Source organism: Parambassis ranga, unplaced genomic scaffold, assembly GCF_900634625.1.
Source record: "Parambassis ranga unplaced genomic scaffold, fParRan2.1 scaffold_133_arrow_ctg1, whole genome shotgun sequence".
Lineage (NCBI taxonomy): Eukaryota > Metazoa > Chordata > Actinopteri > Ambassidae > Parambassis > Parambassis ranga.
Genome location: NW_021144710.1, coordinates 1,909 through 73,997, shown reverse-complemented (window position 1 = coordinate 73,997; position 72,089 = coordinate 1,909). Strand labels below are relative to the sequence as shown.

The window sequence follows — 72,089 nt, the reverse complement described above, 5'->3', positions numbered from 1 at the left end:
TCATTCGCCCAAAAAATTTTGAAATTTGCTGACTTTTGAAATGCACATATAAAAATGGCTCTATAGCGCCCCCAACGCGTAGCCCCTCTGGCCGGTTTGACACAGGATTATGAAAATTGGCACACATATGTATCACCTCAAGACGCACAAAAAAGTCTCTTGGACCCCCCCTCCAAACCCAACAGGAAGTCCGCCATTTGAAGGTTTGTGGCCATTTTTGGCGATGTGTGACCCTGCTGCCAAACTTTTCACGCCTCGCATACGTCATCGGATTGAGCTGAAATTCGCCGTGTCCACTCAGGACACCATAGGGAATAGACGCATTCCAAAACTCTTACAAAAGTCTGACGGTGTGGCCGGGGCGTGGCCTCAAAGTTTGACCATTTCTGAGGACACAGAAAGTCTCTATAATTTCTTCGTTTTCTGTCCGATCTGTACGAAATATCACATGTATCATCAGAGTCTGACCCTAAACACATCTATACAACAATATTGAGGCTTTGACAGAGCGCCACCTACTGGCTACACAAAATGTTGTGTTTTCATAGGTTTTTCTGCCTGCCCCTGTGGCCTGTTTTGAGTAGGGTCACGAAAATTGGCACACATGTTTATCACCCCAAGACGCACAAAAAAGTCTCTTGGACCCCCCCTCCAAACCCAACAGGAAGTCCGCCATTTTGAAATGTCTGTTAATTTGTGGCGATTTGTGACCCTGCTACAAAACTTTTCACGCCTCGCATACTTCATCCAATCAAGCTGAAAATCACTGTGTCCACTCAGGACACGATACAGAATAGACGCATTCCAAAACTCTTACAAAAGTATTACGGTGTGGTGGGGGCGTGGCCTCAAAGTTGACCATTCGCCATTACAAATGAACTCCCTGTATTTATTGCCCTAACGCGTAGCCCCGCTGGCCAGTTTGACACAGGATCATGAAAATTGGCACACATGTGTATCACCCCAAGACGCACAAAAAAGTCTCTTGGACCCCCCCTCCAAACCCAACAGGAAGTCCGCCATTTTGACTTTTGTGGCCATTTTTTGCCTATTTGTGACCCTGCTTCAAAACTTTTCACGCATCACAAACTTCATGCAATTGAGCTGAAATTCACTGTGTCCACTCAGGACACCATAGGGAATAGACGCATTCCAAAACTCTTTCAAAGTATTACCGTGTGGCGGGGGAGTGGCCTCAAAGTTGACCGTTCGCCATTACAAAGGAACTCGCTGTGTTTTATGCAGTACTACCCATATACTTCATGCAATGTGGCCAAAATCTTACAGTACTGCCATGGACCCGAGTCTGAACACATATATATGCTAATAGGATGATACGGTCATAGCGCCACCTACTGGTAGCAGGAAAGTGTGGTTGTAAACATGTGTTTGTTGTACATCTCTGCAAATGAGAGTAGAGGAGGGCATAGCACAGGAGAGTATAGGAGACAAGAGCATAGGAGAGAAGACAGCGATAGCCCCGCGGATCGCAAGGTGCGCGAGGGCCCGCAATGCTGCTTGCAGCTTTAATTAGGGCCCGAGCACCGAATGGTGCAAGAGCCCTATTGAAACCCTTAGGATTATTATTTTTTTTTTTTTTTTTTTTTTTTTTTTTTTTTTCCCCTCCGAGATCGCATTTTTGGAGGCCTTAACATGCCCAAAAACTCACCAAACTTGGTAGAAAAATTCATTCGCCCGAAAAATTTTGAAATTTGCTGACTTTTGAAATGCACATATAAAAATGGCTCTATAGCGCCCCCAACGCGTAGCCCCTCTGGCCGGTTTGACACAGGATTATGAAAATTGGCACACATATGTATCACCTCAAGACGCACAAAAAAGTCTCTTGGACCCCCCCTCCAAACCCAACAGGAAGTCCGCCATTTGAAGGTTTGTGGCCATTTTTGGCGATGTGTGACCCTGCTGCCAAACTTTTCACGCCTCGCATACTTCAACGGATTGAGCTGAAATTCGCCGTGTCCACTCAGGACACCATAGGGAATAGACGCATTCCAAAAGTCTTACAAAGTCTTACGGTGTGGCCGGGGCGTGGCCTCAAAGTTTGACCATTTCTGAGGACACAGAAAGTCTCTATAACTTCTTCGTTTTCTGTCCGATCTGTACGAAATGTCACATGTATGATCAGAGTCTGACCCTAAACACATCTATACAACAATATTGAGGCTTTGACAGAGCGCCACCTACTGGCTACACAAAATGTTGTGTTTTCATAGGTTTTTCTGCCTGCCCCCCTGGCCTGTTTTGAGTAGGGTCATGAAAATTGGTACACATGTGTATCACCCCAAGATGCACAAAAAAGTCTCTTGGACCCCCCCTCCAAACCCAACAGGAAGTCCGCAATTTTGAAATTTCTGTTAATTTTTGGCGATTTGTGACCCTCCTACAAAACTTTTCACGCCTCGCATACTTCCTCCAACTGAGCTAAAACTCACTGTGTCCACTCAGGACACCATAGGGAATAGACGCATTCAAAACTCTTACAAAAGTCTGACGGTGTGGCGGGGGCGTGGCCTCAAACTTGACCATTCGCCATTACAAAGGAACTCACTGTATTTATTGCCCTAATGCGTAGCCCCGCTGGCCAGTTTGACACAGGATCATGAGAATTAGCACACATGTGTATCACCCCAAGACGCACAAAAAAGTCTCTTGGACCCCCCCTCCAAACCCAACAGGAAGTCCGCCATTTTGACTTTTGTGGCCATTTTTTGCCTATTTGTGACCCTGCTTCAAAACTTTTCACGCCTCGCATACTTCATGCAATTGAGCTGAAATTCACTGTGTCTACTCAGGACACCATAGGGAATAGACGCATTCCAAAACTCTTTCAAAAGTATTACCGTGTGGCGGGGGAGTGGCCTCAAAGTTGACCGTTCGCCATTACAAAGGAACTCACTGTATTTATTGCCCTAATGCGTAGCCCCCGCTGGCCAATTTGACACAGGATCATGAGAATTAGCACACATGTGTATCACCCCAAGACGCACAAAAAAGTCTCTTGGACCCCCCCTCCAAACCCAACAGGAAGTCCGCCATTTTGATTCTTTTTGTAATTTTTACCGTTTTCTGACCCTGCTATAAAACTTTTCATACCTCGCATACTTCATGCAATTGAGCTGAAATTCACTGTGTCCACTCAGGACACCATAGAGAATAGACGCATTCCAAAACTCTTTCAAAAGTATTACCGTGTGGTTTGGGAGTGGCCTCAAAGTTGACCATTCGCCATTACAAAGGAACTCGCTGTGTTTTATGCAGTACTACCCATATACTTATGCAATGTGGACAAAATCTTACAGTACTGCCATGGAGCCGAGTCTAAACAGATATATATGCTAATAGGATGATACGGTCATAGCGCCACCTACTGGTAGCAGGAAAGTTTGGTTATAAACATGTGTTTGTTGTATATCTGTGGAAATGAGAGGAGGAGAGCATAGCACAGGAGAGTATAGGAGACGAGAGCATAGGAGAGAAGACTGCGATGACCCCGCGGATCGCAAGGTGCGCGAGGGCCCGCAATGCTGCTTGCAGCTTTAATTTTTTTTTTTTTTTTTTTTTTCCCCCTCCGAGATCGCATTTTTGGAGGCCTTAACATGCCCAAAAACTCACCAAACTTGGTAGAAAAATTCATTCGCCCGAAAATTTTGAAATTTGCTGACTTTTGAAATGCACATATAAAAATGGCTCTATAGCGCCCCCAACGCGTAGCCCCTCTGGCCGGTTTGACACAGGATTATGAAAATTGGCACACATATGTATCACCTCAAGACGCACAAAAAAGTCTCTTGGACCCCCCCTCCAAACCCAACAGGAAGTCCGCCATTTGAAGGTTTGTGGCCATTTTTGGCGATGTGTGACCCTGCTGCCAAACTTTTCACGCCTCGCATACTTCAACGGATTGAGCTGAAATTCGCCGTGTCCACTCAGGACACCATAGGGAATAGACGCATTCCAAAACTCTTACAAAAGTCTGACGGTGTGGCCGGGGCGTGGCCTCAAAGTTTGACCATTTCTGAGGACACAGAAAGTCTCTATAACTTCTTCGTTTTCTGTCCGATCTGTACGAAATGTCACATGTATGATCAGAGTCTGACCCTAAACACATCTATACAACAATATTGAGGCTTTGACAGAGCGCCACCTACTGGCTACACAAAATGTTGTGTTTTCATAGGTTTTTCTGCCTGCCCCCCTGGCCTGTTTTGAGTAGGGTCATGAAAATTGGTACACATGTGTATCACCCCAAGATGCACAAAAAAGTCTCTTGGACCCCCCCTCCAAACCCAACAGGAAGTCCGCAATTTTGAAATTTCTGTTAATTTTTGGCGATTTGTGACCCTCCTACAAAACTTTTCACGCCTCGCATACTTCATCCAAATGAGCTAAAACTCACTGTGTCCACTCAGGACACCATAGGGAATAGACGCATTCAAAAACTCTTACAAAAGTCTGACGGTGTGGCGGGGGCGTGGCCTCAAAGTTGACCATTCGCCATTACAAAGGAACTCACTGTATTTATTGCCCTAATGCGTAGCCCCGCTGGCCAGTTTGACACAGGATCATGAGAATTAGCACACATGTGTATCACCCCAAGACGCACAAAAAAGTCTCTTGGACCCCCCCTCCAAACCCAACAGGAAGTCCACCATTTTGACTTTTGTGGCCATTTTTTGCCTATTTGTGACCCTGCTTCAAAACTTTTCACGCCTCAAATACTTCATGCAATTGAGCTGAAATTCACTGTGTCCACTCAGGACACCACAGGGAATAGACGCATTCCAAAACTCTTACAAAAGTCTTACGGTGTGGTGGGGGCGTGGCCTCAAAGTTGACCATTCGCCATTACAAAGGAACTCCCTGTATTTTTTGCCCTAATGTGTAGCCCCGCTGGCCAGTTTGACACAGGTTCATGAAAATTAGCACACATGTGTATCACTCCAAGACGCACAAAAAAGTCTCTTGGACCCCGCCTCCAAACCCAACAGGAAGTCCGCCATTTTGACTTTTGTGGCAATTGTTTGCCTATTTTTGACCCTGCTTCAAAACTTTTCACGCCTCACATACTTCATGCAATTGAGCTGAAATTCACTGTGTCTACTCAGGACACCATAGGGAATAGATGCATTCCAAAACTCTTTCAAAAGTATTACCGTGTGGTGGGGGAGTGGCCTCAAAGTTGACCGTTCGCCATTACAAAGGAACTCGCTCTATTCTATGTAGTACTACCCATATACTTCATGCAATGTGGACAAAATCTTACAGTACTGCTATGGACCCGAGTCTGAACAAATATATATGCTAATGGGATGATACGGTCATAGCGCCACCTACTGGTAGCAGGAAAGTTTGGTTGTAAACATGTGTTTGTTGTATATCTGTGGAAATGAGAGGAGGAGAGCATAGGACAGGAGAGTATAACAGACGAGAGCATAGGAGAGAAGACTGCGATGACCCCGCGGATCGCAAGGTGCGCGAGGGCCCGCAATGCTGCTTGCAGCTTTAATTTTTTTTTTTTTTTTTTCCCCCTCCGAGATCGCATTTTTGGAGGCCTTAACATGCCCAAAAACTCACCAAACTTGGTAGAAAAATTCATTCGCCCAAAAAATTTTGAAATTTGCTGACTTTTGAAATGCACATATAAAAATGGCTCTATAGCGCCCCCAACGCGTAGCCCCTCTGGCCGGTTTGACACAGGATTATGAAAATTGGCACACATATGTATCACCTCAAGACGCACAAAAAAGTCTCTTGGACCCCCCCTCCAAACCCAACAGGAAGTCCGCCATTTGAAGGTTTGTGGCCATTTTTGGCGATGTGTGACCCTGCTGCCAAACTTTTCACGCCTCGCATACTTCAACGGATTGAGCTGAAATTCGCCGTGTCCACTCAGGACACCATAGGGAATAGACGCATTCCAAAACTCTTACAAAAGTCTGACGGTGTGGCCGGGGCGTGGCCTCAAAGTTTGACCATTTCTGAGGACACAGAAAATCTCTATAACTTCTTCGTTATCTGTCCGATCTGTACGAAATGTCACATGTATGATCAGAGTCTGACCCTAAACACATCTATACAACAATATTGAGGCTTTGACAGAGCGCCACCTACTGGCTACACAAAATGTTGTGTTTTCATAGGTTTTTCTGCTTGCCCCTGTGGCCTGTTTTGAGTAGGGTCACGAAAATTGGCACACATGTTTATCACCCCAACATGCACAAAAAAGTCTCTTGGACCCCCCCCTCCAAACCCAACCGGAAGTCCGCCATTTTGAAATTTCTGTTAATTTTTGGCGATTTGTGACCCTGCTACAAAACTTTTCACGCCTCACATACTTCATCCAATTGAGCTAAAACTCACTGTGTCAACTTTGGACACCATAGGGAATAGACGCATTCCAAAACTCTTACAAAAGTATTACGGTGTGGTGGGGGCGTGGCCTCAAAGTTGACCATTCGCCATTACAAAGGAACTCCCTGTATTTTTTGCCCTAACGCGTAGCCCCGCTGGCCAGTTTGACACAGGATCATGAAAATTAGCACACATGTGTATAACCCCAAGACGCACAAAAAAGTCTCTTGGACCCCCCCTCCAAACCCAACAGGAAGTCCGCCATTTTGACTTATGTGGCCATTTTTTACCTATTTGTGACCCTGCTACAATACTTTTCACGCCTCACATACTTCATCCAATTCAGCAGCTGAAATTCACTGTGTCCACTCAGGACACCATAGGGAATAGACACATTCCAAAATTCTTTCAAAAGTATTACAGTGTGGTGGGGGCGTGGCCTCAAAGCTGACCAGTCACCATTACACAGGAACTCGCTGTGTTTTATGCAGTACTACCCATATACTTCATGCAATGTGGACAAAATCTTACACTACTGCTATGGACCCGAGTCTGAACAGACATATATGCTAATAGGATGATACGGTCAGAGCGCCACCTACTGGTAGCAGGAAAGTTTGGTTGTAAACATGTGTTTGTTGTATATCTGTGGAAATGAGAGGAGGAGAGCATAGCACAGGACAGTATAGGAGATGAGAGCATAGGAGAGAAGACTGCGATGACCCCGCGGATCGCAAGATGCGCGAGGGCCCGCAATGCTGCTTGCAGCTTTAATTTCATTAATTTTTCTGTTTTGTTTGATTTTTTGTTTTTCAGATTTTAATAACCCTCATAAAAAAAGCTAGAAAATTATTTACCTACATTAAATCTTCCTAAATACAAAGGTTGTGCCTGCTACATACTGTGACCTACATTTTTATCACTACACATAAAATAAAGCCTTTGACAGTCTGGCCTGTGTTTACCTCAATGTTTTGTTGCCATAGCAACCCAGGTCCCCTATACCCAGGTCATCCACCATCATCAGGACAAAATTGGGCTTGCGGCTTTCCTGAAGGGAGACGTGGCTCATATCCAAGAGCAGCAGCAACAACAGCAGAGGAGGAGGAGGAGGAGGGAGAGATGAAGGTAGATTTGTGGACTTCATGTTGTCAGAACAGACACTGGAGGACACATAAACACACACATAACTCTGTTTAGACCCACAGATCCTGGTACTATGAGCACAATATACAGAAAAACATACAATTTTAATTTAAATATTTGTTTTAAAAAGTTTCTATGAAAGCACACAGCTGAAATCACATACTGAATTAAACTCACCACTTCCTGTATGTGAGATTAGCCGTTTTTTTATTCATGCTTTGATGCTAGAAGCTAGTTTAAAGCAATAGCAACGTGCTAACATTAGCCTTACGTATGTCACGTAAAGTAACTCACTCACCTCGCTATCCTCGCTCAGACTCGCTGACGTAAGCCTCTAAGCTCCATCTAAGCACCGTCCGCCCTGTACCGTGACGTATTTCACGTCAAACACCTTTTGTTCATCGTCCTCCATCAAACCTCCAGACATTCAAACTTTTCCCATAGAAGACCTGCTAATGAGGTAGTCTCGCGATAAATCCGTGTGTTTTTTGGTCGAACACCCTCCACCCACTTCCTGTCCGTATTTTATTTCAAAATAAAACCTCCCTCCTCTATAGTAAATTCAACGACTCATATATAAGGCTTTTAAAGATTCATAGGAGGGATTAAAAGGTTTTTTTTGTGCGTATATATGACAAATAATATCGAAATACAATGGACAACACCTTGATGCCTATTTATGTTTTTAAATATCCAGTAGCAGTCACATGATGCCTGCCTGTAACACATTTTTTATGAAAGGGGAGGCAGACGTTCATATTTCTGACCAACACTATTTAAACCCTGTAAAAATAATTAAATAAATTAATTATTTAATAAATCCAATTCTGACTTTCAGAATTTTTCTTATTCTTTCAAACAAAATTGTAATTTAATTTAATTTAATTTGTTTCTGTTCATCTTAAAAAATAATTATATAAATAAAAATTAAATACAATATAAATTATTAATATATTATACAAAATATATTAATTTAAATTGAATTCATATATACATATATCCATATATAAAAATTTAATATATTTAGTATGATTTAATTATTCAATTATTCCAATTTATATTTTATAATATTTTTTATATTTAAAAAGAAAAAAAAAAGTCTGACGTTGGATGTTCCGAATTCTGAAAACTTTTTTTCTGAAAATTCTGCTTTCTGAGAAAAAAAAACTATTATGAGGAGGAAAAAGAGGGCCAAATTATTATATATTAATTTTGAAATCAAATCAAAATTCTGAGATATACTGTATTTTTCAGAATTCTTTTTTCTGAGTAAAAAAAATGAAACAAATGAGAAAAACACTGTTGCATTCATCATCATTACTATGAGAAAAACAATTGGAATTCTGAGATTTCATTCTAAAAAAGTTTTTTAAATGCTACATTATACATTCATAAGATGTCTTATTAAAGGTTCCTTTGCATCTCTTGTTGCGTCATTTTGACACTCCGCTGAGAGATACTACAACATTTAACACACATACAACAAGCTCCTGTGTCTGTGCGATGTTTCACCGTCTTTTTCATCTTTGTGTCACTGTAGCATTGTGGGTGAAATCCCTAAAGAGTCGATGTAGACATGAAAGTCTAAGATGTCTCATAGGAAAGACTAGAAATACACTTTTTCGGTTTAGAGGCACATCAAAGTATACGCCAAGCTCCAACTATTGCAAGAGATTTCTTTTTATATTCATTCATTTTTATGAAATTGAGCTTCTTTTGTTGTCGTTACATCATATATTTCTGGTCTTTTATGCATTAAAAGCTACCTACATGCTATATAAAATAAACTTTATGCACATGGTTCAATTTTATGTATTATTATTTAATTTAAAAAAAATATTGACGTTTTTGTGGCTCTGAAGGACAAAGTGCTTGAGTGGACTGGTTGTATCCACAGAGACATCAACAACTGCTGCGTTGCTATAGCAACATAAAGGCATTGTGTGTTGTCTAATGAAGCAGCAGTAGGTGTGTGTGTGTGTAAAGGAAATTCAAGGAACACGGACTAATAGCTGGATGGAGGGAGGGAGCCAGAAGTGGAAGTGTGGAGAAATACTGGCACCTGTTGTTCAGGTCCGACACTGCACATTCAAATATATATATATATATATATATATATATATATATATATATATATATATATATATATATATATATATATATATATATATATATATGGAGTTTAGAGGGAGCACTGGCCACATATGACTTCCTATTTGCTGTCAAGATGCTTCTGTTGCTCAGCAACCTGCTCAACACAAGAGCAGCTGACCTGAGAGAGAAGATCATGGACAAGATGGACACCTGGAACCTCCGCAGCCGGTTACCAAGACAAAGTGAAGTACTCTCTGAAAGTCTACTAGAGGATGTGAATGCAGCACTACAAACAATCCCCACTGTGACCATCAAGACCAACAAGCTAATGTACACCACAGCAACAGTGATCCCTGAGATGCTTGGCCACAAAATACACACCACCAAGGAGCAGTGTCCTGCATGGAGGAGAAGGTTAGAGGCAAAAATAAGGGCAACTCGGAGAGCAGTTAGCCAGCTATCAGAACTACAGAGAAGGGGGATGAAATCAGCAGACTGTCCATAACAGAAGAGAGACTGAGACTGGAGACTGCTAAACAACGACTCTCAGCCCTGGCCACACGCTTGAAGAGATTTTTTAAGTTTTACCCAGACCCACCCACTGAGGTCTGCAACAACACATAAACCATGTTTCCTCACCAAACAGTTAGAACAGATGAAGCTGCTTGGATGAGCAGCGAAACATCTTCAAGAAAACTCTATAAGTCCAGACGCCTTGCTTCAATCTTCTCTACGTATGATGACCTGGATGACTGAGAATCTTCATTAACATACTCGTTCTACTGGATCTCAGTGCTGCCTTTGACACAGTAGATCATCGTATCCTGCTACACAGATTAGAACACGAGATTAGGATTACAGGAACAGCACTGCGCTGGTTTAACTCATATTTATCTGACAGATTTCACTTTGTTCATGTTAATGATGTTTCCTCCTCATGTACATGAGTTATCACGGTGTTTCACAGGGTTCTGTGCTCGGACCGATCTTGTTCACTCTCTAGATGCTCCTTCTAGGAAACATCATCCAGAAGCACAGCATAAACTTTCATTGTTATGCTGATGATACCCAGCTGTATTTATCCATGAAGCCTGGAGAAACGGAGCCGCTAGTCAGACTACAGGCATGTCTAAAGGACATAAAGGACTGGATGACCTCCAACTTTTTACTATTAAACTCGGACAAGACTAAGGTAATTGTTTTTGGACCTAAACATCTCAGAACTAGATTATCAGATAATACTTTCTCTCTGGATGGAATTACTTTACGTACCTCCAGTACGACTGTGAGGAACCTCTGAGTTATCTTTGATCAAGACATGTCGTTTGTCTATCATATTAAACAGGTCTCCAAGACCGCTTTCTTTCGCCTGCGTAATATTGCTAAGATCAGAAGCATCCTCTCTCAGAGTGATGCTGAAAAGCTTATCCATGCTTTTGTCACTTCAAGACTGGACAACTGCAACTCTTTATTGTCTGGATGTCCACATTACTTCATCAACAGTCTGCAGCTGATCCAGAACGCAGCAGCTAGAGTTCTGACAGGAAGCAGCCAAAGGGATCATATCTCTCCTGTTCTAGTGTCTCTTCACTGGCTCCCAGTGGGCTCAAGAATATACTTCAAGATCCTTCTTCTTACCTACAAGGCTCTTCATGGACTTGCTCCATTATATATGCAGGACCTGATAGTACTATATGTTCAGACAGTGAGATCTCTGAGTGCAGGTTTACTTGTAGTTCCTAGGATTCATAAAAGTAGAATGGGAGGACGAGCTTTTAGCTATCAGACACCGCTACTATGGAACCAGTTACCAATCTGGGTCCGATTATATTATTATATTATATATTATATTAGATATATATATATATATATATATATATATATCTAAGCTATACATAGCTGAGGGATGCTGGTTCCAAGATAGCGTCTTTTTTCCAAGATGGCTGCACCTGTTGATATGTCCAGCATTCAGGAAAAGGAGGCTTCCACGGTTGCTGTTTGATTGACTTTTATCGCCAATTAGCACCCCCTAATGGTGCACTGGTGGTAGTGCATGAAATGAATAGTAAAATTATTGGTCATATATTTATAACAATAGGTGAATCTTGACAAATGATGTATTTAGTGTGTGCGTTACTATTGCTGCCCATGTGCCTGTACATCTGTTTCTCCACTTCATGGCCTGCAGAGTACATAATAGACCATCCACACACTCGACTACGACGCCATCCATTAAAGCTTTGTCGTGAGCGGTCGATTCACATCCCTGCAGGTTTTCTGCAGCTCCCACCGAGCAAAGCTCTGATGCATTAAAGCTGTATTCTTTTACCAAGGCCTCTTCAAAAGACTGCTTTTTTTTTCAGCACTCGTAAACAAAAGTGCCCGAGCGCACAAAGGCCTGCAGCAGAAGAGCAGATGATGCCCGCTTTGAATTAAAACAGCACTGCAGGCATTTGCTGCTGGTCTGGTCAGCAGCAGATGCACATTAAATATGACAATAAAAGTAGAATGGGAGGACGAGCTTTTAGCTATCAGACACCGCTACTATGGAACCAGTTACCAATCTGGGTCCGAGAGGCAGACACTGCCTCCAACTTTAAGACTAGACTTAAAACTGAATTGAAATTAAGTTTTACTTATATAGCGCATTTTACAGTCAGAAATTGTCTCAAAGTGCTTCTCATATATATGTATATGTGTGTATATATATATATATATATATATATATATATATATATATATATATATATATATATATATTATTATATTATATATTATATTAGATATATATATATATATATATATATATATCTAAGCTATACATAGCTGAGGGATGCTGGTTCCAAGATAGCGTCTTTTTTCCAAGATGGCTGCACCTGTTGATATGTCCAGCATTCAGGAAAAGGAGGCTTCCACGGTTGCTGTTTGATTGACTTTTATCGCCAATTAGCACCCCCTAATGGTGCACTGGTGGTAGTGCATGAAATGAATAGTAAAATTATTGGTCATATATTTATAACAATAGGTGAATCTTGACAAATGATGTATTTAGTGTGTGCGTTACTATTGCTGCCCATGTGCCTGTACATCTGTTTCTCCACTTCATGGCCTGCAGAGTACATAATAGACCATCCACACACTCGACTACGACGCCATCCATTAAAGCTTTGTCGTGAGCGGTCGATTCACATCCCTGCAGGTTTTCTGCAGCTCCCACCGAGCAAAGCTCTGATGCATTAAAGCTGTATTCTTTTACCAAGGCCTCTTCAAAAGACTGCTTTTTTTTTCAGCACTCGTAAACAAAAGTGCCCGAGCGCACAAAGGCCTGCAGCAGAAGAGCAGATGATGCCCGCTTTGAATTAAAACAGCACTGCAGGCATTTGCTGCTGGTCTGGTCAGCAGCAGATGCACATTAAATATGACAATATACAGATTCTATGACCAAAACATGAGCACAATTCCTTAAAGTAGACAAAAAAGATCCATTATAATGACACCACCACCACCGTGCTTCACATATGGGGATACTTTATTTCTCCAAATGTTAGTTTTATCATTTAAAATAAGCCAAAATTAATATGATATGCATATTAAGATTAAGATGTATGTGTGTTTTTGTGCCTCATGCTGTACAGTCTACAGAGGTGACTTGCCATCAAGTGGCCGCTTGAGGAACTGCAGAGGAGCAGCAGCTCCTGTGCCTCCCTCAAGCTTGAAAATGTAATTAAATATATAATTTATTAATATATAATCAGATTTATCAGATATCAGATTTAGATTTATAATTTATAATTTAATAATATATAATTTTACTGGATTTTTTGAATATATATATAAGTTTAATTTTATGTAATTTTATTTTATTTTATTAAGCTAAATTAATTACATTTTTAGTTTAATTAATTAATTTAGTTTATATGATGAAGCTATTATGAATATGTATATATTATTTTATTTAAATTATTCTATTTTTTATGTTTATTTTGTTTTATGGACTAATGTTATTTTTTATATGACGATTTATATATGATTTATTTATATGATGAAGCGATCATATATATATATATATATATATATATATATATATATATATATATATATATATATATATATATATATATATATATATATATATTAATTGTAATTCATTTTAATTTTAATTTATTTTAATTATTCAAATTTATATTATATATTTATTTAAATGTGTATTTTATTAAATCTAAATTAATGTAATTTCTAGTTGTATTTTACTGGAGTGTATATGATGAAGCTATTATGAATATATATATAAATTTTATTTATTTATTCTAATTTATAGCTCAGCTCTTCCCCTTTTTTACGCCTTTGACTCATCCTGAGGTCTCCGCCATCAAACAGAGGTACTGCAGGGAGCCCCAAATCCCCGATGTCACATCACAGAGGACCAGCCTCGGAGACGCTGAGGTCCTCATGGATCATTGAGCCTCCACTGATTTTCTGATCTGTGCTTAGTGGCCTCCTGGTAGCCACGGGTTAGGCTGAGAACAAATGGAGTGAGCTTTAGCATTTGGCTCCCAGCCCTCAGATTATTTTAAAAAATATGATTTTGTTTTTTTGACTGACACACTGTTGCATCAGGAACTAAAGTCTCAGCCGTCAGTTTTGTGTGATTCATCCAGTGATCTGATAAACACTGCACAGCTCGGCTCAGCCTGACATTTCAGACGTGCTTGCTTGACACATTTACTGTGAAAACAATGATGCATATAATCACAGATCGTAGTGAGAAATTCATAAATATTTATATTCTTCACATAATAAATTTAAAAAATATATAATAAAATAAAATACATTAAATGTAATTTAATTTAATTTTTAGTTTAATTTTTATTGAAATGTATATGATGAAGCTATTATGAATATATATATATATGCTATGCTATGTATATGTAGTGTTGTTGTAAAAGGTTGTAAAAACGGTTAAATGTCAGGGTACAGTGTTGTAAAGCAATCCCAAAGGGCATTTAGAGCAACACAACTCATCTGTTGAACTAAATCGTATGAGTGTATATAAGAATGACTGTGGCTGCAGTACTTAACACATATGACAATCACTGAGGCTATAGGGGCATTTATATCATATATCTCTATGTTAAAAAATAAATTAAATAAACTTAAATAAAACATTCAATACAATTCAATTCAGTTTTATCGAATAAACACATGAAATAAATTAAATTAATTAGCAAAATAAAATAAAAGGAAATAATTAGCAAAAAATAAAATAAAATAACAACATAAAATTAAATTAGCACATGAAATAAAATGAAATAAATAGCAAAAATAAAACAAAATAACATTAAATTAACACTTGAAATAAAATAAAATAATTAGCACAAAAATAAAATAAAATAAAATTAACACATGAAACAAAATAATTATAAAATAAGATAAAAGGAAATAAATAGCAAAAAATAAAATAAAATACAATTAAAAAAATCAGCTTGACTTTTATTTATTTATTTTCTTGGTCCTGTTTGAAGCACAGCAGATGGCTGATGGCTTTGATTTCCCTCACCGCCATATCACAACACTCACATAAAAGGAAAAAAAAAAAACAAAAAAACAGAATAACGAGTCAGCGTTTCACTGGAGAATGTGCTATGGTTTGTACAATGTATATTTCATGAGAAGCTCTAAGATGAGTCTGTTTTCTCTCTCTCTCTCTCTCTCTCTCTCTCTCTTTCACTCACGCACACACACACTGCAGACTGCAGGTCAGAGCCATGAAAGGTATCCACAGCCTGCAGTGTTTTGGGAGAACTCACAGCTCTGACTAGCAGAATTAGGGCAGAGTGTGCATGTGACAGCCGGGGGATGTCTGTGTGCGCACGTGAGTCGATGCAGCATTGCAGCAACACAAAAACAAGACAAAACAAAAAAACATGAAACAGACTTAATCAGAACTCCTCTGGGATTCCCCTCATGCCGAGAAAAGCTGTTTGTCTTACAGAGAAACATTGGATCTAATAAGACTGATTTTTTTTTTTTTGACTCTGAATCTTTAGTTTGTGTTTTCTGATCGCACTTATTTGCATTTAATTAGGGCCCAAGCACCGAATGGTGCAAGAGCTCTATTGAAACCCTTAGGATTATTATTAGGGCCCGAGCACCGAATGGTGCAAGAGCCCTATTGAAACACTTAGTATTATTATTTTTAGGGCCCGAGCACCGAATGGTGCAAGAGCCCTATTGAAACCCTTAAGATTATTATTAGGGCCCGAGCACCGAATGGTGCAAGAGCCCTATTGAAACCCTTAGGATTATTATTAGGGCCCGAGCACCGAAAGGTGCAAGAGCCCTATTGAAACCCTTAGGATTATTATTTTTTTTTCATTTTTTTTTCTTTCCCTGCCTGAGATCGCATTTTTGGGGGCCCTAACATGCCCCAAAACTCACCAAACTTGGTAGAAAAATTCATTCGCCCGAAACATTTTGAAATTTGCTGAGTTTTGAAAAGCACATGGAAAAATGGCTCTATAGCGTCCTCTAACGCATAGCCCCTCTGGCCAGTTTGACTCAGTGTCCACTCAGGACACCATAGGGAATAGACGCATTCCAAAACTCTTACAAAAGTCTTACTGTGTGGTGGGGGCGTGGCCTCAAAGTTGACCATTCGCCATTACAAAGGAACTCCCTGTAGTTTTTTGCCCAAACACGTAGCCCTGCTGGCCAGTTTGACACAGGATCATGAAAATTAGCACACCTGTGTATCACCTCCAGATGCACAAAAAAGTCTCTTGGACCCCCCCTCCAAACCCAACAGGAAGTCCGCCATTTTGACTTTTGTGGCCATTTTTTGCCTATTTGTGACCCTGCTACAAAACTTTTCAGGCCCTGCATACTTCATCCAATCAAGCTGAAATTCACTGTGTCCACTCAGGACACCATAGGGAATAGACACATTCCAAAACTCTTTCAAAAGCATTACCGTGTGGCGGGGGCGTGATCTCAAAGTTGACCATTCCCATTACAAAGGAACTCAGTGTATTTTATGCAGTACTACCCATATACTTCATGCAATGTGGACAAAATCTTACACTACTGCTATGGACCCGAGTCTGAACAGATATATATGCTAATAGGATGATACGGTCATAGCACCACCTACTGGTAGCAGGAAAGTTTGGTTGTAATCATGTGTTTGTTGTACATCTCTGCAAATGAGAGGAGAGGAGAGCATAGGACAGGAGAGTATAGGAGACAAGAGCATAGGAGAGAAGACAGCGGTAGCCCCGTGGATCGCAAGGTGCGCGAGGGCCCGCAATGCTGCTTGCAGCTTGAATTAGGGCCCGAGCACCGAATGGTGCAAGAGCCCTATTGAAACCCTTAGGATTATTATTAGGGCCCGAGCACTGAAAGGTGCAAGAGCCCTATTGAAATGCAAGGAATTATTAGGGCCCGAGCACCGAAAGGTGCAAGAGCCCTATTGAACCGAGTGGTGCGAAGGCCCTATTGTAATTGCTGGTATTATTATTATTAGGGCCCGAGCACTGAGTGGGGCGAAGGCCTTATTGTAATTGCTGTGTTTATTATTATGGGCCGGAGCACCGAGTGGTGCGAAGGCCCTATTGTAATTGTAAGTGTTATTAGGGCCCGAGTCCCGAGTGGTGCGAAGGCCCTATTGTAATTGCTGTGTTTATTATTAGGGCCCGAGCACCGAGTGGTGCGAAGGCCCTATTGTAATTGTAGGTATTATTAGGGCCCGAGCACCGAGTGGTGCGAAGGCCCTATTGTAATTGTAAGTGTTATTAGGGCCCGAGCACCGAGTGGTGCGAAGGCCCTATTGTAATTGCTGTGTTTATTATTATTATTAGGGCCCGAGCACCGAGTGGTGCGAAGACCCTATTGTAATTGCTGTGTTTATTATTATTATTAGGGCCCGAGCACCGAGTGGTGCGAAGGCCCTATTGTAATTGCTGTATATTATTAGGGCCCGAGCACCGAGTGGTGCGAAGGCCCTATTGTAATTGCTGTGTTTAATATTAGGGCCCGAGCACCGAGTGGTGCGAAGGCCCTATTGTAATTGCTGTGTTTATTAGGGCCCGAGCACCGAGTGGTGCGAAGGCCCTATTGTAATTGCTGTGTTTATTTTTATTAGGGCCCGAGCACCGAGTGGTGCGAAGGCCCTATTGTAATTGCTGTGTTTATTAGGGCCCGAGCACCGAGTGGTGCGAACGCCCTATTGTAATTGCTGTGTTTATTATTAGGGCCCGAGCACCGAGTGGTGCGAAGGCCCTATTGTAATTGCTGTGTTTATTATTATTAGGGCCCGAGCACCGAGTGGTGCGAAGGCCCTATTGTAATTGCTGTGTTTATTAGGGCCCGAGCACCGAGTGGTGCGAAGGCCCTATTGTAATTGCTGTGTTTATTAGGGCCCGAGCACCGAGTGGTGCGAAGGCCCTATTGTAATTGCTGTGTTTATTATTATTATTCTTATTATTTGCCTGCCTGTTTAACTGCATTTTTCACCCCTTTGCCATGCACGAAAACTCACGAAACTTTGCACACTTATCAGGGGTGGCGAAAAATTTGATATTTTGTGATCGCTGCAAAGGGGCGGGGCAAAATGGCTCTACAGCGCCCCCTTGAAATTTGCAAAACACCCCTTGCATTTGGCTTAGTTTGGAGTAGGTGCACGAAAATTGGTACACATGTTTATCATACCAAGACGCACCAAAAAGTCTCTTGACACCATGACCTTAACCCAACAGGAAGTCCGCCATCTTGGGTGGAAAATGGCGATTTTGGCGATTTACACCATTGGTATGTGAGCGAACTCCTCCTAGAGCTGTAACCCGATTGAACTGAAATTTGCTGGAGGTCACCTAAAGGACCTGCTGATCAAAAGTTATCAAAAGCTTTTCTCTAACTTAAAGGGCGTGGCCTCTGTGGCTCGCCAAAGTCTGGCGACGATTCATGATTTCGCCATGTAACTCTGAACGGCTCTCACGCCTGCATACTTTATCCAAACGTCTTCAAACTTTATGAGCATGACGAGGGCTCCGCCCTGAACACCTCCATATGTTGAAACCCTTACTTACTCGTGGTGCCCCCTGCTGGTAACAGGAAATGGCCTCTTTTTACTCTGACGTGTACTGCTCCTACATAGTTGACAGCATCAACTTCATTTCACCTCTAGAACCTTCCCAACTAGTTGGTGAAGCTACACTATGAAGGCCGTGAAGCTGCGTACAATGGTGTCTGTGTGGCGGGGCACCAACTGTCGATCCTTCGCCGTGAGATTACGTTTGAGTATTTAATGACCTTAACGACCTTCTATGATCATGAAAATTCATACACACATTCTCGGGGGCATGTACAACTGATGGGGGTCTCGTAAGTGGGCGGGGCAAAATGGCTCAATGGCGCCTCCTTGAAGTTTTAAAATACCCCTCTCCATAGGGGTTTTTTTGGAGTAGGAAGACAAAAATCGGCACACACACAGAACACGTCCAGGCGCACATAAAAGTCTCTTGCACCATTGATCTAGACCACACAGGAAGTCAGCCATTTTGATTTAGGCGGTCAAATTTCAGCGATTTCCACCTTTGGTATGCGGATGAACTCCTCCTAGGGATTTCGACCGATTGACTTCATATTCGGTCGCTGTCACCTAGAGACCATGCTGATCAAAAGTTATCAAAAGCTTTTCTCTAAGTTAAAGGGCGTGGCCGCTGTGGTGTCACTTCGCCATTCATACACGAACAGCTCTCTCTCCTACATACTTGCTCCAAACAGCTTCAAACTTTCTGCACGTGGTCAGAGCCCCTCCCTGAACGTCTCTATGTCATCATGATCTATGGCGCTCCCTTGTGGTGGAGACAGGAAGTGCCATGTTCTTCACTGACATGCACTCTGTTTAGTCCTTCTCTGTCATTACACAGTGAAATGAGGATCACAGATTTGACGTCCCACAGAGACACCTGTGTGGTTTTCTGTATCATGCTGCCCGTGGCGGTGGCGACTGTTGAACATTCGCCATGAAACATCAACTGCTTATAACTTCGCCGTGCATCGTCCTAGCGTCCTCAAATTTTTTTCATGTCCTAACGGTCCGTCGCCCCACACGTCTGCATGCTCATGAGTCACCTGCACAGCGCCACCTACAGGAAACCGGAAGTAACTGCTTCTGGACATTTTTCATGTATGAATCAAATGTTTTTTGAGGTTTGATGCACAGACGGGTCTCCACTATACTCATGGTGTCTGGCTCCACCCAGTGGACACATACGGTACTGCAACTGATATAACTCCACCACGGATGCTCCTAAAATCCTCAAATTTTTTACATGTGATACAGACCCGACCCCGACCACGTGTGGACATCTGTGGACAGCGCCACCTACTGTAAAGAGGAGGTTACTGCACACTAACAATTTTTACATATATTGAGAGATTTGTTGCTCTGACACATCTCTGCTTCTTCCCACCGCTGGCAAAATCGGCGCAGCTCGTGGGGGGAGCGGGGGTGGGAAGGGACGGTGTGACAGGGAGGGGGCGGTCGCGCGGAGTGCGAGGGCCCGATCATCGCTGCTTGCAGCTTTAATTATTCTTATTATTTGCCTGCCTGTTTAACTGCATTTTTCACCCCTTTGCCATGCACGAAAACTCACGAAACTTTGCACACTCATCAGGGGTGGCGAAAAATTTGATATTTTGTGGTCGCTGCAAAGGGGCGGGGCAAAATGGCTCTACAGCGCCCCCTTGAAATTTTCAAAACACCCCTCGCGTTTGGCTTAGTTTGGAGTAGGTGCACGAAAATCAGTACACATGTTTATCATACCAAGACGCACCAAAAAGTCTCTTGACACCATGACCTTAACCCAACAGGAAGTCCGCCATCTTGGATGGAAAATGGCGATTTTGGCAATTCACACCATTGGTATGTGAGCGAACTCCTCCTAGAGCTGTTGCCCGATTGACCTGAAATTTGCTGGAGGTCACCTAAAGGACCTGCTGATCAAAAGTTATCAAAAGCTTTTCTCTAACTTACAGGGCGTGGCCTCTGTGGCTCGCCAAAGTCTGGTGACGATTCATGATTTCGCCATGTAACTTTGAACGGCTCTCACGCCTGCATACTTTATCCAAACGTCTTTAAACTTTATGAGCATGATGAGGGCTCTGCCCTGAACACCTCCATATGTTGAAACCCTTACTTACTCGTGGCGCCCCCTGCTGGTAACAGGAAATGACCTCTTTTTACTCTGACGTGTACTGCTCCTACATAGTTGACAGCATCAACATTTCAACTCTACAACCTTCCCAACTAGTTGGTGAAGCTACGCTATGAAGGCCGTGAAGCTGCGTGCAATGGTGTCTGTGTGGCGGCGCGCCGACTGTCGATCCTTCGCCGTGAGATTACGCTTGAGTTTTTAATGACCTTAACGACCTTCTATGATCATGAAAATTCATACACACGTTCACGGGGGCGTGTCCTAGCAACTGATGGGGGTTGCGTAAGTGGGTGGGGCAAATTGGCTCAGTGGCGCCCCCTTGAATTTTTTAAACACCCCTCTCCTTAGGGGTTTTTTTGGAGTAGGAAGACAATAATCGGCACACACACAGAACACATCAAGACGCACATAAAAGTCTCTTGCACCATTGATCTAGACCACACAGGAAGTCAGCCATTTTGATTTTGGCGGTCAAATTTCAGTGATTTCCACCTTTGGTATGCGGACGAACTCCTCCTAGGGATTTCGACCGATTGACTTCATATTCGGTCGCTGTCACCTAGAGACCATGCTGATCAAAAGTTATCAAAAGCTTTTCTCTAAGTTAAAGGGCGTGGCCGCTGTGGCGTCACTTCGCCATTCATACACGAACAGCTCTCTCTCCAACATACTTGCTCCAAACGGCTTCAAACTTTCTGCACGTGGTTTTTTACATGTGATACAGACCCAACCCCGACCATGTGTGGACATCTGTGGACAGCGCCACCTATTGTAAACAGGAGGTTACTGCACACTAACAATTTTTACATATTTTGACACATTTGTTGCTCTGACACGTCTCTGCTTTTCTCTGCCGCTTTTTTCCCACCGCTGGCAAAGTCGCCGCAGCTCGTGGGGGGAGCAGGGGTGGGAAGGGACGGCGTGACGGGGAGGGGGCGGTCGCGCGGAGTGCAAGGGCCCGATCATCGCTGCTTGCAGCTTTAATTATTATTTGCACCTCTAAACCGCCCATTTTCACCCCTTTGCCATGCACGAAAACTCACGAAATTTTGCACACTCATTAGGGGTGGCAAAAATTGCAATATTTTGTGGTCGCTGCAAAACGGCGGGGCAAAATGGCTCTACAGCGCCCCCTTGAATTTTTGAACACCCCTCTCCATAGGGGTTTTTTTGGAGTATGTGCACGAAAATTGGTACACATGTTTATCATAGCAAGACGCACCATAAAGTCTCTTGACACCATGACCTCAACTCAACAGGAAGTCCGCCATCTTGGATGGAATATGGCTATTTTGGCGATTTACACCATTGGTATGCGAGTGAACTCCTACAGCTTTCGCCCGATTGACCTGAAATTTGCTGGAGGTCACCTAAAGGACCTGCTGATCAAAAGTTATCAAAAGCTTTTCTCTAACTTAAAGGGTGTGGAAATATATGGTCAAACCTGGTCAAAATATATGTTTGTTTGCACATATGGTAAAAGTGTATGGTTGCTCATAGATCGAGACCTCTGACTGAGGCCATAAAGTATTCTGATGTTTAATGGTTAGTTTAGAAATTCGAACTGCAAACCCCTTAGTGGACCCAAAGATGAAAACACAAGCTTGCCAAAGAGATAAGATATACTCAAGGTCGTAACAGGAGGACCTGACACACACTCACATCAAAGATGTGAGTGGGAAAACTTCAATGTCTTTTAGTTTCGTATACGCCCTCCACCTTGTGATTATTGAATATGCATGTTTCACTGAAAAACATTACCTTTTATGCCTTTCTATGTAAATGTAACCACACCTTGTTGTAAGATTAATAAAACAAGCCTAATGCATGGGACAGACAGAATGCAAATGGTCAGCTGCAGGAGCAGATCGAGGGGTCTGTATTGAGCTGTGCATTCTCCCTTTATATAAAGGCGAAACTGAAACTGTTCAGTACTGGTTTTCATTCAATGTTCTGTGCATGGGGGACGGAGTCTGGGAATCCGGGGTGACCAGATCAGGTCACAACAATTTGGGGGCTCGTCCGGGATCAAGGGCAAAAATCATCCTCAGATCCGTCAATTGAACACAGGGGCCGATTACGAACAGACAGAGGACACGTGCCGGCAACAATAAGGTAAGCAGACCTTTTATATCTGCATTGACTACTCTAAAATGTAACGTGTCCCGAGTCTTAGTAGTAATCTGTCTGTAAAAGTAAAAAAGAACATTGACTGAATGAATTTAAGAGAATAACTGTAAGTGAATGAATTATGACTACAGTGAAATAACCGTAAGTGAATGAATTATGACTACGGTGAATGAGTAATGACTACAGCTGTTTAAGAGATAAGTAAATGATGCCTGCAGAGGATTAAGAGAATTTAAGAGAAAAAAGGGGTAGCAGAAAATCCTGAGTGTGGCGACTCCACCGGTGCTCTGACGAGAGGCCGGAAAAGCTGGGTTTGAGGCCCGGGGCTTGAGGAACCCTAAATCACTACAAAAAAGAGAGAAAAAGGAACAAGACCAGGCAAAAACACATGGTATGAATGTTGGACTGACTGGAAACTGAAACAATGACCGCACTAGTTAGGCAGGAGTTGTAGTAAGTCTACAGGCTTCCAAATTACAGATATATAAGATTCTGGTGTCACGGACAGAGGCTAGTCTCGAATCCATTGGACTGAGTACCAGGGACACAGCGTGCCATATTTCTCAGTCGGCCAGAATCTAGAAAAGAAAGGAACTCTGAGACTCATAACTGTGAGTCGTCTGAGATAAAGACGACAAGACCAGAGAGTAGAGAATAAATAATGAAATAACTGTGAGCCGTTCTTACACTGGACGGCAAGACCAGAGAATAAGTCCTGTGAGTTCATGAAGCACCCCTAAAGAGAAACAAAGAGAAGTGAAGATACAGTACTGACACACACACAGAGCTCGCAGTATAAATGGGTAAAGCATGAGTGTGGAATGTGTATGAATGCCAGAGACGAGGTGAACTGAAGCAGCAGCACTGCTGGAAACCTTAATTGGTGTAAACGTAAAGCAGTGGCCTGTTGAAGTAGGTTCACTCACGGACTGGATTAGTGTTTTTGTTGTGCACATACTTTTGTATATATTTCTGATGTGAACATAGTTTTGTGAACTTTTCTAACAATATAGTTTTGTTAATTCTTCTGAGCACAGTTTTGCGAATAACACAAACTTATTAAGCTTTAGTTTTTAATTTTCACGTAATCACATGACTGAGACTTTGATGACTGACGACATGGACGGAGATTTTAACAGAGACACTGTTGATGATGGGTGGGGTCCGAACAGCCCACTAAAAACAGTAGAAGCTCAACTGATTATTTTAGAGAAAGCGCTGCATCAGGCTTTTGACTCTAAAACCGCATCTGAAGAGATGACTCAGATGAGGGAGGCAGTCATTAATTTGTTGGGAGAAATAGGCCGTGGCATGAAAGATAGAGGTTGTTTACAGAAGGAGTTTTGGAGAAAGGAGGGTGAAGCGAAGGCAGAGAGGGAGAAGGCCAGGAAGAGTGCAGAGCAGTGTGGCTGGTCTAAGAAAGGGAGATTTAAGAGGGAGCAGGAAAAAGCAGAGGAGAAGAGAGCTCAGTGGGCGCGATGGGCTTTGATAGGTCAGGGTGTAACTCACCTCATGACTGAGAAGCCCAAAACACAGGATGCCAAAGCAGAAAAACATAAGGATCCCCCACCGTATACACCACCCCCTCCTACTGCACCACCATCCTCTCATTCATCCGCTGGATTATATCCAGTTTTACAAATAACTCAAGGCACACTGGCCATAACAGACATGCCCGATTCCCCTGAGGCGTGGTCTGATGACAGCTCTCACACGTCCCAAGTGAGTAGTGCGTCTGCTTTACCCTCGGGAGTGAGCACCCGTGAAGGGCCTCCAGAGGCCCCTGACCTTTCACCTTTCCAGCTGCGAAAGGACAGAGAACCGAGCTGCGACAGAGCACTATGTGTTGCAGCTGAAGCCCCGCTGTCACACAGAATACAGACACCAGACATTGTGAACACAAAGCAGGGAGAAATAGACAAGGTGCAACAGTTGCAGGAAGAATTAAAGGAGTTGCGGGCTGCTATAGCTCAGGACTTAACACCACACACATATGCACACGCTAACCCCCAATTTGGAGACGCTACACTTCAGGTGGGAGGCGTGTGGAAAAACGGATCACAGGAAGGGAGGACAGCTGGAGTTCAGATGCAGGTCGAGGGTGTTTGGTCCGCGGAGCAGGTAGACATGTTTGATTTATTACAGAGACAGGCCAAGGCTACTGAGGAGTGGTTGAAAACACATGAAGCTGAACACTTAGCACACAGAAGCAGAACACACCGCATGACAACTAGATCTCAAGGACATGATAATACACAGACACTCAACCATCAGTTACCACTGATTCAAACTGAACACCAGATCAAATATCGTCCATTCCCACTAGGTGATGTACAGGCACTAGTGGATAAATTACCTCCAGTGGCCGAAGGTGGAGCAATGTGGCTGAGTCAACTTGACAGTCTGACAGCAGGCCACAGACTCGCTCTAGGTGATTTTCGGGCCGTTATTTCTAGGTGTCTTACAGCTTCAGAAGTGAGGGACATAGAGGAGGACGCCGCCACTACTAGACAGAGAGATGACACACTTTTCACTCAGGTCAGCACTGAAATAGGCAGAGCACTAAGAAATAAATATCCTCTGCCTGCTGGAGCCGCCGTTCCCACTTTGAAATGGGACCCCAAACAGAGTCCAAGAGAATATCTTAATCAAAGCAAAGACACATGGATCAAACACACCGGGTGCCACCCTGGTAACCCAGGCATTCAGAGGGTGTGGTACAGGACCGCCGTCCTAAACGGGGTTCCTGAGACCATAAAAACTGCCATGGATAATAACCCAGACATGGCAGGGTGTGATTCCAGTGTGTGGGAGAGACATCTAGTGCATCATTTGGCTCGTGCCCAAGAGGCAGCACAAGCTGACAGTAAGGATGTCCAGGATTTGCAAGCACAATTATTGAAACTGCAATTGACTGAGGCCAGACAGAAGGCCAATGACAAAAAGAAAGATAAAAATAATAAAGTCATGGTTGTCACTGAAAGCTCTGACGCACCTCCTGTCACACCTTGGGTGCCTCCACCACCTTATTCTCCTGATTATCAGCAGCCTACGGGGTCCTACAGGGGGTACGGATCAGGGAGGGGCAGATGGAGAGGCAGGCACGGAAGGGGTGGAACACTTAGGGGACAGCCGAGGGGAGACCCAGGTCATGACCGCTGCTATTACTGTGAGGAGTTGGGACACTGGGCCAAAGACTGTCCACACAGACAGGGACAGTATGCCCGAGGACGTGCAGCGTCTGGTCCACAGAGGGCTTCCTCCCGCCCCCCAGGACCTCCATTCACTGGACAGTTTCCTGTTTCCGGCTGGGAACAGTGGGATTGTGACTTCCCACAACAATGACACGCCCCACAGAGCAGCTCAGATTACATCGTTACGGCAGATCCGATGTTATCTATGCAAGTAGAGGATGAGACACTGCCTTTTCTGGTGGATACTGGCGCCACCTGTTCTACATTGTTTCAATCATCTTCTATGGAATTGTCCAGCAACTCTATCACTGTGATGGGCTTCTCTGGGGATAAACAGACTCTGCCTATAACCACTCCCATGACTGCTCAGTTGGGACATCAGACTGTTTCACACTGTTTTGTACACTCACCTCTTCTGCCTCTGAATATACTGGGGAGAGACTTGCTGATTAAGTTTGGAGCATCTATTTTGTGCGGCCCAGACGGGCTGACAGTGACACTGCCGGACGGCACCATGTTCCACTGTAATGTTGCAGACACAGGCGGACAATATCTGATGAGACCTGTGACTGACCCATGTGCTGACATCTACTGGGGCATGTTACATCCTGAAACTCCCCAGAACCCAGGAATCCTTTCTGCCTACCTGCAGTGGAAGCCCTGGATAGCGCAGGTCGAACCATATGTTTCTCCCCCTGACCCCCCTCATGTGACTCTATTTTATGACAGGCAGCAAACTGATTGGTACCATGAGAAGTTTGCGCACTCCCTAGAGGGACAGGACTGGTCTATTACAGTCCGAGACATTTTTGTGGCACCTGAGGGCGTGGCAGCCGGTGTGGACCTCACTCCAGAACAAATGTCTTGGTACATGATGAGTGACGAAGGGCATCCCCACGTCTCATTAGCTGTACATCCAAACCACCAGGCCAAAGAACTAGGTGGCATGGTTAAACGTGCCATGGGGCAATCAGACTGGCAACCCACACCTTTACCTCAAATCATGTATTCTCCATCTGCTAAAGCATACAAAATAACTGTTTCAACTATGAACACTGTCACTCTGGCACATGAACTGCTTGCTAGACATCATGGTAGAGAGAAAACTGATCATCCTCTGGCACAGGCTGTGATTGACAGCTTGCCACCACATTTATGGGCAGACGGTCCCACTGATGTGGGTCTGGTGGACTGTGAACCTGTGACGTTTCAGATTAACACACCAGGCCCTTTATGGATACCACAGTATCCCCACAAGCCAGCAGCCGGAGCTGGCATTGCAGATACTATTCATGGACTTTTTGAAAATGGCGTGCTGGAACTCTCACTCAGATTGGAATACTCCCATCCTACCTGTAGAAAAGAAAGGGACAGGTAAATATCGCATGGCACATGATCTGAGGGACATTAACGCTGCACTGTCAACCCCCACGGTACCAGTTCCGAATCCATACGTGGCATTGGCCCAACTGGATCCTTCACAGAGCTGGTTCACCTGCATAGATTTAGCTAATGCTTTCTTTTGTCTCCCTCTGGCACCTGAATGCAGAGACATTTTCTCATTCACATATCAGGGAACGCAGTATCGCTACACCAGGCTACCTCAAGGTTTTGCGCTCTCCCCCGGTATTTTTAATCAGGTTTTGAAACAGATACTCAGTCACTGCACCCTCCCAGAAAACACTACACTCATTCAGTACGTTGATGACCTTCTTATCGCAGCTCCAACGGCAGCAATCTGCCTGGATGCCACGCAGGCTGTTTTGCAACATCTGGCCACAGCTGGTTTTAAGGTCAGCAAATCTAAACTCCAATTAGTCAGGAAACAAGTTGCTTTCTTAGGACGCATTGTTTCACAAAAGGGAGTCAGCATATCGCCTTCACACAAATCTACCATTTTGCATCATCCGCGTCCTGATAAAGTGAAGGACATGCTCTCATTTCTCGGTCTGACTGGCTACAGTAGAAACTTTGTTGCTAACTACACTGGCCTCACACAACCTCTCAGAGACCTTGTCAAAGAACATGGCATGCGTAATGTGTCAGCTCGCCTAAATTGGACGCAGGCCGCGGAACAAGCATTCATTGCCCTTAAACAATCTTTGGCCACTGCAGCAGAACTAGCCACCCCTGACTACACTTTACCTTTCTATTTGGATGTCTCTGGAACGGATGCCTGCATCAATGGCATCCTGTTCCAGAGAAAAGGGGGAGAGAGACTAATACTGATGTACATCAGTGTCCCCCTGGACAACATGGAGAAAAGACACCCTCAATGCACACAACACGCAGCAGGAATAGCTAAGCTAATTCAAAAAACCGCACACATGGTCATGGGACACCAGCTGTATGTACTGACAACACATAGTGTAGTGGCATACGTGAACTCAGAGACATTCACACTCACCTCATTGAGACAGAGGAGGTTGAGCAAGATTTTAGAAGCACCAAACATCACCTTCACACATGATGGTATAAACATGGCAGAGCAGATAGGAGCTGGAGAGCCACACACATGTGTAGAGAGGGTAACCAGAGAAGAAAAAGTCAGAATGGATTTACAAGCCACACCACTAACAGAGGCCAGAAATCTGTTCACAGATGGGTGCTGTTTTAGACATGACACAGAAGGACTCAGAGCAGCATACGCAGTTGTTGAAGACACAGGGGAAGAAATGAGAACACTGAAAGCAGAAAGATTAGAGGGACAGCAGTCAGCGCAGAGAGCCGAGGTGAGGGCAGTGATTGAGGCACTAAAGATAGGTCAAGGACAGGACATCAATGTTTTTACTGACTCAGCATATGCGGCAGGAGCAGTGCATGTGGAATTAGGGCAATGGCTGAGAGCAGGTTTTCTCACTGCAACTAACAAACCTATACGGCATGAGGCTGAAATGAGAGAGCTTGCTGAAGCTCTGTTGTTGCCTAGCAAAGTGGCTGTGATTAAGTGCAAAGGTCATGGAGCAGGAACTGACAGGGTCACAAGAGGAAACAATGCAGCAGATCAGGCAGCAAAACAGGCAGCAGGCTATGTTGAGCGAATGATTTTTATGTGTTCAGAAACAGACTTGCCTCCCCCTGTTGATTGGACTGATTTGATGCAATTGCAAAACAAAGCCTCTCCACAGGAAAAAACACTGTGGAAAGCTAGAGGGGCGACTGACACAGGAGGAGTATGGAGAGGGCCTGACGGACGCCCCATACTGCCACCTGGACTGAGACAGACTGCCATGGAGGAAGCGCATGGGGTAGGCCATGTGGGGTGTCGTGACAAACTGTTATTAAATTTCTGATTAACACCTACATCCCTAGACATGGTTTTCCGAAAAAAAAAAAAAGAAGCATGCTTTTGGTACTGTTTATCATTCACAGTCTCAAGGAAAGGTGGAAAGGATGAATCAAACCTAAAACAAAAATTGGCTAAAATCTGTGCACAGACCAAATTTATATGTGTTCAAGTATTATCTATTGTATTGATGTTCTGGTAATAACGCCATATAATCCACACCCTATGAGCTTCTTACAGGTCGACAGTTTCCTGGACCAGCTGGCCGGCTGAGACTGAAGAAGCATGCAGTATGGTATTAATATAAACCATAATATAATGAATTTGAAGCTTTGGTGTTAGAATTTGTATTACAGGAGAAAGGAGAGATGGTGAGTCCAGGAGGAGCCACACACAGCCGAGTGGGTCCTCCTGAAGGTGATAAAAGGAAGTGGTCGGAGCCGAGGTGGACAGGTCCCTATCAGGTGACAGAACGCACCTCACACGCAGTTCGGCTGAGAGGAAAGGGGGACACCTGGTTCCACTGGAGCCAGTGCACAGCTGCAGAGGAGCCTCAACGCTCTCTACAGGACGTCCAAACTGATCTGAGGGCACAGAAGTCTGAATCGGCTGATTCAGACACAGATCCTGTCACAAAAGGGGCAGAATAATCCCCTGACAGAGATCAAGGATCCCGGGTAGTCTAACCCCAGGGATCCGAAGAAAGAAGACACATCCTGAGGACGAGAGGACCAGAGAACCAGGCGGGGTGCTGGACGATGAGGCAGACGGACAGGAACACATACATGAACTGATAAAAACACAATTTTGTACATTCTAACTGACAATTGTCATTGTATTTGAGCTGTTAGGAGTATCTGGGCGCGGGAACGGTGAAAGACCGACCGATTAAAATACCCCCACATACTATGATGTATAACATGTATTTGTTTTCTTGTTAGGATAACCATATTAGGGTTGTTCATAATTTTTTTTGATCTATTGGTTACACTGCGAGTTCCCTGGACAGAGGTGTAATACTACATATTCATTTTTATATTAATCTTTATACTGTTCTACTTGTTACTTATATTATTCTTATATTATCCCATTGTTGGCAGAGGACTTGGAGGACGATTTGATTTTCGAGGCAGGGATTTAAACTTTGCCATCACGTTTCGTTTTATGCACTCACATGATATGTTTTTTAATACACTACATTTTTCACAGAGTTTTTCTTTTTCGCACCTTCATTTATGGTTTTGACACACATACGCACACACCGGGTGTTTGGACATTTACTCACAGTGTTGTTACATATAGATGTCACTTTTACTCATAGTTTTGTTTGATTACACACAGTGTTTTCCTATTTGCTGATGTGACCGTTTATTGTTTCTTTTTCCTTATATTGTGTTGGACTCTTAGTAGAGTCCAAAAGGGGGAATTGTGGAAATATATGGTCAAACCTGGTCAAAATATATGTTTGTTTGCACATATGGTAAAAGTGTATGGTTGCTCATAGATCGAGACCTCTGACTGAGGCCATAAAGTATTCTGATGTTTAATGGTTAGTTTAGAAATTCGAACTGCAAACCCCTTAGTGGACCCAAAGATGAAAACACAAGCTTGCCAAAGAGATAAGATATACTCAAGGTCGTAACAGGAGGACCTGACACACACTCACATCAAAGATGTGAGTGGGAAAACTTCAATGTCTTTTAGTTTCGTATACGCCCTCCACCTTGTGATTATTGAATATGCATGTTTCACTGAAAAACATTACCTTTTATGCCTTTCTATGTAAATGTAACCACACCTTGTTGTAAGATTAATAAAACAAGCCTAATGCATGGGACAGACAGAATGCAAATGGTCAGCTGCAGGAGCAGATCGAGGGGTCTGTATTGAGCTGTGCATTCTCCCTTTATATAAAGGCGAAACTGAAACTGATCAGTACTGGTTTTCATTCAATGTTCTGTGCATGGGGGACGGAGTCTGGGAATCCGGGGTGACCAGATCAGGTCACAACAATTTGGGGGCTCGTCCGGGATCAAGGGCAAAAATCATCCTCAGATCCGTCAATTGAACACAGGGGCCGATTACGAACAGACAGAGGACACGTGCCGGCAACAATAAGGTAAGCAGACCTTTTATATCTGCATTGACTACTCTAAAATGTAACGTGTCCCGAGTCTTAGTAGTAATCTGTCTGTAAAAGTAAAAAAGAACATTGACTGAATGAATTTAAGAGAATAACTGTAAGTGAATGAATTATGACTACAGTGAAATAACCGTAAGTGAATGAATTATGACTACGGTGAATGAGTAATGACTACAGCTGTTTAAGAGATAAGTAAATGATGCCTGCAGAGGATTAAGAGAATTTAAGAGAAAAAAGGGAAAAAATGTTCTGTGCATGGGGGACAGAGTCTGGGAATCCGGGGTGACCAGATCAGGTCACAACAAGGGCGTGGCCTCTGTGGCTCGCCAAAGTCTGGTGACGATTCATGATTTCGCCAGACTTTCATTCCTTTGATCCGAGCAAACATCCAGTTGCCATAGCAACAAGATGTTGCAATGGCAGGGATGGCGTGACGGGGAGGGGGCGGTCGCGTGGAGTGCGAGGGCCCGATCATTGCTGCTTGTTAATTTAATTTTAATTAATTTAATTAATAAAATTCAAATTTTGACACAAAACCCGAAATTAAAATACATTTTATTAATTAATTCACTAATGAAATTTATATATTTAAAAACAAAATAAATCCATTTGAATTTTATCTTAAAACCAGTACAGAAAACCTCAGTTTTATTCATATTTGTTATAAATAAAATCAGCTAATTATTTCTTTTTCCTCTTTTTTTGTTTCAAGTATAATGAAGAAGATTCACAATGAAGGATGAGAAAGAAACGTGGATGTGGGATTTATCTTTAGATTTATCTTTTTACAGTTTTCTTTTGTAAAGGTTTACAAAAGGCTGAGGCATGCACAAATGTCACAATTAAATAAATAGAATGGTATATACAGCATTTACATGGGTAAGGATCATCAGCAAAGAAGGGAATGCTATGTTTTTTGTTGTGTTCACATGCAACACCATTGAATACACCTGGGAATCAAGGCTGGGTATTATTCCTAATCCTAATCCTAATCCCAAATCTGAGGTGGTTTGAAAAACAAAAAAACATCTGGTAATCTGAATGTAGCCGTCATCATGGCAACACACACAATCAAATGCAGAATCATTATTTGCATTCACCTAAACGTCATTTTACGCTGATGATGTCCTTTTTTCCGTCTCTAACACTAAGCTAACTGCTAGCTTTAGCATAACTTATGCCGATTATGAAAATTGCATATTTGGTTAGGTTTTTGGCTCTTATGTATGCTTAAATATAGAAACTTTAATTTTACATAATAATTAATACCCAGTGATATATATGATGTACACCTACAGACCACACAAACAAAAGCTGAGATTCTTTTTGGGGAAGAACAATAAACCATTGTACTTAGTCATGTTCAAAAGTTCCCCTTTTATATTTATGTTTTGGCCTATTGTTTGTCATAAAATTGCTGTATTAAGAATTTTGAAGATCAGCAGCACCTGCCGCAGCTCAACTCATTTGATCCCATGGAAGTCTGAGACTTTTCCTCTAACAAGGGCTGGCTGTTTCCGAGCAAATAAATAAATATATATAGATGAAACAGGATGGAAGGAAAAAGAGAGAAAGAAGGGGAAAGAAGGAAATAAGGAAGGAAGGACAGAAAAATGGAAGGAAAAAAGAAGGAAGGAAGGAAGGACGGAAGCACAGAAGGAAGGACAGAAGGAAGGAAGGGAGGAGGGAATATAGAAATAGAAACTGGTGAAGGTGAAGGAGTGGAAGAAAAGAAGCTAATCAAATGAAGGAAGAGAGAAAAGGAAAGGAAAGGAAAGGAAAGGAAGAAGGAAAGAATGAAGGGAACAAAAATAGTGCAAGGAAAACGGTGGGGGTAGGGGGGCGCCGCATGACCATTTTTTTTAGCTTTTTAGCTAAAAAAGAGGGGGCTGTGGGGTTGAACAGGTTAAATAATGATGGGGTACTACTTTTGAACATGACCGTGAATGTCTCATTATCGATGCATCTATAAATCGACGACACCATCTTTTGACGGAAGGCAAACCCGATCTTCATCAGGTTCATTGATAAGCAGCTGAAGCCTCCGCGGGGGTGTTCCTCATAATTCTGAGATCCTCATTAGCTTGTTTGTCTAGGTATCAGTGCCTCTCAATGATTGGTTGTTTGTGATGATGCAGCCTCAGCCTGGATCCTAAATGAAAAGGGGAAAAATAGCCAGTTCCAGTGGTGGTGCTGTCTCCACACACAGACACACACACACAAGGACACACACATATTCTCATTTCTTACTGTGCTTGGTGCTGCTTTGGAATCCAGGAGTCTGGAAGGTTCTGCTGGTTGCGGGACCTTCACCGTCCATTGTGATTGGTTGGACCTCAAGCCTGTATAGGCTGCCAGGGTGCAGGCCGGACACCATCAGGATATTACTGTCCTAGAGGGGACCAGAAGAGGATTTGGGTTTCGGTTATGTTAAAAAAAAAATGACCACAACAATTGTGCGAAAATTGTTCACTCCTGTCACTGGTCACTTGCAATATAATGGCCAGTTTCTATGGAAACGGCACAATCATGGCTTCAAGGAGAGGAAACTTGTCCTTGTGCAACATAAAGTCAGATTAGAGTTTTCAATTAGTTTTCCTAAAAAATTAGGAAGGATGGAGGGATGGAAGGAAGGAAGGAAGGAAGAAGGAAGGATGGAGGGCATATAGAAAATGGTGAAGGTGAAGGAGTGGAAGGAAGGAAAGAAGGACGGAATGAAGGAATGAAGGAAAGAAGTAAGGAAAGAGGGAAGGAAAAATGGAAGGACAGAAGTAAGGAAGGAAGGAAGAAAGGAAGGAAGAAAGCAAGGAAGAAAGGAAGGAAAGAAGGAAGGACAGAGGGAATATAGAAAATGGTTAAGGTGAAGGAGTGGAAGAAGGGAAGGAAGGAAGAAAGGAAAGATTGAAGGAAGGAAGGAAGAAAGAAAGGAAAGAAGGAAGGAAGCAAGGACGGAAGGAAGAAAAGTAGGAAGGAAGAAAGGATGGAAAAACAGAAGAACGGAAGGATGGAAGGAAGGAAGGAAGGAAAGGAGGAGGGAAATATAAAATGGTGAAGGTGAAGGAGTGAAAGGAAGGATAGAAGGAAGGAAGGAAGTGAGGGATGTAGGAAGGTCTGTTATTCTCGTCTCACCCAAATTAGAGTTTTCCTAAAAATCAATTAAAAATAACAAAAATCATAAAAAATAAAGATATGCAGTGTTTTACCATGATGCTAACATCTAAATTTGAAACTTTATAAATATTTTACAGTATCTGCACGCCATTTTTGTTCATTCTACAACTTGCAACAACTGTAGAAAGGCTGCAAATCAGGCATAAATGTTAAAGGCTTGCTGGATGGAGAAAGAAATGCAAAATTTTTTGTGTTTTGAAAATTATTTTTAATGGTAACATAATTTCTAATCACAGCTTTGGTTTGGGTGCTCTGATGCATTCAAGGACTGTCTGAAATCTGTTGTTTACTGACCGGGGGCAGGATCTGAGACTGCGAGATGAGTCCGCGTGGCAGCTTGTAGTTGTTGCCGTGGCAGTTTATGGTGGGTGGTATGACCTCCGCCCAGGTCACCTGGTAACCAGTCAGCTGCTGGTGGGATTTAACCGCTGACAAATCCCAGCTGAAGACAGATGTCACGTTCCCGCCTAGGACCTGAAAGGACGCCGTCAGGTTGGATGCCTTCGCCAGGACCTTCTGAGGCGCGGCTAAAAATGAAGCACAAGCATCTGCTGGGTTAGACGCTGGAAGTCATCCGCCTCCGGGGGGGGGGGGGACTGAGGGCACAAAGCACGCCTGAGGCATGAACAGTCCCCCCCAAAAGGAGGAAGAAAAAGTCAGGCTGGAACATCATGAACTACTTTTGAATGTGTATTTCTTGCAAAAATTGCATCCCATTTCATCATCATTCACTCTTTTGTGTTACCTCACTTGTAAAGTAAATGTGGGGTTTTAAATTTTCACTTCATCACAATTATTTATTAATTAGAACTACATGATCATTTTCAGTGCAGCTAATGTAGCTTAGCACAAAGGGGGGGGGGGGGGGTCCCTGAAGAATTGAACTGAAGGTGAGTACAGTGTTTGTTCTGCCTGGCAACCGGCTGAGACTTTTCCTCCAACAAGGGCATCAGGCATCTGGACAGGCTGGCTGTTTCAGAGCAAATAAATAAATATATGAAGATGAAGCAGGATGGAAGGAAAGAGAGAGAGAGAGAGAGAGAAGAGGAAGGAAGGAAGGAAGGAAAGATAGAGATAAAGAGAAGAGGAAGGAAGGAAAGAGAAAGGAAGGAAGGAAGGACGGAAGGAAGGAAGGAAAGAAGGAATATAGAAAATGGTGAAGGGGAAGGAGTGGAAGGAAGGAAGCTAACCAAATGAAAGAAGAGAGAAAAGGAAAGGAAGAAGGAAAGAATGAAGGAAGAAAGGAAGTGAGGGATGTAGGAAGGTGTGTTATCCTCGTCTCACCTGTTTCTCCAGGACAGGCGATGGGTTTGTGACTCTTGGCCTGGATGCTGGTGCAGGACGGAGTGAGGAAGCTGGCGCTCTCTGCCAGGGGACGAGTCTTCCTGCTGATTGGCTGGAGGACAACTTTATACTTGCAGGAGAAGCGCAAACCCTGCAGGCTGATGAAGCTCCCCTACGTCAGACACACACACACGCAGGCAGGAAATCATCATGGCGGTGCTGGCCAATCATTGACAAGAGACTTGTGCGTGCATTAGGGTACCTGTGTGCGGGTCTTCTCCATTGGCCTGGTCTGGTTGTGGACACAGTGCTCTGGTCCCCACTGGACTCTGTAGGCTTCCACTGAAGGATCTGGACAAAGACATTAGTTAATAATGTGTTACATTATGAATGAACTCATTCAGGATTGGTTAAAACCTGCGCTGCTCTGCCAGTAGAGGTGCACCCGCAGTTGTCCGTCCTGGTAGAAAGGCGTCCCCACGTCCAGAAGGTCTCCTGCAGAGTCTCTGGGAGCAGCACTGTTTGCTGCAGGACGGACAGACTACTGTTACAACAGGCTGCCATGGTGTCATATATAGAGGGGGGGTGAGGAAAGGAAGGAAGGGAGGAGAAGGAAATAAAAAGAAAGGAAGAAGGAGGAAGAGGAAGGAAAGGAACTGAGAAAAACAGGTGATCAAAAAGGAAGGAAGGTAGGAAGTAAAAGCAAAGGAAGAAAAGGAGAGGAAAAAGGAGAGGAAGCAAGGAATAAATGAAAGGAAGATGATGGAGAAGAAAGAAGGTAACGGAAGAGAGAAAATGTGAGGAAGTAAATCAGGACATAAGGAAGGAAAAAGGAAGCAAAATTAAGAAAAAAAAATTAAATAAAAATAGAAGGAAAAAAGGAAGCTAGGCAGGAAGGAAGGAAGGACGTGACAGTAAAGACAGCAATAAGGTAAGGAAGGATATAAGGGAAGGGAAGATGATGGAGAGGAAAGAAGGTAAAGGAAGAGAGAGAAAATGTGAAGAAGGAGGAAAAAGGAAGAAAGAAGAAAAAAGGAAGTAAAATGAAGGAAGAAGGAAAAAGGAAATAAGATGAAAGAAGAAGACAAATGAAGAAAGAAGGAAAAGGAAGCTAGGTAGGAAGGAAGAAGGCAATAAGGTAAGGAAGGAAATAAGTGAAAGGAAGAAGTAATACGAGAGAAAAAAAGATGAAGGAAAAAGATTTGAAGAGAGGAAGAAGATGATTTTAAGAACGTGTGTCCTCAGCTCTGCTTCTGGTGAATGTTAAAAAGATTTAATTTGAAGATTTCCTCTTTTATTTCACAGTGAAAAAGATTTGAGGGTCATTAAAAAACTTCTAAGACGTGTCTCCTTTAATGTCAGTGGCCGTCTGTTGTGAGGCCTCAGAGATATTTTCCCTGTGAATCACGCAGCAGGCCGACACTCTGCCTCTGCTCTGCTTCACCTTGAACACTCAACATAACAAACGTATCGGCTCTGTCATTCATTTCTGTCATCGTTTATTTATTCTTAGTGTTTTTTCTTTTTTCGGCTTGAATGGAACACCTTGACATTTTCAATGTGAGAGATTTTTCAGCTCCGTCACGCTGATAGGTTTGGAGGTGGGGATGGTTCGGGCTGTTTCTGGGTTAGGATCAAACATTTTACTTCCTGCTGGGAGAAAATCTTTTAAGACACTTAAGGGCCAAAAAGAAAAAGTATACAAATGTAATTTTTCAAAGTTTTTGTGCAGGAAAATGAGAAAATGAATCATATGTATGTGCCGTGTTACTTATTTAGCCTTCAAATAGAGTTAGGGTTAGGGAGGAGGGAAGGGTGTGGAAGGAAAAGGAAACGAATTGAAAAGAAGAGAGTGAAGGCCGAATAACCTTTACGAAAGGTGAGAGGAAGGAAGGATTAACTTAAGGAAGGAAACAAATGAAAGGAAAAGGGATAGCTGGAAGAAAGGCAGGAAGGAAGGAAGGAAAATAGGGAGGGAGGGAGGGAGGGAATAGGGTAAAGACAGAAGGAAAAAAAAGAAAGAAAAAAGAATGGATGAATTTGGCATTTGTGAGAAAGGAAGGAAGGAAGGAAGGGTAAACAGTAAAGGATAAAAAGAAGTGAGCTGAGGAAGAAAAGGTAGGAAGGGAGGAAAGGAATAAAATAGAAAAGAAGAGAAGAGAGTGAAGGACAAATAACCTTTAAAGGTGAGAGGATGAATGAAACAAAAGTTACAAGGAAGGAAGGATTACTGGATGAAGGAAACTAGTGAAAGGAATAATCAGGAAAGGTAGGGAGGAAGAAAAGGTAGGAAAAGGTAGGAAAAGGTAGGAAGGAAGGAAAGGAAAGTAAAAAGAAAGGAAGTGTAAGAAGGAAACAAGGAGAGAGAGAGCAGGGACAGAGAAAAGTCAAACTGTGTCTCCTTTCCGAGGACGCACCACGCTGTGTGTTGAAGTGGAGGACAGCCCGGGGTCCTTTGAGCTGCGTCTGTCCCCAGTAGGACACCGCCTGCACCTCCACACTGTAGCTCCTGTTGGACTGCATGCTGTCCAGCTCCACCTGGCTCTGCACGCAAACACAAAACAATTCTTTTTTTTTTTTTTAGATACTGTATTAATCCCAGAGGGAAATTCTTTACAGCTGCTGCCAAGCAGTGTCATACAATGACTAGCAAGGCACGCCACAGGCTAGGGTGAAGTGTCTCCACTGCGCCACTGTTGTCCCAAACGCAGGAAACAGCAGGTCAGGAGCGAGGCCCTCGGGGCACCAATGTTTTAGCCTGTAATTTTTTATCACCTTTGATAAATGCTTTTATTAAAAGCTGTTAATGAATGAATTTACCCTTCTGGGGTTGTGGCCACTCACTCTGAGGTCGTTGGTTCGAACCCCGGCCCAGGCAAGTTGACATGTCAGACAAATTACATAGCTAACAGCTACAACTTAGCATGACTACCTTTGGAGTTAACAGGCTTACTGCTAGTCCGCTAAAGAGGTAATGCATTGGAGAGACCATGTGACACAAATATAGGAAATGATGGGTCAGGGTCCTTAGTTTTGTCCGTCGGACACTGCGATATCTGTCAGTCCTCACCTCCCGGACTACCTTCCTCCTCTTGGTCTGCGACGAAGCAGAGGGATGTCCAAGTCCAGTCCAGCTCCAGCTGACCTTGAAGTGGTGGACAGGAACATCCAAATCGGCAGGTATGCTCCACTGGATCCTAGCTGACACCGCCCTGCCAGGGCCGTAGCTCATGTTGGCCACTCTTATCTCGTTGGGAGCCGGAGGGTTGGAGGGGTCTGTGGGTGACAGAATCCAGTTTTTTGTTAAAGATACAGGTCTCACAGAAAGGACAAAAGTAAACCTGACACACACCTCTGCTGGAGTGGATGTGCCTGCTGGGTGTTGTGAACCCTCTGGTCCCGTGGGTGTTGACGGCAGCCACCCTGAACTGGTACCAGCGTCCAGGCCTGATGTCAGACAGCTTAACTCCCTGCTCTGTGGTCTGTGAAGATCAAGACATAAAAAACCAGAGCCGGTGCCTCAACAGTGAAGGAGGTATCTTTCCTAATATTAACAGCAAGCGCTAACCTGTGCAACCACCTGCCAGGAGGTGGCAACATCCTCTCTGGGCTGGATGCCGAAGTTCCACCTCCTTTGCAGGATGTAGACTACGGGTTCGGCCGAAACGTTGAAACGGGATGTCCAGCGCATCTCCAGCTCTCCGGAGGGGAGTTCTTCAAAGGCGAGCTCCTTCCTCGGCTTCAGTGGGGCACCTGGATGGACATTGTAACAAGCCCAATTCACCATCTGTAGTCCCCAGCATCCCCTGGGGCTTTGGGGGGTGGGGGTGGGGGGGGGGGTTACCGTACGTTACCATCAGCAACGCCTGAACATGCTGCAAAAACAGCCCCCAAAAAACTGTTACGTGCAATCATGCTAGCAATTGCAACATGATTACCGAATGGAATTACAGGATTGGGCGGGGGGGGGGGGTCTACAGTACGTTACCATCAGCAAAGCCTGAACATGCTGCACAAACAAATCCCCCAAAAAACTATTATATGCAATCACACTAGCAATTGTGACGTGATGGCCAGATGCAATGGCAGGATAAGGCCACTATGGATCAACCATGTGCTGTGTTCTTTCTGCTGGGTGGGCTATCACCTTTGTAGAGGTCTTTGGGAGTCTGACAGGCGTGGCCGCAACCGTTGGAGCAGCATTTCTTCTGAGCCGAGCACTCTTTGTCGCGGTCGCAGCTCTCCACACAGGTGGCCGCGAAGCCACTGGCCTTTTCTGGAAACGGACAGACACCCTGCTTCACGGCCAGCACAGACTGAAGGAACTCACAGCTGGTCACGCATTCCCAGTGCTTCTTGGGAAACGCTTCCTGAGATAAGAAAAACGCAGTTAGCATTAGAAGCTAGCTTAGCTTATTTCTTTATCAGTTCCACATTTAACCCAAAAACAAATCACGATTTTACCTCGCACAGTTCTCTGCAGTTCTTCTTCCTCTTCATCTCCCAAGAATCTTTGCAGGGCTCCAGGCACTGTGGGCAATGATACAGACTGCAGTCATGTTGTTGCCTGATGTTAGCATGTGAAGACGCACATGCTAAGTCTTCAAAGATTAGCCTGTCCTTAGCCAGGAAAATGTAAGACATAGGATTTTGGATGGAACAGAAACAAAAATGGGCATATGGGGCAGCAGTGGCTCAGTGGTATAGCAGGGTTGTCCAATAACTGGAAGGTTGGTGGTTTGATCCCAACTCTTCCCTAGTCATTGTTGTGTGTCCTTGGGCAAGACACTTTACCCACACTGCCTCCAGTGCACTCACTGGTGTGGCGCGCCTTGCTGGTCATTGTATGACACTGCTTGGCAGCAGCCTTAAAAAAAATTAATTATTAATTAAATTAATTAATTATTAACGTATCTAAAAAAAAAAAACATAAAATATTGTGGAGAAATTGATAGTGTGATTGCAAAAAACAACCATGATACAACCCGAAGTGTGGATTTTAAATTGCAGAGTGATTGCAGAAAGCATTGGCGAGCATAATAACAGACTGACTATTATATAATCATATTTTCTGGTGTTTTTGTGATGCATCGGAGCCACTCATGTGGGGTAAAACTGTAGAGGAGGAAGTCAAAAGTTGCTGCCAAATGAACTACAGAGTGCACAGAGAGTACACATCTTCCTTGCTCTGCAGTGAAGGGTGTCTTGAAGCATGTCTGATAGCCCTGCCTCTATCTTTTGGCCTCGGCGCGAGGAATCCTCTAATCCGGACTGACGTTTTCCCACTCTTGCGCCTTAGCTTTTGTACCTCGGTGTCGTCATTTCGTTTTCCGCCCCATTTTAAGCTTAAATCGAGCATTCCGTTTCACTGCACCGCAAATAAAGCTGACTAGGGTGGGGGAAACTTTGTGATGTGGCTGAGGGAGATTAGAGAAAGCACCTTAATCGGCGTTGGAGTTAGAATGTATTCTAAAGTGATGGAAAGATGCCGTGGCTGTTACACTTGTGCTTACCCTTGAGTGTGAATGTGCTTACACACACACACACACACACACACACACACACACACACACACACACACATTGTGGGGACCTCATGATCTAGCCTTTCTTCTGGGAACCAATGTGTCTTTTTACATACCATTATGTGGACCTCCCACTGCAGTCCCCTTCTAGGGACCTGCTGACCTAAGCACCACAGTTAGGGTCTCTAGTTTACCCTAGAGGTGGGTCACATGCTTTCTGAAGTGACACAAATTTGACTGTGTGGTCTGTGTTTGTGCAGCCATGTTTTAGGCGACCACCTGTTACGGCTTATTTTAGAGGACATAGACCTAACAACATCCTCACCTTAATTTTAAAAGTTTATGCTAGAAACAATCTAATGTCTTCTGAAGCGCACACACACACGTTTACACTACATTGTGGGGACTCCCGCTTGTGTTTCCTTTCTGGGGACAAAAATCTAACAAGCTCTGGTGCTAACACTAGGGTTAGAGGTCCAAGGTCATGTTAGGGTTAGGCTCATGATCAATCACTTTAGATGAATTACATCTGAAATGATGGGAATAAGGCTGTAAGACCTGGGTGTGTGTGTGTGTTTGGTTATGCTGCACCACTCTCCTTGACCAACCAGAGATAATGGAGCGGACAACTTTAACTCTTGCTGACCATGCAAAATGCTGTTCCAGACCTTAAAACATCCACAGACAGACCTTGTTCCCAGCGTTTCCCCAAGAAATGAAAATAATTTTGGTGTCACAATAGTCACATGACAAAAATTCAGCAAGTTCTAGGCTATTTTGCAGGTTTTCTACAGTTAACATGCAGAGTAGAATGGAAAAACTGGCAGGTAAAGGGTGTAAAAATGCAAATACCGTAAACATCTATGGCATACACAACACCAATTTGTTTTTCTAAGATTGACAATAACTGTGGTAGCGTGGAAAAATGTTGCACATAGTGACTTAAAAATGTACGAAATTCACTCTATTTTGGTTCATCTTTAATCAGTTTTACCTTTATTATTGTGTTACATTGCACCACAGACACGTTTGAGTTCCCTTAACTTGTAGCCACGTCTGTGCCGGTTACATAGAGGTGCAGGAGTTTATACCCTAGTAAAAAAGTGAGACACTACCTTGCTGTTGAAATCAGTTCCTCCTCTTGCATGTAATACTTGTTGATTTAATTAATATTATTTAAGATTAAATATAATCTTAAATAATATTTAATTTATTTATTTAATTTATTATTTATGTAATTTAATTTTAAAATTGTACTTTTATTTGTTTACTTTTTAAAATTATTTTATATTTAATGATGTTTTAATTTGTTATTATTGTACCTATTGTACAGCAGCATAATAATAATAATTGTTATTATTATTATTATTGTTGTTGTTGTTTTTATCATTGTCCTGAACATCTCACTTTAAAAGCTCTTAATAATGCGGCCAAAAATAAAATTGAATAATCAATATTAAAACTAAATCTTAATATTATGAGTGTTGATGTATTAGCAGGGAAGCTGCCGTTATGTACAGGAGATGAATGGCAGAGCTGAGAAATAGGTAATAACCACCACTGCGTCAATAGGTGCACACACACACACTCAGGTTGATTTATTACCACACACGCACATTAGGTTATCGCAGGCAGGTACACATGCAATGATTTATTGCACAGGAAGAAGTCCCACATGACTTCCTATCTTTAGCCTGAGCAGCTAAATGAAGTGCTTTAATTCACATCTGTGCATGATATACATTAAATATGTACAATAGAATCGGCTTTTCTATGGGTGACATTGCTGAGTATAATTCTGCTATTATTCTCATATTTTGACTTTAATCTCTCTTTCCTTGGAATTCTGAAAATGGAAATTTCTACTTTTTTCTCAGAATTTTTGTATTTGTTCTGTAAAGTCTTACATTTTCTCAGAATTTAAAACATTTTCCCATATTTTTCTCAAAATTCTGAATCATTCGTTCAAAATTCTTGAATGTTTTTAATTTTTCATTTTTTTCTTCTGAAGTCATTTTTCTTAGAATTGTAACTTTATTGTCAAAATTCTTCCTATTCTTTTTTTTTAGAATTCTGATATATTTTTCTCAAAATTTTGAATAATTCTTTCAGAATTCTAATTTTAATTTTTTGATTTTTTTTCTGAATTTTCTTCTTAAAAGTCTGCTTTTTCTTGGACTTCTAACTTTATTGTCAAAAATCTGACTTTTCTAAATTTTCTTCTGAAAAGTTTAATATATTATAATAATGATAGTTTTTATTTTTTTGTTTTTTTAATCTCATAATTCTAAGAAAGAAATTGTATTTTTATCTATTTATATTATTAGGACTAATCGACTTTCTGAGGGGGTCGACCACGCTACACCCAGTACCTGTTGGTTCGGCCTCCCATCCTTAGAAGGACCCAAAGCACACCACTCAATAAAAAAAAACACACACCTACCTTTGCACACTGTTTATGATGGCGACACCAGCCCAAGGATCCATTACTCTAGAGAGAGAGAGACAAGCACAAATGAATAAGTGGCTCTAATTGAATTAAGTGCGGAGGAATACATTTTAATGCCCTAATTATAGCTTAGTGCTGCACAGGCTCAGAGGAAGGTGATATATAATTACAGAGAATGGTACAGAGTTCACACTTTGTACCGCATGAGTGTTATTTTGGCTGTATTAGAACAAATTGCTGTGCGTGTTTTCTCTCTCTCTCTCTCTCTCTCTCTCTCAACAGTCCTCCCTGCAGAGCGCCTGAGGCGGATTTGCTCAAGAATAATGAGCTCAGATCCAGGATCACCAGTTGAGACACAAGACGGTGGTGCTGTATATTTATAACCAAGTGGACACAAAGCATAGCTTCTTTCAGTATACTGGTGTCTTCTATAATATTAAATATGCAGTTGTATATATATATATATACATATAAGTTTCTATGTATATATATAAAACTTATATACATACTTATACTTATACTTAACTTATATACACATATACATATATATATATATATATATTTGTGGCTTCAGCTAAACCCAATAGGGCTAAAGCTCAAGTAGTCATTTTAAGGGTTAAACCAAACCAAGTAGCTTTTTTGGCTAAAGCTACCCAAGTACCTCTAATGGCTAAAGTTCACAAAGTAATTTAAATGGCTAAAGCTAACCAGTAATTTTAATAGCTAAAGCTAACCAAGCAGGTTACATGGACAAACCTGGATAACTCATTTTAATGGCTAAAGCTAACTGACTAGTTTTAATGACTAAGCTTGGACAACAACACTCTCCTTGTGGTTGTGTTTTGTATATTCTAGTTTCATTAACCTCTGAGTATACCACAGGAATAACAATAAACAAACACTGAGGTGAAAAAAATCATTGCAGAGCGCAGTCTGTCATCAACAGCTGTCGGTGTCTCTGGTGGAGTGGAGGAGAGTGTGTGGCCTTTCAAACACTGATATTTGGTCTGTCAATAAACAAACAGAGCGTGATTGATGGGAGAACTCAATAGTCTCCTCTGGGGTTGGGGATTATTAAAGTGGAGATTGTTCCTCTTCTCTCTGAACTTTATGGAGACTTTAGCCACACTTCAGCAAATCATTATCCTTCGCTTCAGTGGAGCTGTGACGAGTTAGACATCATGATAAAGTTTTTTTAAAAGTATAATTCTGCTATTAATCCCATAATTTGGACTTCAATCTCTCTTTACTTGCAATTCTGTCATTGAAAAATTCAGCTTTTTTTTCTCAGAATTTGTTCTGTAAATTGTTATGTTTACTTAGAATTCTGACATTGCTTCTAGAATTCTGGATTTTTTTTCTCAAAATTCTGAAAATATTGATATTTTTTCTCAGAATTATGACATATTTATCATTCTTTTAGAATTCTTTTTTTATTTATTTTTTCTTAGACTTCTGACATATTTAATTCTGAATCATTCTTTCAGAATTCTAACTTAATTTTTCATTTTTTTCTGACTTTTCTTCTTAAAAGTCTGATTTTTCGTAGAATTCGAACTTTATTGTCAAAATTCTGCATTGTGTATAATTTATTATTATTAATAATAATAATAATAATAATAATAATAATAATAATAATAAAGTGCCATCATTTCAGAAAATTTAATTTTTTTCCAAAATTTCAAAATTCTGAATCATTCAATCAAAATTCTAATTTTTTTCACTTTTTATTTTTTTTCTAAATTTTCTTCTGAAAGTTTTCTTAGAATTGTACCTTTATTGTAACATTCAGATTTTAAAAAAATAATAATCATAATGTGCCATAATCTCTATTATTCTGAAATTAGATTTTTCTCAATATATCTTAATATTTATGATAATATGCCATAATCTCAGAATTCTATTTTATTTATTTATGTATTTTAGAATTTTGCAATTACTCTCAGATTTCTGACAATAATCTAATAACTCTATTTTTTTCAATGTTCAATGTTGTCATTTTTTCCCTATATTTTCCTCTTTCTGACAATAATCTCATAATTCTGGCTTAATTCTCCCATAATAACAATTCCAACATACTTTTCTCATAATTCTAAGAAAGACGTCAGACTTTATATTATTGGTACTAACTGACTTCTGTACCATGTTTGACATAAAACAGGAGCACACACTGGCTTCTTTGGGCTTTTTCTATGGGATCTACCACACAGTAAATGTGTTACATAAACACCCTGTAATTAATCACTGGAAATATTAATAATTTTTAATAATTAATATTTAAATCCCAGTTATACATGAACTTTCATACAAATATCAGTGTAGATAAACTTTATGTAATATTTTTTCTCAGCAACCAATAAATAAAGTCAATATGAGTGAACTTCACAGGTCAGTAGCCAATCATCTGACATCAGAAGGGTTCCCTGTTGCATTCAAGTCTGGACTGGACATCAGCCTGTGCAGTTATTATCAGTCTAAGCGCCCCCTGTCAGTGTAAAGCCTGGGGTGCTGAGAGAGTGACAGTTGAGTGATCTATATGATTAATCGAATCAGTGTAACAAGCCTTGCGGTCTGCTCTGGCCCCTGTCTGACTGTTATTAATATTGATCTCATGGAAGACTTCATTATATCATAAATTACTGGCAAATTCTGGATTATTTGACATTTATTTTTTACATTACACATCTCATTTATGACGCGTGTGTGCAGGTCCCTTACCTGAAGAGGTGTTGAGAGCGCAGCGACGCTGTGCAAGCTGAGGCACCGCGACGCACACCTCGCCCTGGATACGCTTTCCGACCAGGACTCCTTATCATCCCCAGGAGCAGAAGCAGCAGGAGCAGCAGCAGCATCCACCCCGCGGTGCCTCCTTGCACACGCACCGTACCCACAGAGGAAAATAATCCACAGAGACAGAGCGCTCGTCATGACTTCTCCTCCTTCGATGCTGCTGTAGGAAAGTAATCTGATGGAAGCCCCGCTTAACTAGAAATTATATAGCTAAGGGAGGAGCTATGAAGCCGTAGGCACACACACACAGTTTAGGGTCAGGATGCTGAGAGGCTTCACTTAGCGCAGCCCTGATGCTCAGTGTCATTACATCACTAAATTATTTTGATTTAATTAATTTAATCATTTTTATAGATGTATTTTGCATATTTCATATTGGTTGTTGCTTGTTGCTTCTAGTAGGTCAATTAGTAGTGTTGGTTAAATGGTTGGTTGTTGTTGATTGGATTAAGTGAGTTAGAGGGGTGGTTGGTTTGGCTGGTCAGCTGGTTAGATGGCTGACCGGCAGGTAAGTTGGTTGCTTTGCTCTGGTCAGTTTCTTGGTTGGTTAGTTGATTCTGGTCAGTCACTTGATTGGTTTGGCTGGCAGGTTGGTTAGTTGGTTTTCTTTGGTGAGTTGGTTGCTTGGATTGATCAGTTTCTTGGTTGGTTAGTTGATTCTGGTCAGTAATTCGGTTGGTTGGTCAGTCTTGCCAGTTGATTGGTTTGGCTGGTCGGTTGGTTGGTTGGCAGGTTAGTTGGTTTCTTTGGCTGGGTGGTTGTTTGGCTATGATCGGTATCATGGTTGGTCAGTTGACTCTGGTCAGTCAGTTGCTTGGTTTGGATGTTCAGATAGTTAGTTGGTTGCTTAGCTGGCTGGCAAGTTGGTTGGTCTTCTTTTGTTAGTTGGTTGCTTGGCTCTGATAAGTTTCTTGGTTGGTTAGTTGGTCTTGTTGGTTGGTGTGGTTGGTTTCCTTTGGTTAGTTGTTTGCTTGGCTTGATCAGTTTCTTGGTTGGTTAGTTGATTCTGGTCAGTCGGTTGGTTGGTTGTTCTTGTCAGTTGCTTGGTTTGGATGGTCAGATGGTTAGTTGGTTACTTGGATTTTCGTTAGGTGGTTGCTTGGCTTTGATCGGTTTCTTGGATGGTAAGTTGATTCTGGTCAGTCGGATGGTTGGTTGGCTGGCAGGTTGGTTGGTCTTTCATTAGTTGGTTGCTTGGCTTTGATCTGTTTCTTGGTTGGTTTCTTGGTTGGTTAGTTGCTTCTGATCAGTCGGTTGGTTTAGCGCCCTGCTACAGGGGCGTTTTAGAGGACATGGGGTTGCATCTCTTTCTACTGCTGCAGCCCAACGTACAGAGTCTCAAAGGAAACATGTCCTGAATGACACTGTTTGTTTTTTATATAAAAAGGTCATGTCGATATCCACAACACATTATCATCCCCCCACCCCCTTGGCCTAACATCATTGGTTACAATAAGTCCATAAGCTTTATGGCATTAGTCTTCTCAGACCTCTTGCTGTTCTATTAACACTTTTACACACAGGTGGAGAAAACACTCTCTCCCGAAGGTTTGTGGTTGCAAGCTGTGCATTTTCCAGGGAATCCCAGCTGATCCCCCCTATTAAAAATATACAACCACAAACGTATCTCTCATAAGCTTGTTTTCCTCGCCCAGTTACAGGAGAAAATGTGACGTTTTGGAAACTCTGAGGAGATCTTCAGGTTTTCTCTCATAGGGGTTAAGGGAGGGGGGGGGGGCTACTTGTAATCCTGCAGTGCTAATGAGTGCCCTATTTTTTCCCAGGCTGCATTCCACACTCATATTTCAGTCATTTTATAGCACTTCCGTTAACCTAATGAGCCTTTGTCGCTGACAACTTTTTACTGACTGAGAAAAATCGACACCCAACGAACCTCTGAAGGCTTTTCTGTTATGTTTTGTCCAGAAATAGGGTGTTAATGAAGTGAGTGTCTCTCCTTATCAGGATGCTCTGGTGGTCCACCCTCTCTTTCTGAAGCTCCCCCGAGGGGGGCTGAGGGGGGTACGACTTGACTGTTTCACAAATAAAAACAGCAAACTATGCCAGTGTAATTGGCTCATTGTGTGCGCACGGTTGTTCTAAAATGTCAAATACAGTTCAGATATAGAAGTCATCTTCTTGTGAATTGTGAAAAAGCATGGGGGTGGTAGCATCATGGTTTTTGGACCTGAATCTAAATCTTGCATGATTGGTGGAACAATCAATTCTGAATCATACCAAGATACCTCGTGTGGTGTCAGGTGCAGCACGACGACCCCCCCCCCAACCCCACCCAATGCACAAGACCTTGCTAGCGATGTTAGCTAACCCCGCTCCTTAAAAACTTGGATTGGAGGAGTAACTCTTAGTAACTCTTAGCATGAAAAACATACAAAAATGCTAAGCTAAGCTAAGCAGTTAAACCGATGGCAGCAAGGCTACACTGCCCCCCCCCCCCCCCCCCCCCCCCCCCACACACACACACACACTCCTTTGTGTCCTCAGACAACATCATCTGGTTTCTACGCCGGCTCCCCTGTATATCTTATAGTTAGCTTCTGGCTAATTCCACATTTATATTGCATCAGTTCCCAAAATAAATAACTGTGATACAAAAAAAACCTGTTGATTCAGTGGTCGCTGGCAGAATAGTGTGGGAAAAGTCGCTCATTAGAAGAAGCCGGCAGCACCTCTCTGGCCATATAAACAAGTAAGCTCCTCCACAATAATTGAAAGCAAGCTCTATAAAGCTATTGCTTTTGTAAGAACAGGTGTTACAAATGTCCTGAGACCAACTCAACAGAAAGACGAAGCACCACTGATTGCAAAATGTGTTTATCTGCCGTGCAATAGTGCAATTACCCTCCATGCCCCTAGGGGGAGTCAAAACTTTTGTCATTCAAGTCATTCAAACTCATATACAGCAGTCAGATTACTATACTACGTTGTGTCAAGCGTTAGCAGATGCTATACGTCAGTCATGTAGCTTTTTAGCACATTAGCTGATGCTATGCTATGTTTCTAGCATGCTACAAGGGCATCAGTTGCATCCTACACAGCCCTAAACATGGCGCAGAAGTATATAGCTAGGCACCTTTCAATACAACTTGTTACCATGGTAACCAGGATTTAAATCATGTTTTTTTAGTAATACCAGGAGCAAAAAATTGCACTTAATCTGGAAAATTGACAACAAAAATTGTTCAAATGACCACATTGACAACAACAAATTGTTAGTTGTGTTCTAAAATCCCACCCTGACACCACCATGTGGTTTTCATTTCTCCTCTCTCTCTCCTCTCTGCACGTGTCTCAGGGGAATCCCATGTTTCCAGCGTGGGGTCCTTCAGGCTCTGTGCAGACTGCTGTGTGGACCTGCTCAGGGCGCTTGTTACAGAAGGAAAGCCCCAATTTAACGGGGGTACACCTTATAAAAAAGGGGGGGGGGTACTCATTTTCATGGAGGTTGGAAAGCTGTTTTGTTTTCCCCTTATATGTCAGAGGAAGTATTCAATCTGGTCTAGATTAAAAACTTGAACTTCAACACCCAAAGCAGCGATGAGCGGGCCCTCGCTCTCAGCACAACCCCCAGCCGCCCCCCCTCATGATCATAGACGGTCGTTAAGGTCATTAAAAACCCAAACATAATTTTACTGCAAGGGAATGACAGTTGCCACGCTGCCACACAGACGCCATTGCATGCAGCTTCACTGCCTTCATAGTGTAGCTTCACCAACGAGTTGGTGAATGAATTTGATGGACATTTCCTGTTACCAGCAGGGGGCGCCACGAGTAAAGCAGGATTTCGACATATGGAGGTGTTCATGGCGGAGCCCTCATCATGCTCACAAAGTTTGAAGACGTTTGGATAAAGTATGCGGGCATTGTTTGAAGTTTCATGGCGAAATCATGAATCTTCGCCAGAATTTGGCGAGCCACAGAGGCCCTTTAAGTTAGAGAAAAGCTTTTGATAACTTTTGATCAGCAGGTCCTTTAGGTCACGTCCACTAAATATCAAGTCAATCAGGCCAAATCCCTAGGAGGAGTTTGTCTGCATACCAATGGTGGAAATCGCCTAATTCCACCCAAGATGGCAGACTTCCTGTTAGGTTGAGGTCATTGTGTCAGGAGACTTTTTGGTGTGTCTCAGTATGATAAACACGTGTACTGATTTTCATGCACCTATGTAAAACTAAGCCAAATGTGAGGGGTGTTTTGAAAATGCCAAGGGGGCGCTGTAGAGCCACTTGGTGCTTGGGCCCTAATAACAAGTTGCCAGCAAGGGTTAAAATTCAACAAAGTAAGGTTAAACAAACATTCAGAAGTACTCTGAAAGGAGGCTTGAAGCCAGATCTGGTCCCGAATACCCCCTTCCAGAACCGGAGCACTCCATATATACCTTCCTGTGGCCTCTTATTAAAGCTCAGACTTGGTGTTAATACATGAAAAGCCACTCAATTTAGGTGTTTAATAATGCTTTATCAAAACACACACACACACACACACACACACACACACAAGGTCATACAAATGATTCTGCAAAGCGCTCTGCTGCCACCTGGTTTCACTCACCAGTACTGATCCCTTAATTGAAGCTTATGCCTTTTTTAAATCCCATTTAAATCAAACACATGGATGAAGCTGTTTAGAAAGAAGTGGGGGGTTCAGTTGCAGAGGTCGGTGCTGCAGCACTGGGCCAACACACCCAGGGTCGAGATGTAACCCTGACACACGGCCATGTTAATGCACTGACGGAACGAGGAGTCTGAAAAACAAAGCATTTAAATGCATTGGTGCTTTTCATGTGGTCTTAGCTGCATGCTAATTACGTAGCACACTCACACAGGGGGGCTTGGAATATGACAGCAGCGCAGGCATTGGCTCTTCCCGAGCAGGTCTGGACGCTGGTGGGGGTGCAGAGGTCGCCTCCCTTTGAGAAACAGTAGTTGCACCTAAGCGCTTCTCCTGGTAACACACACATCATCATAATAACAAGAGATCATGATGTAATGCAGTTATGATGCAACAGCTCCACCTGCAGGAGGAACTCTGTGTAGTGCTGCGGTAACTGCTGACGACATGCATTATGGGAAATGTAGGATCAAGATGTGCCATCAGCTTTAACTATAACTGGCATATAAAGGCTTTAACCCTCATGGACTGTTTGCAAACACTACCCTTATGTGTTGTTCGGGACAAAAACGTCCCCTAACTTTAACGGTTTTAAAAATATATCAGATAAATATTTTTTTGAATTTTTTTTGCATAGACCTTTTAATTAACTTCAGTTCTAATCAACAGTAGTGAAAAAATAATTTTCCCCCAGGATTTTAACCCTTTAATCACCAATTTTATAAGGGGTGGTGCTGAAAATTGGAAAAAAACACACAAAATGGCTCATTTTTAATAGAAAATGTGAATGTGGACTGGATTTTTTTTTAACCTTTATTACAGTCTTGGTCATGTCAAACATCAGTAAAAAAATTGACTTTATTGCATTATTAGTTTTTGCACAGCACTGGATTTTCCTTTTTTCTCCCTAATGTGTTGTTCGGGACAAAAACGTCCCCTAACTTTAACGGTTTTAAAAATATATCAGATAAATATTTTTTTGAAATTTTTTTGCATAGACCTTTTAATTAACTTCAGTTCTAATCAACAGTAGTGAAAAAATCATTTTCCCCCAGGATTGTAACTGTAAAAATCACAAATTTTACCTCCTACCAACAGGGTAAACCACCAACAATCAAGAATGCATGATTATGTAGTGCCATGGCTGTGCAGTCAAAAAAAGTGTGGTTATAATGTAAGTCTATGGGACAAAATGGTAGAAAAAATGAAAATCCAGTGCTGTGCAAAAACTAATAATGCAATAAAGTAAATTTTTTTTACTGATGTTTGACATGACCAAGACTGTAATAAAGGTTAAAAAAATCCAGTCCACATTCACCTTTTCTATTAAAAATGAGCCATTTTGTGTGTTTTTTTCCAATTTTCAGCACCACCCCTTATAAAATTGGTGATTAAAGGGTTAACAACTTAATGACCATATTAATTAACCCTTTACCTGCAGGCCTGTGCTCATGTAGTGTAGTTTCTGGCTTGTATATGGAGTTATAGGGAGTATTTTAGCACATAATTGTGTGTCTACACACTGTGTATGTATGTTAGAGAGGAAAAGAGCCATTTGCACACTGATCTTGTTGTGTGTGAGTACACACAACCACAGTTTTCATAGAGTAAACAAAGACAAAGACTGTAGGAATGCAACAAATAGCTGAGAACTTCTACCAGGATGACAATTACATTTTGTGAACACAAAATTTTGTTGTTGATGCCTCATAATATTTAAGCAACCTGAAAGGCATTTAATAATAGAATTGTGCACAGTCCTCAAATGCACCCCAGGACGGGTTGGGGGCAGTAGCTTCGTTCTTTGCACCATCTGCCTCCTAAGTCAACCCACCACTGAAGAAGTCAAACAGATGAATTATGGGAGATGCTCTGGCTCAATTTGAGCAGTGAAGTAAAGTTGAGACAATAATGATCTAAAGTCTGGGTGTCAGGCAAGGAAAGTCAGGAAAATAAAGTTACTAAGTAAGTGAAGTGTACCTAATTCAGGCGTACAACGGTGATGCATAAGCATGTAAAATGAAAACATCCAGGAGTTCTGGCGTCTGAAGTTGTGGATGGGTAAAATAGCTGTTTTTCTTGTTGTTTTTTTTTAGCTTTCGGAAAACACGTCCTCCAGTAGAGTGACTTTACTTTTAGGTTAGTGTCTCAGTTGAGATCACTGAATTAGTCTAAATGAAGTCTAAGTGCCCCTTTTCCATGGTGTGTTGCGCTCCACACGACCACATGTGCTTGTTACTAAATAGACACCATAGATAGATAACTTGATAACATAATAAATAATCATTGACTAACCAAATCTAATCTACAGTTTAGTCCCCTACTAAAATTAGTATTAAAAGTAGTTTAGTAAAGTAAAGTAAATTTGTTGCAGCCCTAAAAGTAAGTGCCTAGCTCTTTGATGCTGAGAGGTTCAGACTAAACAAAACAAAAACACTAGTGGACTTGCATGCATCCTCCTGGTCATTTGATGGTGACAAGAGCAGCAAGCAGCATGAAGAGAGGATTCACCTGTGCATGAGTGAAGGATTCACTTGTGAACGAATGAAGGATTCACTTGTGAACGAATGAAGGATTCGCTTGTGAACAAGTGACGGATCTACTTGGAAATGATTGTGCAGCCTGACTCTATGAGGGGCCAGGCTGTGAAGCTGTGAAGGCTGCACAATCATTTCCAGAGATTGTGCACAAGTGAATCCTCTCTTCATGTTGCTTTCTGCTCTTCTCACCATCAAATGAAAACAAGGTCACATGTAAGACCACTTGCCTTTTTGTTTTGTTTAGTCTGCACCTGTAGACATCAAAGGGCCACACATGCATAGCAACACTTTCTTTGTTTTTGTTTACTATGAAGACTCTGTGGTTGTGTGTACTCACACACAACAAGATCAGTGTGCAAATGGCTCTCTTCCTCTCTAACATACACACACAGTGTGTAGACACACAATTATGTGCTAAAATAGTCCCTATAACTCCATATACAAGCCAGAAACTACACTACATGAGCACAGGCCTGCAGGTAAAGGGTTAATATGGTCATTAAGTTGTTAACTGTAAAAATCACAAATTTTACCTCCTACCAACAGGGTAAACCACCAACAATCAAGAATGTATGATTATGTAGTGCCATGTCTGTGCAGTCAAAAAAAGTGTGGTTATAATGTAAGTCTATGGGACAAAATGGGAGAAAAAATGAAAATCCAGTGCTGTGCAAAAACTAATAATGCAATAAAGTCAATTTTTTTTACGGATGTTTGACATGACCAAGACTGTAATAAAGTTTAAAAAAATCCAGTCCACATTCACATTTTCTATTAAAAATGAGCCATTTTGTGTGTGTTTTTTCAATTTTCAGCACCACCCCTTATAAAATTGGTGATTAAAGGGTTAAAATCCTGGGGGAAAATGATTTTTTCACTACTGTTGATTAGAACTGAAGTTAATTAAAAGGTCTATGCAAAAAAAATAAAAAAAAAATATTTATCTCATATATTTTTAAAACCGTTAAAGTTAGGGGACGTTTTTGTCCCGAACAACACATAAGGGGGTAAAATTTGCCCACAGTGTACTTGTCATCAATCATATTAACAAAATTTATGTAAAATTAAGCTTGTTGAGCAAAAATGATTCAATTTGTTCACATATTGACAAAGTTATGGCCAAAATAAACAGAAAATTTTCTCTCAGAGGACAAAAATGTCCCGAACAGTGCATGAGGGTTAATATATATATATATACATACACAAGCACACATACCTTGACACAGAAGCAGCACAAGAAGGATGGTACACACTGCAGCACGCATTGTTGTTGTTGCTGTTGTTGTTTTTGTTTAGTCTGCAAGAAAAAACAATAAATATACACGAATGGAGGGGGGTTGTGATTTATGATTGTGCTTTTTTATATATTCAAAATTAATAATGAAGAAAAGTAAAACAAAATCTGAGATGGTCAGCCTACCACAAAAAAACCTACATGGCAACAGCATGAAGTAGTGTTAAAAAATATTTTAATATTTAATATTTTTATTTGGCATTAGCACCAAGATCCTTCATTAAAAAAAAAAACCTCTAAAATATTTACATTTGAAAAAACATTTTCACATTAGTACCGAGAGCATTTTGGAGTAGTTTTTTAATTGCAGAAAAAAAAGGTTAGTTTTAGTAGCATCTTTCAATAAATACATATATAACTCATTATTTTTGCAACAGCTGGTGTATTAACACATCACAAATCCTGGAAATTACCTCATATGAAGAACTACCTTATTACAGATCACACACACGAGTAAGTTAGCTTAGCAACGGTGCTAAAATTGCAAAATTGCGGTACATGTAGGAGTTGTTACCTTGCTTACAGCTGCCCCAGTCTTCACCAGAGGAATGGTGGTGTAGTAACTCTCTCTCTGTCTTTAATACACTTGTGCAAGAGTCTGCTCAGTGTCTGTGGTGAGAGATCGTGATTGGTTGGAGCCGTGTGAAAGAAAGAAACTGGAATTTCCCGATGTGGAACTTAAACTCTTGAACCTTTATCATCCAGTTCCTGTTTTGTGTTTTTTAGAGTGCTGCTTTCTATCTTTCAAGGGATGTAGATCTTTTTTTTTTTGGTGGAAGGCCTTTAAGACCACCAGAATGTCCATAAAGTTCTAAGAAGTGACGAAAATGAAAGGCCTCAATGCTTCGAAAATGGCAAGCAAAACCTTAAAAAAATTTATCTTTCAAATAGATCGAAGATTGCCAAAAATGGCAAAGTCGCCTGTAGATGCCCATGTGAGACCAGGCTTTCAAGAAGAAACCCCTGCAAAGTCCCGTTGTTGAAAAAAAATGACAAAGACAAATGCTTTGCCAAAGACCACATCAACTGGCCAAAAAGAGACATCTAAAGACGGGGTCAAGGGGTCGCAGATAGTTCAGATGACGCCTAAAAACTGTGAAAACCACAAAGAATCATAATAGGTGGGTGTGTCATAACACAAGAGGGATCTTGTATAAGTTTAAAAATATCAAAATACTCAAAGAAGTTCTGTTGAAACATCCCTTGTAATGGGGTTTTCCAACAAGACGATGACCCCCTAATGCACCAGATCTTGGTTCCATAGCAACAACGAGTTGCCAGGACAATCCTAACACCTTAATCCAATAGTAAATGTATAGGGTGACATCATTTGTTAATCCCAATCCAAGAAATGGTGAGGAACTATGGTAAAAAAGGTGACAAAGGCCTCTAAAAGTGGAGCAACACAATCCCTTCAGGCTTCATCCGAGAGGTTGCACGTGTGCTGACGGGTAGAAGTATTGCGACATAGCAAACATTACAGCAGGATGAAGCCAAGCAGGGAACTTCCAATGAGTCAATACAAGCCTTACTCATTTTCATGGAGGTTGGTTAGCAGTCAAAGGAAGTATTCAATGAAGGATCCTAAGGCTGGATGGGATGTGCACCCTGCACAGGGCCTGCCAAACAACACAAGCACTAAAAAACAAAAAACAAAATGGCCACTCGAGGGTGACTACGGAAAACAGGCCTTTTAAATGAGTAAATAAATCATATGTATGTACGTAAAATGTACATAAATTCATTTGAAAATGACAGCGCTGTTAACCTGAATTAGCCTTAGCCACACCCAACTATTAGATGGTGATATCACCAAAGTCCATGTCTGAATGTCTTGAACTTAAGGGTTAAAGTTCAACAATGTAAGGTAAAAAAAAAGGTTCAGAAGTACCCCGAAAGGAGGCTTGAAGCCAGATTTGGTTACTGAACACTGGATCATCCAGATGTTTGGAAGTCCTCTTACCTTCCTGTGACCTCTAATTAAAAGCTTATACATGACAATTCACCATGTGTTAGAACTCAATTTAGGTGTTTAATAATGCTTTATCAAAACACACACACGGAGGAGTCTGGAAAACAAAGCAAAATGCATTTAAATGCATTGTGCTTTTCATCTGGTGTTAGCTGCATGCTAATTATACAAAACACTCACACGGGGGGTCTTGGATAATGACATCGCCACAGGCATTAGAAATTCCCGAGCAGGTCTGGATGCTGGTGGGGGTGCAGAGGTCGCCCCCCCCCCCCCCTGAGAAACACAAGTTGCACCTAAGCGCTTCTCCTGGAAACACACATCATCATAATAACAAGATCATCATGTGATGCAGTTATGATGCAACAGCTCCACCTGCAGAAGTAGTGTTGCGTGCTGCTACGGTAACCACTCACAACATGCATTATGGGAAATGTAGGATCAAGATGTAGCAACAACTTTAACTATAACTTTCACATAAAGGCTTAATTTATAACCTGAAGTAGGTAATAAGTATTCATGTTTTGTGCATACACACACATATATATTAAAAAACCTTTATTAGTCCCACAATGGGGAAATTGCATTTTTGCAACAGCAGATACTGACAGCAAAGGATAAGTTAAGAAAGATATATACATGATAAAATAGACTACCAATAAAATATAGAATAGAATAGATTCAAAAAACAGTATACATATTAACAGTTATTGCACAGGTGAGTGGAGGTGGAAGTGGTCTGTAAGAAAACTGCACATAGTGCATTAAAAACTAAATAAATTAAAGCTGCAAGCAGCGATGACGGGTCCTCGCAGCCCTTGCGGTCCACGGGAACAGCAGCCGCCGCCTTTCCTATCGTCCCACGTCATCTCTTTCCCTGGTACTGGCAGGTGCTGTGGTCTGCAGGCCAGAAGAGGACACCAAAACAAATATATACAAAATACAGGTCCTCCGGCCAGTAGGTGGCGCAGTGACTGTAGCCTATCAGCATATCAATCTGGGCAGAGTCAGATGTTCAGCATGACTGTAAAGTTTCATCTACATAGGGTGAATTATGAGGGAGATACAGCCACAAAAACATGTATTTGCTGTGTGTAGGTGAAGGGTCAAAGTCGTGGTGGCGCCACAGCCAGACCGTATGATGAAGTGCTGGGTTTTTGAGAATTTTTGGTGCCTAATCCTTTAAGAGTAACCAGACCAATTTTCAGCTGTGTTGGACAAATCGCCAAAGAGAAGTTTGCAGGAGTGCGGGGAGAAAAAAATGCATAATGGCGGGGAGTGCAAATTGGAACATGGCGTGGTTTTTGCAAAATGGCGGACGTCCTGTACATCGTGGAATTTTCGTCCAAGAGGCTTTTTTTCTTGTCACAAGGAGCTACATCAGTGTACTGAGTCTGAAGTCTGTAGCACTTGCGGTGAATATTTTCACACTTTAGGGGGCGCTGCAGAGTCATGTGGCCACACCCACCAATGGTGACAGTGACAAGTTGCGATTTTCGGCGGGGAACAATTTTGTGCCAAGTTTGGTGAGTTTTTGAGCATGTTCAGGGGGTCAAAATCGCGATGCTGGAGCCGGAAGAATAATCAAGTATAATAATAATAATTAAAGCTGCAAGCAGCGATGACGGGCCCTCGCAGCCCTTGCGGTCCGCGGGACCAGCAGCCGCCGCCTCTCCTATTGTCCCACGACCTCTCTCCCAGCTTTACCGGCACGAGCTGTGGTCTGCAGGGCAGAAGAGTACAGCAAAACACACATGTACAAAAGACAGGTCCTCCGGCCAGTAGGTGGCGCAGTGACTGTAGCATATCAGCATGTCAATCTGTGCAGCGTCCGATGTTCAGCATGACTGTAAAGTTTCTATTGGATGAAGTATGTGAAGTATGAGAAGTTTGGTGAGTTTTTGAGCATGTTCAGGGGGTCAAAATCGCGATGCCGGAGCCAGAAGAATAATCAAGTATAATAATAATAATAATAATAAAAAACGCTTGCATTTCAATAGGGCTCTTGCACCATTCGGTGCTCGGGCCCTAATAATAAGAAACGCTTGCATTTCAATAGGGCTCTTGCACCATTCGGTGCTCGGGCCCTAATAAGAAACGCTTGCATTTCAATAGGGCTCTTGCACCATTCGGTGCTCAGGCCCTAATAATAAACGCTTGCATTTCAATAGGGCTCTTGCACCATTCGGTGCTCGGGCCCTAATAATTTATTGTACACTGTGGTGTATGAATATTGCACCTATCAGAAGTGTTTATTATACAGGCTGACAGCAGCAGGAAGGAAAGACCTTCTGTATCTCTCCTTCACACACCTAGGGTGGAGCAGTCTCCCACTGAAGCTGCTCTGCAGTGCTGACAGGGTATCCCGCAGGGGGTGGGACTCATTGTCCAGCATGGATGTCAGTTTTGCCAGGGCCCAGGACAGAGCTGGACTTCCTGATGACTCTGTCCAGCTTCTTCCTCTCCCTCTCAGTGATGTTGCTGTTCCAGCAGACCACACCGTACAGAATGACTGATGCCACCACAGAGTCATAAAAGGTCTTCAATAGTGCCCCTTTCACTCCAAAAAACCGCAGTATCCTCAGCAGGTAGAGCCTGCTATGGCCCTTCTTGTAGTGCGTCTCTGTTGTGAGTCCAGGAGGTGGTTTCGCTGACACCAGTCCACAAAGTTCTGCGTCAGTCCTCTGTACGCCACGTCGTTGTCGTCACTGATGAGACCAACAATCGCAGTGTCATCAGAGAACTTCTGCAGCACCCAGCCCTCAGTGTTGTGTCTGAAGTCCGACGTGTAGTGGGTGAAGAGGAAGGGGGCCAGGACAGTCCCCTGAGGGGCACCCGTGCTACAGGGCAGGTCAGACACACAGTTCTGGACTCTCACAAACTGTGGTCGGTTTGTGAGGTAGTCCCCGATCCACTCTGACAGCAGGTGGTCCACCCCTGACTGCTCCAGTTTGTCCTTCAGGATCGCCGGCTGGATGGTGTTGAAAGCACTGGAAAAATCAAAGAAGGTGATTCTCACAGTGCTGCCGGGCTTCTCCAGGTGAGAAAGAGCTCGGTATAGCAGGAAGGTGACAGCATCCTCCACTCCAACATTAGGCCTGTAGGCAAACTGCAGCGGATCCATGGAGGAGCCCACTGTGGAGTGGAGGTGTCTCAGGACCAGTCTCTCCAGTGTCAGTGTCTCTCCAGGTGGGATGTCAAAGCCACTGGTCTATAGCTGCTGAGCTCTTTGGTGTGTGGTGTTTTAGGCACTGGTACCACACAGGAGGACTTCCAGAGCTGTGGTACCACCCCCAGCTTGAGGCTCAGATTTAGGACATGCTCCATAACTGCACAGGACCTAAGGAGCCTGGAGCTAATGGCATCTGGTGCAGCTGCCTTCCTTGTCTTTGTCTTCCTGAGTTCTGTTCTCACCTGGGCTGCTGTGAAGGACAGGGGTGGGGGGTGAGTGTCTCCGTGTGGGTGTGAAATGGTTTGATGTTGTGATAAGAGTGTGGGGGGCTGTGGGAGAGGAAGGCAGGGAGTCAGAGAGTGGAGGTGCAACTGCATGGGGGGGATGAGTGGGTGCTTCATCAAACCTATTGAAGTGCAGGTTTAGGTCGTTGACTCACTTCTGATCCCCCTCAGTCTGTGAATGGGGTGTATTGTAGCCAGAGATGGTTTTCAGGCTTCTCCACACCCTGCTGACATTCTGCTCCTGCAGCTGCTCCTCCATCTTCTTCCTGTAGTTGGCTTTTCCCTCTCTGATCTTCCTCCTCAGCTCCCTCTGTACAGCCCTCAGCTCATCCTTGTTCCCTGACCTGAAAGCTCTCTTCTTCTCCTTCAGGAGAGCTTTGTTTTCAGGGTTAATCCATGGCTTGTTGTTGGAGAAACACCGTACCTCCTTGGAAGGAACAGTGTTCTCAACGCAGAAGTTAATATAGTCCGTTATGCAGCCCGGTATTGTGTTGATGTCCTCCCCATGTGGGTCATAAAACGATGTCCACACCGTGGTGTTGAAGCAGTCCCTGAGAGCAGCCTCACTCTCCTCAGTCCATCTCTTCACTTTGCGTGAGACCGCCAGTTGCCTGTGCACAACAGGAGTGTACACAGTCTGCAGATGGACTATGTTATGGTCAGCTCTTCCCATGGCAGGGAGGGGGGGATGCAGAATATGCCTCCTTGGTGTTGGCATAAAGCAAGTCCAGTGTTCTATTGTCTCTAGTGGGGCAGGTGACATACTGAGTGAATGTGGGCAGAACAGATGAGGGAGACGCATGGTTAAAGTCTCCAGAGATGAGGAAGAGGGCCTGTGGGTGCTGTGTCTGCAGCCTGCTGGTGACTGAGAGCAGGGTGTCAAAAGCTGTGTCCTCGTTAGCAGAGGGAGGAACGTACACCACCGTTACAATCACATGTGAGAACTCGAGTGGTAGATAAAAAGGCCTCATGCTAACTGCTAACAGTTCGATGTCCCTGTTGCACAGTTGTTCTTTAATAGTGCAGTGTCCCTCACCACCTCCACCTCCACCACCTCACGTTCACATACACAGCCAACCTCTCCTTTTCCCTTACCGCTGTCTGCCGTTCTGTCTGCCCGCAGCAGATGAAAGTTTTCCAGCAGAAGAGTAGAATTGTGAAGTGTGAGCCAGGTCTCGGAGAACAGAAGGACGCTGCTCTCCCTGTACTGTAAACAAAGCGCACGTGAGCCGCTTCATGCATTGTTGCTAGATGTTATTGTAAAAGCAGAAAAACAGCGAGAATCCTGATAAAACTGCAGGGACATGGTACTATACTCTACAAGTGTGTAGAGAGAAGTTTTGTACATAAATAAAAAGTGAAAAATATCGAAAAAGAGGAAAAAAAGAGACAGTAGGCAGGAGCCGTTGCAAGCAGCAGCCGGTGTTCCGGTTTAACTGGTAATCATGTTGTCTGGTGATATTTGTTTACATTTCAGGTAACCAGATGTGCTTGGTGTTGGCCTCCGCAGATTCGTTACATTTCGAGACTACTCCTACGCTGTGTGGCTGTGAAATGTTGCAAGATATAGATATCCGCGTTGAATAAAAAACAGCCGTCCTGTCGATACCATTCACAGAAAGTAATGTAAACGTGCTTATAAAACAAAACAGCCACATGTATAAATAAATCCCCAAGCGGGATTCGAATCTCTGCGTAACAGCAATATGATTACCAACCCAGTGTGTTATTCTCTGTACCACGGACAAGCTGCCATCTCCTTCATTGTGTTGGCCATTCAACACACGTGAATGATGTGGTGAACACGCCCATGTTAATCAGCGACAGTCACAACTTAACATGGACAGATGACACTCTTTAAAAGTGAAATAAACGAACATAAAGCAGCGTTTTTCACAGCGAAACTCAGCTATAGTGAAGAATACACAAGCACGGACACCGCCACGTTGAATGGATTTGATGTGAACCATGTGAAATATGTACCTCTGGCCTTTTTTATCGGGCCACCGAACTACAGCCAACATTCAAAACATAAGCAGCACTGTGTCACAGCGAACTAGTATTGTGAAGAACACTCAAAGGGATGTAAATAGCATATTTCAACGGTGAAAATAAAAAGAAAACCATGGACATCAGTACTGTTAGCTTAACCTAGCGTAGTCATAGAGTTCAGTCTATATAACTAGCATGTCGTTCTCTGTCCAACGGTGGGAGTATGCGCACACGTGTCTGTGTTTGTGTGTCTGTGTGTCTCTGTGTGTGTGTCTGTGCATGTGTCTGTCTGTGTGTGTGTCTGTGCATGTGTCTGTGTGTGTACACACATCGTGCCTCAGACAGCAGACAGCAGCGGTGAATTCCAAACGCACCATGCAGACAGAAATGACGTGCTGCCATGCAAATAAGATAAATAACACGAGCTGTTTAGTTTGTTTAATAAAAGAACAAGGTGTAGACCTGTTCTATAGGAAAGGTTATCTTAAATGGTTTCTGTTATGATCTGGTGCTAAAAAGAAATAAAATTGACCTGATATAATGATGGGAAAAACTGAACTGATTCCTAAATATGGTAAATGTTGGATAAATAGGCTATATCAGGGGTGTCCAAACTACAGCCCGCGGGCCAACTGCGGCCCGTGGTCGGATTTTCTATGGCTCGCGGCTTCTATCTTAAAATGTGTTATTTTTGGCCCGCCTGCCAAGAGTAAATCACAGAGTAAATCATACAAAATCAACAGGCAATTCTTGTTTTTGTTTTTAACTCATTGTGTAACGTTTGCATCATGATTCTCTGAGCAGAACATTATCACTCTCTCTGTCTGCATCGTGGTGCATCACACGGGGCTGCAGGGCTTGGTTGTTGGTTACAGCTACGCAGAGGGCTCCGAAGGTGCACAACACCGGTTCAGCACTTCGACACAATTCACTACGAGACTAAACATGCTTCTGCATACAGCCTGCTATCAGAGAGCGTCTGTACTGTACAAGTGAAGTTCTCCAAAACTACGGAGCCCCTCTGTAAAAAAGAAATAAATTGTGGCCACGAATTATGTATAACATGCGCACGAAACATTGTTATTATTAGTTGTAGTATAGTAGCCCTATTAGAGTTCATGGACACACGGGAGCGGGCTGCCCGGCCAGAGAGCAACCTCCCCATGCAGCATTGAGCGTCCCTCTCTGTGGAACGTGCCGGAGTACTGGGGGCTCCAGGAGCGCAGGGGAGTGGAGCGGAGCGTCCCTCTCCCTTTCCATCGTGTCGCTCCCTGCTGCCAGCTCCTGCCCGCACCACGCAGGAGCGGGCAGCGGGGAGCAATGCTAGAGCCATTAGAGAAGTTAAAGCGACATGATGAAGAGGGAGAGGGACGCTCGTTGCTCCCTGCTGCACGGGGAGGCTGCGTCCTGGCCTCGGGCCTTTTTACCGGCGGCTGGATAAAAGCAACTCTCCAGAAATGGGAACATTTGTAAACCATGAATTAGTTTGTGTCGTGTGAGCAGACTGTGATAAACTTTGATGTTTTACTGGTGCAGCAGAGCAGTCCGTCTTTGTTTGTTAACGTTCTCTGTTGTTAAACTGTCAGCTGTACAGAGAGACACGGCACTTCTCTCAAAAAGTTACGTCATTCAGTACTCATCTGTCGTAAGCCACGTCATTACGTTTTTACGTCTTGTTGGCATGCACTGCAAACCTGTGTAAACATTAAATTACCAGACCCTTTGAGATCAGCACTAAATGACTCCCACCTGGTCTACCTGACATTTTACTGATGTCTGCTGCTCCTAAACCAGACCTGCCACACATGATCAGATCTCACCTTCACAGTAGAGTTGATAACTTGCCTGTTGCTCTGTTATCAGTTTCTGAAAGTTTTAAATGTATGCTGTAAATTCAGATAATATTTTCTGATCTGTTCATCTGAATGATAAGATGTTATTTTGTTTGCTGTGTAAGATGTAATATATTACAAAACAGCATACACAGTTTTTTATTGTTTAAAATAATGACATCGGGGACTGTTGGCCCTCGGAGACTTTCGCATTATCGAATCTGGCCCTCCCCGAAAAAAGTTTGGCCACCCCTGGGCTATATTTTGTGCTCATCTGGTATTTCCAGAGTGTTAAAAGTAGAAAAAAACTCAACATTGTAAACTGAACTGAACCGAAAATCGTGACCTCAGAACCGCGATACGAACCGAACCGTGGATTTAGTGAACTGTTCCACCCCTAGTACTTATATATATATATATATATATATATATATATATATATATATATATATATATAAGTATAGTCATTACTTTGCAAGAGCTGCTGTATTAACACATCACTAATCACGAAAATTACCTCATATGAAGAACTTCCTAAATATTACAGATCACACACATGAGTGATTTAGCTTAGTAACGGTGCTAAAATTGTCCATCCATCCATCCATCTTCTACCGCTTATCCGGGGCCGGGTCGCGGGGGCAGCAGTCTAAGCAGGGACACCCAGACTTCCCTCTCACCAGACACTTCCTCCAGCTCCTCTGGGGGAATCCCGAGGCGTTCCCAGGCCAGCCGAGAGACATAGTCTCTCCACCGCGTCCTGGGTCTTCCCCGGGGCCTCCTCCCAGTGGGACATGCCCGGAACACCTCCCCAGGGAGGCGTCCAGGAGGCATCCGGACCAGATGCCCGAGCCACCTCAGCTGGCTCCTCTCGATGTGGAGGAGCAGCGGCTCTACTCCGAGCTCCTCTCGGGTGACTGAGCTTCTCACCCTATCTCTAAGGGAGCGCCCAGCCACCCTTCGAAGGAAACTCATTTCGGCCGCCTGTATTCGCGATCTCATTCTTTCGGTCACTACCCAAAGCTCATGACCATAGGTGAGGGTAGGAACGTAGATTGACCGGTAAATCGAGAGCTTCGCCTTCCGGCTCAGCTCCTTCTTCACCACAACAGACCGGTACAGCGACCGCATTAATGCGGAAGCTGCACCGATCCGTCTGTCAATCTCCCGCTCCATTTTTCCCTCACTCGTGAACGAGACCCCGAGATACACAAACTCCTCCACTTGGGGCAGGAGCTCTCCTCCCACCCAGAGAGGACAAACTACCTTTTTCCGGTCGAGAACCATGGCCTCAGACTTGGAGGTGCTGATTCTCATCCCAGCCGCTTCACACTCGGCTGCAAACCGTCCCAGTGCACACTGGAGGTCCCGGCTCGATGCGGCCAACAGGACAACATCATCCGCAAAAAGCAGAGATGAAATCCTATGGTTCCCGAACCAGATCCCCTCCGGTCCCTCGCTGCGCCTAGAAATTCTGTCCATAAAAATTATGAACAGAACCGGTGACAAAGGGCAGCCCTGCCGGAGTCCAACATGCACTGGGAACAGGTCTGACTTACTGCCGGCAATGCGAACCAGACTCCTGCTCCGGTCATACAGGGACCTAACAGCCCTCAGCAGAGGGCCACGGACCCCATACTCCCAGAGCACCTCCCACAAGATGCCGGGAGGGACACGGTCGAACGCCTTCTCCAAGTCCACAAAACACATGTGGACTGGTTGGGCGAACTCCCATGAACCCTCCAGCACCCTGCGGAGGGTATAGAGCTGGTACAGCGTTCCGCGGCCAGGACGAAAACCACATTGCTCCTCCTTAATCCGAGGTTCGACTATGGGTCTAATTCTCCTCTCCAGTACCCTGGCGTAGACTTTCCCAGGGAGGCTGAGGAGTGTGATCCCCCTGTAGTTGGAGCACACCCTCCAGTCCCCCTTTTTAAAAAGAGGGACCACCACCCCGGTCTGCCAGTCCAGCGGCACTGCCCCCGATTGCCACGCGATGTTGCAGAGGCGTGTCAACCATGACAGCCCCACAACATCCAGAGACTTAAGGTACCCAGGGCGAATCTCATCCACCCCCGGCGCCTTGCCGCCGGGGAGCTTTTTGACTACCTCGGCAACTTCAGCACAGGTGATGAACGAGTCCACCACTGAGTCATCAGCCTCCGCTTCCATAATAGAAGGCGTGTTGGTGGGATTGAGGAGACCCTCAAAGTACTCTTTCCACCGTCCAACCACCCCCTCAGTCGAGGTCAACAGCTCCCCACCCCCCACTAGTGTTGGCAGAGTACTGCTTCCCCCTCCTGAGGCGCCGGACGGTTTGCCAGAATCTCTTTGAGGCTGACCGATAGTCCTCCTCCATGGCCTCCCCAAACTCCTCCCAGGCCCGAGTTTTTGCCTCTACAACTGCCTTCGCTGCAGCATGCTTGGCCTGCCGATACCTATCAGCTGCCTCAGGAGACCCACAAGCCAACCAGGCCCGATAGGACTCCTTCTTCAGCTTGACGGCATCCCTGACCTCCGGTGTCCACCACCGGGTCCGGGGATTGCCGCCATGACAGGCACCAGCGGCCTTGCGGCCGCAGCTTTGGACAGCTGCATCGACAATGGAGGTGGAAAACATGGTCCACTCCGACTCAATGTCTCCAGCCTCCCTCGGAATCTGGGTGAAGCTCTCCCGGAGGTGGGAGTTGAAGATCTCCTTAGCGGCGGGTTCGGCCAAACGCTCCCAACAGACCCACACAGTACGTTTGGGCCTGCCGGGCCTGTCCAGCCTCTTCCCCCGCCAACGGATCCAACTCACCACCAGGTAGTGATCAGTTGACAGCTCAGCCCCTCTCTTCACCCGAGTGTCCAAAACACAAGGCCGAAGGTCAGCTGACACGATTACAAAATCGATCATTGACCTCCGGCCTAGGGTGTCCTGGTGCCAGGTGCACCGATGGACAACCTTGTGCTCGAACATGGTGTTTGTTATGGACAAACCATGCCCAGCACAGAAGTCCAATAACAAAACACCACTCGGGTTCAGATCGGGGAGGCCGTTCCTCCCAATCACGCCTCTCCAGGTGTTACTGTCACTGCCCACGTGGGCGTTGTCTCCCAGCAAGATGACAGAGTCCCCGGTTGGGGTGCCATCCAGCACCCCTCCCAGAGACTGTAAGAAGGTCAAGTACTCTACACTGCTGTTCGGCGCATACGCCGAAACCACAGTGAGAGACCTCTCCCCAACCCGAAGGCGCAGGGAGGCGACCCTCTCACATACTGGGGAAAACTCCAACACATGGCAGCTAAGCTGTGGGGCTATAAGCAAGCCCACACCAGCCCGCCGCCTCTCACCATGGGCAACTCCAGAATAGAAGAGAGTCCAACCCCTCTCAAGGAGTTGGGTTCCAGAACCCGAGCTGTGCGTGGAGGCGAGCCCGACTATATCTAGTCGGTACCGCTCAGCCTCCCGCACAAGCTCAGGTTCCTTCCCCCCCAGCGAGGTGACATTCCATGTCCCCAGAGCCAGTTTCTGTGTCCAGTGATCAGGTCGCCGAGGCCCCCGCCTTCGACTGCCACCCAATCCACTTTGCACCGGCCCCTTACGGTTCCTCCCACCGGTGGTGGGCCCATGGGAGGTCGGCCCCACGTCGCTCCTTCGGGCTAAGCCCGGCCGGGCCCCGTGGGGAAAGGCCCGGCCACCAGGCGCTCGCATTCGAGCCCCAACCCCGGGCCTGGCTCCAGGGTGGGGCCCCGGCTGCGCCATACCGGGCGACGTCACGGTCCTTGTTCTTCTTTCCATCATAAGGGGTATTTGGACCGCTCTTAGTCTGGCCCATCACCCAGGACGATGTTAATTTCTTAATTTATTTTTTTAATGTTTGTATTTTTCCTGTTGTAGCATCGTAGTCTCTGGCTAGCAGTGCGGCACATTTATTATTTGAACAAGTTCTAATGTGTCCTTTGAAGAACCATTAGCTGCCTTTAAATCACATTCGTGATCATGATACATTTAAATTTTGCCTTTTTATTGAATTCCAATCAGCATCAACAAATCAGTTGCAGCGATCGGTTGAACATGTGAAGACTTTGTAGGTGGAAATAGACTGCAAAGCGAAGGCGTCTGATGCCTTCATGCACCTCTTAAAATAGGAGTACCCTGCGGAGATGAGGAAAAAAACAAAAATTGCAAGTGTGATTGCAAAACATACCGACAATGCTTCTAATTCTTCTAAGTTCGTAGTTTCTTACTGGGAAATGTCGAGATGACGTATGCGCACACTTCGTCTGGTCTCTGGCAGGTCTCCACCGTAGTGAAGCAGGTGCCGCCTACGCTCGCCGGAATGCAGCGGTTGCACTTCAGAGCCAAAGCTGGAAGACATTCATATGCATAATTAATATAAGCTAACGTTAGAAATTAGCATTATTTTGGGAGGAAGAGCGGACTTACAGCTGCTGATGCAGACGATCAGGAGAACGACAGCCAGCTGTAATGTTTTCATTTTTGATTGTCACTGTAAAAAAATAAAAAAATAAAATTAAGTCGTATATAAATTAATATACTTCATTTCATAATGAGATTATGAGATTTACCTGTTGGTGCTTCTTGTTGGAAATGTGCAGCTCCACTAGCAGCAGGGTGTTTTATAGTGTGGTCACACAGAAGTTAAACACACACTGGAATTTCTAATGTTACAACACCTTGTTTATGTACCAAAGACAAACAGTCATTGTGAAACTCAGAACGTACTGTTCACTTTGGGCAATGACAAGCCGGGATATCCAGATTATTTTTTGAGTTGAGCTATTTTCTGGATCCTAAAAAAACAAAACAAAACAATTTTTTATTTGTATTTTTTTATTCAAGTACATTTGATACATCTAGCCTTTACTGCAAATTTTATTTTTTTTTCCCCCACTGCGCATGCGTTTGCCGAACACAGTCGACATCACTGCGCCTACACGAAATTGTTTCAGATGATAACAAACATGGCGGCACCCACACGGCATTGGACAGAATTGTTGGAGGCTATATTTGATGAGCTGAGGCAGCAACACGCAGCACAGATTGTGACTGACTTAGATTTTTCCTTTGAAACAGCAACAGCTCCAAGTTAGACATAATTAATTGTGTAATTTCCGGTTCAATGTGATCACCTGAGCACCTGAATTTGTGTGTAGTGTGAGCAGTGACGTCGCAGCTGACCATTGCACCGTACAGTGTGAGCACATACATCGTGAGCTTTGACTTGACATCGCATGGGTTTTATTCGTATTGTGTGAGTTGGTGTTAAACACAGACTTCCCCAAAATCGCACAGTGTATTGGAGGCTTTAGAGTGCCATAAAGTGTAGATAGAGGATGTGACAAAGGAGGAGGAGCACACGGTATGTATACACAGGGAGAGACTGACAAGACACAGGTGTGAACAATTAGGGCGGATCATTCAATCAGAGTGGAGGAAAAACAAGCAGGTAAGCAGAGGTAACACAGAGAGAGAGAGAGAGAGAGAGAGAGGAAGGGAGACAGAAGCTGTGTCTGCATCCTTTGGAGTGCGCATTTTAAGGCCGCTTACGTCACAAAGCTGCGCGAAGGCTGTCCCAATTCGCCAAAAGTCGAAGGGTCCTTCAAATGCGTCCTCCAAATGCGTCCTCCTTTTGCCTGAATTTGGAGGACGCATCGCTACCATCCTTCGTGGCCTTAAATATCCCACAATGCTTTGCGGGCCTACTTTTTGTCCAATAGTACAATGACGGACCAAGCGAGCGGCAGCGGCAGCGGCACCGGCAGGAGTGCCGAATTCACATTTAAATGTAAGTAAAGAGCAGTAGTTCGAGAGTTTTAAAATGGTAGTAGTGATAGCGGCATTAAAAAAATGAGTTTTATATTTACAAACATGATGTCCTGTTGATACGAGGCGCTGTAAACTAAACGCTTTGATTGAATGTTGTTTCTGGACTGTTTACTGTAGTATAGTATAAAGTATAGTTCACGTGAGGAGCAATATTATCGTTATTATATCAAACGGTCATTCTGCCTGTTGTCATTTTGTTGTAGGAGGAGCAGAGGGAAACAGAAGAAACCTGACAATTGATAACGGAGGACGTGAGGCTGGAGAGAGAGGGAGAGGGAGAGAGAGCAGAGAAAGAACGGACAGACCTCAGCTCATTGAGAGGATGTTGGACAGCAGTGATTTTATGTTCTGTGTTATTTAAATGGTTACTTATTAAATTGTGTATTAAATTGTTCTTGTCTTTGTGTTCTTAAACTCTTCTAACCTTGTTACATTATGTTTCATTACCTATTTATAATTTAAGTAAACTTTTGAACAACTTCTCAGTAAATCATTTATTGTTCTGTTATGTACAATATTTACATAGACACAGTTTGAACATTTCTAACCATTTACCAGTGGGCATTATGAAAATGTACAGTTTATTATTTATAAAAGATCAGCAGAAAATACTATTCACAAAGAACATATATATAAATGTTTGGCTGAGCAGGAGTCCTTGGTGCTGCTGGACTGGATGATGCCACGGTGAAGACCTCGGAGTCCTCCGGCTGTGAGTGGGACATCATCTGGGGGAGGGGGGGTGTCTGTCTCCTCTGTCCACCACATCGTCCATCAGGGTTTGCAGAGCTGACGATCGGCGGCTGCCATGTTACTAAAGATGTTTTTAAAAAGGGCAAAAATAAAAATAATAACTTCCACAGAGCGGTTTCCAAAGCAGCTTAAAATATGTATCCTCACCCTCCAAAGGTGATGATGGTCAGTACACCTCCTCCAGGACAGACAGCTGGTCCTGCCAGGGAGCCCCACTCTCCTCCACCCAGCAGTAATTCTCTGGTGTAGTGACAGACCTGATGCTTAATGACACATTAAAGCAGTGGTTTCAGGGTTATTTGCAGGGTTCTTACACATTTAGCTATTTAATTTAAAGTATTAAAATTACAAACAGACCCTGTATCAAGTCTTACAATTGAATAAAATATAAATTACATTTAATCATATTTGTCTATCTACTGGTTATATATCTAGCGTTTGCTCAGTAACTGGTATATTAATTATGATCAATAATATGGTTAAACAGCATCTTACCGTCACCTCCCCACTGCGCTCTCCCAGCCTGAAGAAAATGAGCCGTCACCGGTTTTGCTGCCGCTGGAGGCGCCTCTCCCCTTCCTCCAACAACAAATAAATATATTAAAATATTCCAAATTTCTAAATCCACACTGTTGTCCCGCTTGTTGTGTAGTCCTTGTTGTGTCGCTGTCGCTGCTTTTGTTTTTCCCGGGGCAAAATTTATGACGTCGCGCCACAATCAGGAAGTGCTGAAGGCCAGACCGTCCCATTTACCAACGGTTGAGGATCCTCCGGAGGATCCTCAGGAGGACGCGGCCTCCTGAGACCGCGTAGGCTGCGTCCTCCGAAGGATGCAGACCTTGAAATGAGACACAGCTAGAGAGATGCTTTAACTGCTGTTTAAAAAGTCCCCACCTTCTTCTAGGAGCCAATCCAGTGGCACCAAAATCAAGAATCAATACCATCTCTCTCTCTCTCTCCTCTCTCTCAAACAAAAGACAATG

General features: G+C 43.2%; 2 protein-coding genes across 3 annotated transcripts; both read right to left on the bottom strand.

The window, feature by feature from the left end:
• Window positions 1-32,422: 32,422 nt before the first annotated feature.
• Window positions 32,423-49,074, bottom strand: LOC114429437 (anosmin-1-like). Of its 2 annotated transcripts, XM_028398275.1 has the most exons (14): window positions 46,728-49,074; window positions 44,004-44,051; window positions 40,501-40,566; window positions 40,184-40,406; window positions 39,605-39,789; window positions 39,389-39,518; window positions 39,107-39,312; window positions 38,454-38,580; window positions 36,454-36,561; window positions 36,299-36,387; window positions 36,037-36,208; window positions 35,047-35,279; window positions 33,832-33,973; window positions 32,423-33,733 (listed from the first exon to the last, which is right to left on the bottom strand). In XM_028398275.1, exons 1-14 carry the CDS (start codon window positions 46,935-46,937, stop codon window positions 33,681-33,683), a joined length of 1,992 nt encoding a protein of 663 aa, XP_028254076.1. In that variant the 5' UTR covers window positions 46,938-49,074; the 3' UTR covers window positions 32,423-33,680. The 2 variants fall into 2 exon arrangements, with proteins under 2 accessions (XP_028254076.1, XP_028254077.1); XM_028398276.1 differs by lacking the exons at window positions 32,423-33,733; window positions 33,832-33,973 and having other exon boundaries at window positions 35,107-35,279; window positions 38,454-38,603.
• Window positions 49,075-51,257: 2,183 nt separating this feature from the next.
• On the bottom strand, window positions 51,258-55,915 carry LOC114429438 (lymphocyte antigen 6D-like). The gene is made up of 4 exons (XM_028398277.1): window positions 55,780-55,915; window positions 55,188-55,268; window positions 51,642-51,764; window positions 51,258-51,564 (listed from the first exon to the last, which is right to left on the bottom strand). The coding sequence occupies exons 2-4, from the start codon at window positions 55,234-55,236 to the stop codon at window positions 51,464-51,466; spliced, it is 273 nt and encodes a 90-aa protein (XP_028254078.1). The 5' UTR covers window positions 55,237-55,268; window positions 55,780-55,915; the 3' UTR covers window positions 51,258-51,463.
• Between the last annotated feature and the right edge of the window lie 16,174 nt (window positions 55,916-72,089).

Bases quoted from the DNA above. Each gene is read 5' to 3' on its own strand.
- LOC114429437 (XM_028398275.1), bottom strand. From the start codon at position 46,937: ATGACGAGCGCTCTGTCTCTGTGGATTATTTTCCTCTGTGGGTACGGT. The intron at 39,313-39,388 runs GTGTGTGTCAGG...TGTCACCCACAG, and splicing joins GCACATCCACTCCAGCAGAG to ACCCCTCCAACCCTCCGGCT. The intron at 33,734-33,831 runs GTAAGAAATGAG...CTTTTCATTTAG, and splicing joins CCAAAGCAGCACCAAGCACA to GATCCAGGCTGAGGCTGCAT.
- LOC114429438 (XM_028398277.1), bottom strand. From the start codon at position 55,236: ATGCGTGCTGCAGTGTGTACCATCCTTCTTGTGCTGCTTCTGTGTCAA. The intron at 51,765-55,187 runs GTATGTGTGCTT...GTGTGTTACCAG, and splicing joins TGTGCTGCTTCTGTGTCAAG to GAGAAGCGCTTAGGTGCAAC. The intron at 51,565-51,641 runs GTGAGTGTGCTA...TTTGTTTTTCAG, and splicing joins CATATTCCAAGCCCCCCTGT to ACTCCTCGTTCCGTCAGTGC.